Source organism: Solanum dulcamara, chromosome 11, assembly GCF_947179165.1.
Source record: "Solanum dulcamara chromosome 11, daSolDulc1.2, whole genome shotgun sequence".
In the NCBI taxonomy this organism is placed as follows: Eukaryota; Viridiplantae; Streptophyta; class Magnoliopsida; order Solanales; family Solanaceae; genus Solanum; species Solanum dulcamara.
Genome location: NC_077247.1, coordinates 49,198,023 through 49,270,111, shown reverse-complemented (window position 1 = coordinate 49,270,111; position 72,089 = coordinate 49,198,023). Strand labels below are relative to the sequence as shown.

Genomic DNA, 72,089 nt, shown 5'->3' with positions numbered 1-72,089 from the left:
TTTCAAATTTTGAAAAATTTATTTTTCTTACTCCACTCTTAACCCAACCACCCTATCATCCCCCCCCCCCTTCCACAGAAAAATCTTAAAAAGAAAATTTGATTTGAAAGTTAGGATCGAGGGTTGGATTCGAGTCGGGGTTAGCTCTCAGGTCGAAGATTGGAGTCGGATTCCTGATCGATCATCAGGGTGTGATATCGAATTGATCGTCGGGGAGGGATTTCGATTCGAGAGTCGGGGTCATGTCCCGAATCGATTAATGGGGTTGATTTCATGTCAAAAACTATTTTTCTAAAAAATATTTTCTACTCTTTAGCCAATAATAAAAAATATTTTCTAGAAAATATATTTCGTTCACCAATCAAACAATAGAAAATATTTTTCACTCACCAACCAAACACGAGAAAATAAATTAGAAATCTTGTTTTCCAAGAAAACATTTTCTAGAAAAACAAACACACCCTTGATGTAAACATTAGAATAATGGCTAATATCCATCTAAAGAAGCAAATTAATTTGAAAAGAAATTCGTTAGTAACATATATAAAAAAGAATGGTGAAGGTGAAGCACATAGCAAAAGGATGGGAGTAGTAAATTAACGTTACATGAGTATTATTTTGTCTGTTGGGACAGTCATAGGAAATTGCCCTTCCAAATCTAAACAGAAATAGACTATCAATTGAGTACCTTCCCATGCAACTTCCACGAAACTTGTCTCATGATATAACTATTTTTATCCTCATTCTGTTCCTTCCTTCGTCTGTTTATCCTTCCCACTCTTTCCTCCAAAATTTCCTCTAATCTTTTCTCTTCTTATATATATATATCCAATGTTGAGTCATCTATTCTTCATCAACACATCTTCTATACCAACAAAACATCGATCTCCATTTTCGAAAATCCATCGTGTACGTTAATTAATTAATGGCTGCATTGGGACGTGACGTGGTGTTTGAGGATTTCTTCCCGTCTATGGTGGAGAAACTCGGGTCGGAAGGATTCCTGAAGGAGCTAAAGAATGGGTTCCGGGCGCTGATGGATGAGGAGAGGGAAGTCATCACGTTCGAGAGCTTGAAGAGGAATTCGGCGTTGTTAGGGTTGGAAGGAATGAGCAATGATGAACTAATGTGCATGTTGAGGGAAGGGGATTTGGACGGAGATGGTTGCTTGAATGAGAAAGAATTTTGTGTGCTAATGGTAAGGTTGAGCCCTGATTTGATGGACAAATCGAGAAGGTGGTTGGCTCAAAGTGTTGAAGACAATATGTTTTAGGCTCATATTAGCCTCTGCTTTATTACGGGCAGTCATTTTGGAGTAGGATTATTAAGCTATGCTAGCTAGGCTCTATTAATATCATTTCTACCATGTTATTTTCCCCCCCTATGTATGTGTCTTCTAGTTTATTAGTGAAGTTCATTGCTATGGTACCTTGGTTTTTTGCCATCATCGATGTGGTTTCTTCAGAATTCAATGTAATTTTGATTGTTAGCTCTACCATCAACTATTTACATGTTCTTTCCTACTCTCTCTCCACATAAAATGTGAACTTTTATATTAAATGAATCATTATAGTCGTTTGTCATTATAGACCCATAAAATATTTTCTTGATATCGATATGTGTCATTTTTCTTCAAACTATATTGAAAAAAGAACGTGTACCAATAACATGGGATGGGCGGAGTAGATGTTAGCTAGGATTAGCTTTAGGCCGACAATTTGCTGAAATTTTGGCTCTCCATGTACAAAGGCTCAGTAATGACTGGGCCCAAGGCTGATGACATCTAAAATAAAAAAATTCAATAATTACAAAAAGATGGCACTTGTTAATAGGACTCTTCGTGATAAACTAAATTGAAAACTCAACAATTGATTATTATTTGTTAGTGTGGGAACATTTTAACATTTTATTAAATTGTAATTTTAGCAATTGTCCATTGATGACATTTAATGTCATCTTTATTATTCTTTCTTTAGTGCATAAAAATATCTTTCATTATCATCTTTATTTAGTGCAAGACTAAATCATTCCATTATGTATTTTTAATCTAATTATCACTAATAAGTGGTGCACTAAATCATATTATTATGTATTTTTAATCTAATTATCACTAATAAGTGGTGCACTAAATCATAATGGTACACTAAATGATGATAATGATGGCATTCTATTATTTTTTCATCTTTGTATGATTTTCTCTCCTATAAATAGAGAGGTCTTCTTTGTTTTGAAAGGTAAGATAAGAGAAGAAAAAATTGAGAGAGTTAAGTTTATATAAAAAAGAGAGTTCTTATTAGTTGAAGGGAGGTATTCTTTGTGAAGAGCTTTAAACTCAACTCTTGTCCAGAGTTTGTTGAGTTACATTTTTGTGATAAGGCTGTTGTATCCTGGAGGGGACAAGTCAAGAGGACTACTGCTGGACCAGTGAAACGATTTACTGCAGTGGGCTTGAATCTCCTTAAAGAGAGCGAGATATCCGCGCCTCAGTCAAGAAGTGAAGTTAATTTCTTCATTTTATTTTTTCAATTGTAATTTGTAATCTTATAATTTCACCAACAATTTTAAGGAGATTCAATATGGCTACAATTGAAAAATCTGCGGATATCAAGATGGGAGATCTAAACAAACCATTTCGGTTTAATGGTAATCATTTCAAGAGATGGAAGGGTAAAGTATTTTTCTACTTAAGTCTTCTCAATATTTCATATGTGTTAACTCAAAAAAATCCTAATAAAGTTGACATCCTCTCCATGGATAATGATGAACTTATTTCTCATCAAGAGAAAGTGGAAAAGTACAATAATGATTCCTACAAGTGTCGGTATTATATTCTGAATTATCTATCTGATAATTTTTATGATTATTATGATAGAACTTACTCTAGTGCAAAGAAAATATGGAAAGCATTGCAGAGTAAATATGATACCGAAGAAGCTGGAGCAAAAACATATGCTGCTAGTCGATTTTTTCGTTTCCAAATGGTGGATGATAAATCAGTGATAGACCAAGCTCAAGATTTTATAATGATCGTTGGAGAGCTCAGGTCCGAGAAAGTCAAAATTGGAGACAACCTTATTGTTTGTGGCATAATAGACAAACTTTCACCTTCATGGAAGGAGTTTCAAAAAACTATGCGCCACAAACAAAAGGAAACCTCTCTTAAGACTTTGATCATAAAAATCCGCATGGAAGAGGAGGTAAGGGGCCAAGATGCACTTTTACAAAATGAAGAGAGCAACATCACAACGAAGGTAAATTTAGTTACTTCAAAATATGTTACTCCTGAATCTAACAAAAATACATCTTTGAAGCCTAAGAAGAAAAAGTTCAAGAAAAATAATGGTAGACTTCCCAAGAAAAATAATGGTGAAAATAGCCAAGTACAAAATCAACAAGTTTATGATAAAGGACCGTGCTTTGTCTGTGGCAAGAGTGGGCATATTGCTCGATTTTGCAGATACCGGAAATGTGGTCCTATACCTCAGGCAAACGTTACCGAAGAGCCTTTTGTGGCAATGATTACAGACATAAACATGGTTGAGAATGTTAATGGATGGTAGGCTGATTCTGGTGCAAACCGTCATGTCTGTTATGACAAAGATTGGTTTAAAAAATATACTCCTTTTGGAGAGCCCAAAACCATCATGCTCGGTGATTCTCATACCACTCAAGTGCTTAGAACGGGAGATGTCGAATTGTGTTTTACCTCTGGAAGGATATTAACTTTGAAAGATGTACTTTATACTCCTTCCATGAGAAAAAACTTGATGTCTAGTTTTCTTCTTAATAAAGCAGGCTTTAAACAAATTATTGAATCTGATCAATATGTAATTGTGAAAAAAGATATTTTTGTGGGAAAGGGGTATGCTTGTGATGGGATGTTTAAACTGAATGTTGAAATGAATAAAATTTCTACTTCTGTTTACATGCTTTCTTCTACTAATTTTTGGCATGCTCGTTTGTGTCATATTAATGATCGTTATGTTGGAATCATGAGTAATTTAGGATTAATCCCAGTGATTAAAAAGAATTTTGAAAAGTGTGAAGCTTGTAGTAAAGCAAAAATCACTAAAAGGCCTCATTTTAAAGTTGAAAGAAAAACTGATTTATTAGAATTAGTTCACACTGATATTTGTGAACTTGGAGGAATTTTAACTCGTGGAGGAAATAGATATTTTATCATTTTCATTGATGATTTTTCTAAGTTTACATATGTTTACTTAATGAAAAATAAAAGTGATGCTTTTGAAAATTTTAATTTTTTTTCTCCATGAGGTTGAAAATCAGTTTGGGAAGAAAATAAAAAGAATTAGAAGTGATAGAGGCCGTGAATATGAGTCAAATGAGTTTAATTCTTTTGTTAGATCTTTGGGAATAATTCATGAAACTCTTCCTCCTTATTCACCTTCATCTAATGGTGTAGCGGAAAGGAAAAATAGAACTTTGGTTGAATTGGCTAATGCCATGCTTATTGAGTCAAATGCACCTTTGAATTTTTGGGGTGAAGCTATTTTGACTGTGTGTTATGTGTTAAATCGAGTGCCTCATAAAAAGACTAAACTAACACCTTTTGAGTTGTGGAAAGGTCATAAGCCAAATTTGGGATATCTAAGAGTTTGGGGTTGTCTAGCCTTTGTGAGGCTAATGGATCCCAAAGTTATAAAATTGGGTAAGAAAGTTACTACTTGTGCTTTTCTTGGTTATGCTTCAAATAGTACAGCCTATAGATTTTTTAATCTTGAAGATAATATTGTAATAGAATCAGGTGATGCTATTTTTCATGAAAATAAATTTTCTTTTGATTCTAAAAATAGTGGGGGTCAAAGAATTGAACAAAATATTTTATCACTACCTAGTTCTTCTTCTTCCATTTTAAAAAATAAAGAAATTGATGATTTTGAGTTAAGAAGAAGTAAAAGAGCTAGAGTAGAAAAAGATTTTGGACCTGATTTTTATGTTTTTAATGTTGGAGATGACCCTTTCACTTTACAAGAAGCTTTATCTTCGCATGATTCTATTTTTTGGAAAGAGGCTGTAAATGATGAAATGGAATCACTAATTTCTAATAAAACTTGGAAGTTAGTTGATTTACCACCAGGTTGTAAAACAATTAGTTGCAAATGGGTCTTACGAAAAAAGTTAAAACCAGATGGATCAATCGATAAATATAAGGCTAGACTAGTTGCTAAAGGGTTTAAGCAACTAGAAGGCCTAGAGTTTTTTGATACTTTTTCTCCGGTTACAAGAATTATATCCATTAGACTTTTAATTGCTATGGCTGCAATTTTTGATTTGCATATTCATCAAATGGATGTAAAAACTGTTTTTTAAAATGGAGAACTTAATAAAGAAATTTATATGGAACAACCTGAAGGTTTTGTTGAAGCAGGCCAAGAAAGCAAAGTATGTAAACTTACTAAATCCCTATATGGCTTAAAACAGGCACCAAAGTAATGGCATGAAAAGTTTGATTCCTGCATGATTGAAAATGATTTTAAAACAAATGAGTGTGATAAGTGCATATATCATAAGTCTTGGAATAATACACATGTTATTATTTGCCTATATGTTGATGATTTATTGATCTTTGGCTCGAATATGAATGTTATTAATGATACTAAGAACATTCTTAGAAGCCATTTTGATATGAAAGATCTTGGTGAGGCAAATTTTATTCTAGGAATAAAAATTACTAGAACATGTGATGGAATTTTCCTTGACCAGTCACATTATGTTGAGAAAATTTTAAAAAAATATAACTTTCTTGATTACAAGCATGTTTTAACTCCTTTTGATTCAAGTGTACACTTGTTTCCTGTTCAAAGTGAAATTGATGTGATAAATCAAAAGGAATATGCTAGCGTAATTGGAAGTTTGAGATATGTGACTGATTGCACTAGGCCTGATATTGCATATGCAGTAGGAGTACTTAGCAGGTTTACTAACAAGCCAGGTAATGAACATTGGCATGCTATAACAAGAGTTATGAGATATTTAATTGGAACAAAAACTTGTGGTTTGTTCTATAAAAAATATCTTGCTGTACTTGAAGGCTTTTCTGATGCAGATTGGAACACTCTAGCAGGTGATTCTTGTTCTACCACTGGTTACATTTTTACATTGGGTGGTGGTGCTGTTTGTTGGAAATCAAAAAAACAAACTATAATTGCTAACTCTACCATGGAGGCTGAACTAATTGCTTTAGCTTCAGCTAGTGAGGAAGCGAATTGGTTAAGAGATTTATTATTTCAAATACCTTATTTTGAAAAACCAATTCCTCCAATTTTAATTCATTGTGATAGCACTGCAGCAATTGGTAGAGTTCAAAATCGTTATTACAACGGTAAATCCAGACCTATAAGGAGGAAATACAGTAATGTAAGATCATATTTGACAAGTGGTACCATTAATGTTGATTATGTCAAATCTTGTGAAAATCTTGCAGATCCTCTTACTAAGGCCTTAACAAGAGAAAAGGTCTGGAGCACATTGAGGGGGATGGGATTGAAGCCTATAAATTCATGAGTCATATATGAGGAAACCCAACTTGGAGACTAGAGATCCTATAACCAGGTTCAATGAGAAAAACGAATCATATGATGACTTGTTGTGAAAAAAATGCACTATTTTTATTCCCTCCCTATGATGTGAGTGCATTGTTTCCTGTAGTGAATTGTGGAGGTTGAGTTTAAAAAACTCTTAATGAAAATCTGTAGCCCGTATGGGTGAAGTGTTAAATTTACAAGAGCACTCTCGACAGATTTCACCTATGTGAGTATGGAAGTAGGCCGCTTCCTATGAGAATTAGGCTTATTCTCAAAAGCACTCATAAAACCGGGATAGCACAAGGCCGTAATGTGTTGGCTTATAAAGCTCGTGACAATACCTTGATTACTATGTGTGAGCAGTAATATTTTATGTCCCTTAAGCAGTCATAGTTCAAGTCTGAGACCACTACGACTCTGGAGTAAAAGTTATTGTTTCACTAAGTGGAGGTTCAATGCAGAGCACACCTTCATTATGTATAGTAATCTTCCTTCAGCTGATAAACTCTCTTATACAATATTAAAATGAGTGGGGGATTGTTAGTGTGTGAACATTTTAACATTTTATTAAATTGCAATTTTAGCAATTGTCCATTGATGACATTTAATGTCATCTTTATTATTCTTTCTTTAGTGCATAAAAATATCTTTCATTATCATCTTTATTTAGTGCAAGACTAAATCATTCCATTATGTATTTTTAATCTAATTATCACTAATAAGTGGTGCACTAAATCATATTATTATGTATTTTTAATCTAATTATCACTAATAAGTGGTGCACTAAATCATAATGGTGCACTAAATCATAATGGTACACTAAATGATGATAATGATGGCATTCTATTATTTTTTCATCTTTGTATGATTTTCTCTCCTATAAATAGAGATGTCTTCTTTGTTTTGAAACAAGAATAAGAGAAGAAAAAATTGAGAGAGTTAAGTTTATATAAAAAAGAGAGTTCTTATTAGTTGAAGGAAGGTGTTCTTTGTGTAGAGCTTTAAACTCAACTCTTGTCCAGAGTTTGTTGAGTTACATTTTTGTGATAAGGTTGTTGTATCCTGGAGGGGACAAGTCAAGAGGACTACTGCTGGACCAGTGAAACGATTTACTGCAGTGGGCTTGAATCTCCTTAAAGAGAGCGAGATATCCGCGCCTCAGCCAAGAAGTGAAGTTAATTTCTTCATTTTATTTTTCAAATGTAATTTGTAATCTTATAATTTCACCAACATTATTGATGTACTGAACACAGATATTTATTGAGGAAATTGATAAATAGACTCCACGTATGATATCATTACCATATTTTGTAGTGGAAATTTCAATTATTCTAAAGATACTACTAGTTAATTTTGTTGATGTACATTGTTGAAGAGTTTCCTCTAATTGTGAAGAATTTAATATATATGATAATGTTGTTTCAGATCATAGCGTAAAAAGAATCCAAGGTATATGTTGAGAGTGATCACTAGTCATTGCAATGCATTACAACTTGGTTGTTCTGATTGAATCTGAATCCTTGAAAATTATAATACTTATAACACATGAGGAATTGAAGTTAATGTCATGTTTGAATCTTCTGCCAAACATAAGGAATCCTAGTGTAAGAATCTCTGTGTTAAAGAAACAAAGAATTATTCCAAGACGCTATTTTTTTTTTTCACTCCAAAGACAAAAAAAAAATAATTCTACATTACATTGATAATGGGACATGCTAGAAAGAAAAATTTACATTGAAAATTGGTACTTAAGTACAATATTTAGGTGATTTTTCCTAATAAAAATTGCACTATCCAGTATAAGCCTGTTGTTCCAACAATGCAAATTGGGCTAGTATCCAGTAGAATAAGGCTTTCGCTATGGGCCAACCAATATGTTTTGACTGTGTTTTGCATAAATAGGATGTGCCACTATTTAAATTTGGGTGACTTAAAAAATCCCACTAACTTAGGAGTTAATTACTTAGATACTCGCTAATTTACAATATTACAAAATTTACCATATTTTGGACTTCGGATACAGATATTTACCATATTTAACAATGGTGAATGGTATTGTTCATTTTTTCTAAACCTGTCAACTGGGCCGGTTGGCCCCCTAAGAGTGGCCCATTAAGGCCCCGACACGGGGGAGATCGGATCGGATACCGGCCCAACACAAAAAAATTTGGGCCGGTTCAGTCATTTTTTGGTGTTGGACCGGTAAGACCGGCCCAGTAACGAATTTTTTTTTTATTATTTTTTCAGATATTACCGTTTGGGCCTCTTTTTCAAAAAGAGTCATTGGCCCAACGGCCAAATCTGAAAATTGGCCTATTTTTTTTAAAAAAAAATATTAATTAATTTTTTTTCTATAAATACCTACAACATTTAATTATTTCTTTCCACCAACAATCATCTAATTCTCTCAATCCTCACTCAATTTCTCAATTTTCTCTTAAAGTGATATCAATGTTTTATTATTTTTTGCAATTAACAACATCAAGTAGAAGTTTTCAACTTTCAAGTGATCAACATTTCTGCAATTTTATGATTCTTTGTTTGATTTCGGCAATTTAGTATAATCGTTCCTTCTCTTGCTTTTATTTAGTAAATTAATTCTAGCATATAAAAATATTTAATTTTTGTGTTTATAATTTTTATTAGTTTAATTTGCATAATTGAAAGATTAAAAAATATAGGTAAAAATATTAAAAATTTGTGTCCCAGCGGAGATAGTGATAGTAAAAAAAAAGTGCTTTCAGTAGAAATAGTACAAGTAGAAATTATTCTAGTGTGAATGAAGCACCACCTAGTGAATTTGGAGAAATAGGTGTAGGTGCAATGATATGAATGAAATTGAATATCAAGAAACTTACGATATAGAAGAACCAAATGAATTTGAAGTAGAAATAGAACAAGATGATAATGATGATGTGGATGTTACACCAACTAGTCCTGATGTAGATTTAGGTAATTCTCAATCTAGAACTGTTAATCTTCCTCCACGACCTATAAAAGAAAGAAAAAAAACTAGTTTAATATGACATTATTTTGAACGCATAGGCAGAACAACTAAAGTTCAATGTGAAGAGTGTCAAAAAAAATTCGAGCATAAGAGCGGGGGTAATAGAGGTGGAACGGGTCAATTGACTAGACATCTAGACAATGAGCATCTTGGTTGGAAAGAACGAATAGGGAGTGCTACTGTGTCAGTTCAAGGTAGAATAAATACACAGACCAAAAAATTAATGGGGACGTATAATAAAATGAGAGGCCGTGAAGAGATAGTAAAAATAATAGTTGTGGGTTGTCTACCTTTTTCATTTGTTTCTCCTGATACTTTTATTCATTAAATACGATCAATTTATAATCACATGTTTAACGGTATTCCTAAAAGTACTTGTAGATCAGATATTATTAGACTTCATGGACAATATGCATATTATTTATGTTGGTTATTAACAAATCTTCCATGTAGAGTTTCACTTACTTTTGATCTTCGTCGTGCTATAAATAAAAATAATTATTTAATTGTTACTTGTAATTGAATAGGTAGTGATTTTATTATGTAAAAACGTATTTTAGGATTTCAATATGATGAAGACCGAAGACGTAATGCACAATTTATTTATGATTCTATATCAATGGTTGCAAAATATTAAGGTCTTAAACACAAAGTTTTATATATTTCTTTTGATAATGCATTTAACTACACAGCTGCTATTAATTCTTTAAATACTGAGCTTCCCCCCTCTTTAGAAGAAATTTTTCATATTAGATGTGCTTGTCATATATATAATTTAATTATAAAAAATAAACTTTATTTTTTTGAGCCAACAATTGAAAAAATTAGGCATGCAATTGGTTTTATTCAAAGAAATAATAGAAAAGTTAGACTTAAAGAATTTAAAAGAAATTGCGATGAAAATAATCTTAAATCTAGATAAATGCCCGAAGAAATTGAGACTTGGTGAAATTCGACTTATGATTTTTTAAAGACTTGTAATATTTATAAAACCCCTATAACTACAGCTTTTAATCAATGTGCATATAATTTTTTTGAAGTCATTTTGGAAAAATCTGATTGGAATAAAATTAATGATGTTGTTGTGTTTTTAGAAAAAATTTATTTGGCTACTCTTGAATTTTTCGGTGCTTATTATCCTGCTATTTCTAATATTTAAGCTTATTTAGTCGAAATTTCTGTATTGCTTATGGAATATAAAAAGAAGGTTGATTACAAAGATGTTGTTGCTGAAATGATAGAAAAATTTAAAAAATATTTTTTTTTCTATTCCTCCTATTTATTTAATTGGTGCTATGTTAAATCCGTATATGAAATTTAATACTATGTCTGAATGTGTTCGCCTTATATATACTTTTATAAAAATTGAAAAAGATAAAGATCCTAGTATGTTTAAGGCGAAGTGATACAAATGACTATATTCAAACATTATATAATCATTGTATCGATTTACTTGATAATGCTACCCCTAGTCATACTGTTCCGATATCTCGTCCTTCTGACGAGTAATCACCTTCTAAAAGGCAGGCACGTGGTATGCCTGCCCATAATTTTCTAATTTATCTATTTGAAATAGAATACAGTCTACATCACAACGGATCATAAATCGGGACGAGCTTAATTATTATTTGAGACAGACACCAGAGACATATGATGAAAATAGTATCACTATACTGGAATGGTGGAAGAACAATCAAAAACAATATCCAGTATTATCAACCATGGCTAGGGATGTGCTAAATGTTTCAATGTTAACTGTTGCATCAGAGAGCGTATTTAATCAAGGAAGGTAGCAGATCAGAGATAATCGACAGTCTTTGAGGAGCAGTGTCATTAATGTTATGTCGGATATACATTGTAAGTATATATAATGTAAGTATATCACTATAATAGATAGTATAATGTTAGTATACTTGATATACATAGTACGTATATATAGTATAATGTAAGTATATATATATATATATATATATATATATATATATATATATATATATATATATATATATATATAATATAATTAATTATATCACTATAATATACAGTATAATGTTAGTATATTAGATATAGATTGTAAGTATATATATAATATATAATTAAGTATATCACTATAATAGATAGTATATTGTGAGTATATAAATTGTTATAATTACTTCTAAATTAACTAAACAACGATACAATGTATTAATGATTGACTCAAATTTTCGAATACATAAAAACACAAAAAAAATAATCAAGCCCAACGGGCCCAATTCGGTCCGGCCCATTAAGCCCTGGACCCTATACTCTTAATGGATCATAGACCGGATTTTAATAATTTTTCCACTGTTGAGACCGAATCGATCCGATTGAGTAAGGGTTCGATCTGACCTGGCTCGGTACCCGGTGAACCAAAAAAAAAAAGTGTGCCGGGTCAGACTTAACAGCCTTAATTTTTCCTCAACCAAACCAATACAAATCGTAATTAAGGATAGATAATATAAACTTAATGAAACATTACCCATTCAATTTCAGCCACAAATAAGGACGAGGTGGGGAAATAGAGAAAAGTGAGAATATTTTGGCGAAACTCTATTTTTGCACAAATATTTTAACATGATGAAAAATTAAATACTTCTCCTTAAAATAATTATCCTCCGATAAATTCCTGACATAATGTTGCAAGGTTTATAACCGCCGACCAAAATGGACATAAGTAATTTTTCTCTTTTGCGTTTCCTTAATTCTTCCCCTTTTTTTCCACGTTAAAACATGATGAAAATATGATGTTCTCATCTTCCTTATATTTAAAGGCAAAAACGAAACAAAACAAAAAAAACATGGTATTATTTTGACTCAATGCCTATAACTAAGAGTGTGTTTGGTAGGGAGGAAAATATTTTATGTATTTCAATTTTCTTATATTTGGTTGATCAAAATATTTTCTCTAGGAAAATAAGCTTTATACAAATGAGGAAAATGACTTTTTTAGTGAAGTAGAAAAAAGAAATTTCTTAAGTGACATTTCAAATTCATAGTCTGTCTCTACCCACTCAACATTCCTAATCCTCACCCCTTGAACATCCCACTCCCATCATCCCCGAACACCCACTCCCTATCACATCCCGCCCAAATAGTGTTTCACTAAATTACATATAAATAATATTGAGATAAAAACAAAAATTGCTTACTCATCAAACACTAAAAAATATGTAATAAATCCATTTATTTTCCAACAAAGCATTTTCGATGAAATTCCAAAAGTGTCATTATAAGAAAGAAACTGTGCATTTTACTTGTGATATTTCGCTTTAGTTTATTCTAAAAAAAACCACAATCACGATGTTTTGCTTTCTCAAATGTTGTTTGAACTTCACACAAAAAGACCACAAATACGAACAAAGCAAAGCGTTGATTTCGGGAACGGTGACTTAGTTTTTACTTTATAGCAAATCAAAGATATTAAATTATTTTTGAAATGAAAAAATAACTTAACTTTATTTAATATCACCAAAGTCACCAAATTTTAATTTTTTAACCAACTTTATTTTACCTAAGTGTCTCAGAAAGTCATTAGAAGAAAACATTGTTACAGCTTAATTGATACTTTGGCAAAATTGAATAACTTTTTGGTTTAGAAACAAATTGTTTTTCGACTCTTAGACAAAATTAAAGTTAAATGCTTGTTCATGTTACGAAACATAATTTACTGTGATACTTGAACAAAACATTAAGTGATTTTATATACAAAACATAATTTAATAATTTTCGTGAGATAAAATAAAAATTAAGTGAACATTTATAAAATCATCAACACGAAATAAAAGATGGTGAATTTTCTCCAAGTTAAGTACAGAAAATCTTTAAACTACATAACAGTTGATTGCTGATTATGACTAGCTAGGTGAAGATCCAGAGTGGACTTAGTGGAGAAGTTTCTATATATATGTGGGTTAATTAATTGGGAAATAAAAATCATAAATCATATATAGCTTAAGCATATACTATTAGATATCAAAATCCTTGAAGAAATCTTTGGGTGCGGCAAATTGTCAAATAGTGGCAACCACACGAAATTTGTCATCAGAAATAGTTTTCAGAGAGGGCTATCTTATCTTACAACCTAAAGAGTGGACTTCTACAAATATTTATGTATTGACTAAACAACACATTAGGGGTGTACGTGGAAAATCGATAAAATCATATCAAATTGATAAATCAAGGCTAAGTCGATCGGAAAAAAAATTGGTTAGTAGTTTGGTATTGGGAAAAAAAACAAACCAAACCAATCCATATTACATCTATATAATTTTTAAAAATATTTATTGTGATGTAATAAATAAATATTTCTTATTTTTTTTTAATAATTTTTATCTATTAACATATTATTTCAAGTTTGAGTGTAAATTTTTTGAATGGTCCAGTAATGATCCAGTAATGGTATATAGCTCATATATATAACTCAAGTAAAGCTCAAATCAAAATCAAATCAATACTAATGCTAACAAAAAAATTCAATTCAACATTTAGAATGACAATAATGTTGGAAATTTATTTTTGAGTTTTAAATTGGTTTAGACAATTAAAATACATGTTTAGTCATGTAATTAATACATATAGACTTATTTTAGCATGACTTAGTACTCTTAAATTATAATCATTTTCATTATGACTTACTAATTTGCAATATTTGTTTTATTTTTTGTTAAATATTTTAGTGTCATCACTCATTTCATTTTTTATATTATTTTCTCAAAAAACATCTTAAATAATTGTATATATCTTGATAGGACTAAAGAAATATTTGAAGCACAAATTAATTTTATGTTTCTACAAAGACTTTCCCCAGACAGCCCAAAAAAAATCGAAAAACCACTGTTTGATTTATAAATTTAAAAACCCCATACAAATTATAGTTTGATTTGATTTGAAAAATTAGAACCAACTCAATTCATGCTCGCCCTATAACATATAAATGATGAAACTTGACTTGAAATTTCAAATTGAGAAGATGTACGTACATTAATGTTCTAAAATAATGTGATTTTCAACAATATTCTAATCATAGTGTCTCGTTTCAATTGACTTTCGCCTTATTGCCTCTTCTTCTTCTTCTTTCTCTTTCATCTCTTTCTTTATCATTCAATGTCTCATACATGATCATTATATTGTAAGCATTGATCACACGCTATTGATATCTCTCACCTAAGATTTCAAAGATTGCATACATTCATGTTCAAATTCAAATGTCTATTTTTTTATATATATTGACTAACCATGTATTGCTTTGTATTCAATAAAACTTAGTTAGAAAGCAGTTGGATCATGTCAGATTATATATTAGTCCTTTAATACTTTCAAAATTTGTTGAATATCATCAATCGATAGTCCACAAGACTCAATTAGAGACTGGGTTGCAACTCAATCTTGTGTTACTTAGGTGCAGGGTTCTAATACCTCATAATGACTATTCCTCCCTTTTTGAGGGAAAAAAAAAAAGAAGAGGCCTACAAGAGCGCTCTCTCTCTATATATACTCACTCCGTTTATAAGAAAATGACCTAATTTGACTTAAAAAATAAAGAAGATATTTTAATTTTGTGGTCCTAAATTAAAATTATGTCAAATGTATTAAAATGTTTTTTAATCTTATGACCTTAAATATGCCACGTGGAAAACTAAAATTAAAGCATGGTCAAATAGAACTACCAATTATAATTTCATCTTAGCTTGTATATATTACTTTAAGTGCAAGGTTCTAATCACAACAGTGGGTGGGGGTGGGTACTGTCCTCTTAGGAACAGGTCTACAAGTTTAAGATGTGATAAATAAGAACTATAATCGGATGTATTCAAATAAAGTAGTTTTTAATCCTATTTATTCTTCTTAATCAATGAAGAAATTGTTGGTACCCAGAGTTCGTCAACCATGTGCTTATTCCAGATTCTAGAAAATAGACTAATCGACAAAAAATAAGGTTTGGACAATTTGGACCATTGGGCCTATGACATATTTTATTGCAACAAATAATATTTTATTGCTACATATAATAACCTAAGAAAAGGATAAACACACATTTGGGGTGTGTTTGGTAAGAATGATGGAAAATATTATTTTTCACGAAAATTAATAGATTTATTATTTATTTATTTATTTATTTTGTATTATTAGCATATAAACAAAAAAAAATTATTCTATAAGCATTTGTGTATAATCTATATAAATATTATAGGAGCTGGGGGTGGGGATGACGATGAGGTGTTATGGCAGTTCGGGAAAATAAATTAATATGGAATGTCACTTGTGGAACTTATTTTTCCTGGCTACTTTCACTAAAAAGTCATTTTCCTCATTTCTAAAGAATTTATTTTCCTAAACAAAATATTTCAAAAAGTGTTTGAATCAACCAAACAGAAAAAATTAGACCAAACATAGCCAAGGGAGATGTTTGGTATGGAGTAAAATATTTTTTTAATTTTCACTTGTTTGAATATTTTTGAAAACAAGATTTTCAAAGGATATTAAAAAATGACTTTTCTGATGGGAGTAAAAAAAAATTCTTAATAACATTCTAGGTTGATTATATCCTTTCAAACTTCATGACCACCCCTTTTGAATCCCAACATCAATTTATAGTACTAGTTTTAATTATATATAATTTTCATGAGATAATAATATAAGGAAATTAAAACAGGACAAAAAGAATCACAAAGGTCCACCAAATTAATGTGTCCTCCACGTTCTCCTTTCTCCCAAGGGTTCACCATGTCATGTACGTACCTAACACAAAATTGACCAAGTATACTGTATAAGTTTCCACACAAAAAAATGGCACTTCCATTAAAAACAATTGAGTAGTATAAGCATGCTTACGCCACACTCATATAATAAAGATCGTCGTTCAAATAAATCTATATAATTCCTTAGAAAAATGTTCTGCTTTTATAATATTATAAAAAGTTCAATTGTAGAACTTCATTTTTTCTTCAAAAATATTCAATTTAGTCAATTAAAAATGATTATGTCATTTTCTTTAATTAGTTACAGTTTTATATTCAGTAAGTTCCAAACATTCATTTATCGATCAACCAAGCTTTTACCTTTCTATGATTCCATACCTTCCTAGAATTTATGGAAATTATTTTTAAGCAACTAGAAGAAATATTAGTACTCTATATTAATTTTATTTTATATGATAATATTTGATTAAAACTAGAGCGTAAGATTTTTATTTTGGCATATGTATGAATGATAGAAAAATATTTTATTATATTTGAGTTAACAAATGGGTGGTTATTGATTGGCAAAAATTACTTAGAATGAAATGATTTCGGCTAAACAGCGGGTCATAACTTAACTTAGTTCAATTTTTTTCAAGTTTTAAGTTTTTGTTTGTTTTGTATTATTTTTAGTGCCCAATATTTTTTTAGGAAAATTAAGTCCATGCTCCATAAAAATAAAATAATTACAGACAAATACCTCTTTATAATTCATATCCCCAAAGCATAAGATTCGTGATCAAGATATCATCACAGTATTGATATACTAACATGGTATCATTAAAGCTGCTTCAATCCTTAATAATACCACCATAGTATATCTATATACTATCATGGTATCATTGATGTCTACTTCAATCCTTCAGCTACATATCCATGAAACCATCATATATTGACATGATATCATTAAGGGTCGTTTCATATAATCATTAAGGATCGTTTCATACAAATGTTGAATGATACCATCATAATATATATATATATACTGTGATGGTATCATAAAGGTTTTCCTAAGTCATTCGATATTGCATGAATGATACTACCACAGTATATTCATAAATTATCATGATATTGAAAATTCTTAATGAGACACTTTTAAAATCCTCAATGATACCATAACAATATATTGATACCTTATCGGTATCATATAGGATTGAACTCTTTTTTAAGAAATAAAAATAAAATAATTAAGAGAAAATTATTAAAATCACATTCTTATTTATTAAACTAATTAGTAAATATATTCTTTGTGATACTCCGTCGGTATGTTGATACCATATTGGTATCATATAGTACTGAGCTTAATCTTCTATAATACCCCATCGGTATATTGATACCCTATTGGTATCGGAGATTTAAAAATAATTAACGGGGTACAGGGATAATTAGTTTGGCCAATGGGTACTGAAAGAAATTATTTTGGGGTGGAGTACAGAGTGATAAATAGTTTGTTTAAATGATTCTTTTGTGTAGTTTTCCCTATATTTTTTTTATAAATATTGGGTCATTCACACTCTTATTTTGGGGTGATTTTAAATTTTTCCCCCTCAAATTTTTTATCTTCAACACCTTAAGTAGCAAAAACGTGGTAAAAAATCTCCTGATATTGAAAAAGTAAATAAAATAGCCACGCAAAAGTTATGCCTCCAAAAAAGATTTGCAAGACACAAGTTATGTCAAAGTATAACTTATTCCTAAGAACTTATGCTGATAGAGGTTAAGTTCTCTTTAACTTTTACTATAAGTCTATAACAATAAAGATGTAAAAATTTTAAGCACAAATTATGCATTACAAGACACAACCTATTCATATGAACTTATGTTAGATGCTAAATTCTCTAAACTTTTGCTTTGTCTGCCGAAAAATGAAAAGTCTCTAAATTTTTGCAAAAATTTACAAGGAACAATTTATGGAAGGCGTAACTTATTCTTACAAAACTTATATTGATAGAGGCTAATTATAAGTTTTAGATCTAAACTTTTGCCGGGAAGGCAAAAAATAATTTCTAGCTTCAACTCTCCTCTTTTTTGAAGGATAAAGTCGTGTTTATCCTAGTGTTGTAATCGGAGGCTAAGGTCAAGTCCTCTTGTAGACTTTCTTCCTGATTAACACTCCAGATGATCTGAAAAAAATTATATATATATAACAAAAGATACTACAAAACTTATAAACTTTTGTCTTAAAAATTAAATACTACACAACTCAAAGTCCGTGCATGTAAAACCATATCATAAATCCCAAATGAAGTGTTAGAATTTGTTAGGGTGGCTAAGTTGGTGCAACATATAGTATCCAAAAAGGGAGGACGTAAAGATTGATTCCTCCGGTCAATGCCTTTTCAGTCGTGCTCGTCATGCCGAACTTGGTTAGTGTACTCCAATATAATTTACGAACTATTAAAAAAAACATTCTCCAATATCTACCTGAAAAAATGGCAGCCGTGGATTTCCATGAACCCTCACCCCCCCCCCCCCCAAAAAAAAAAATACTGAATGACTTGTTCAACTATATTTTGAATGATATTTTTTTTCTTTTCTAAGTTGAAACTTGGAGTTATCTTCTTTGTTGTCCATTAAAAGGAAATTAATATCTTTGCACCAAATGAGAAAAGAAGGAAAAAAAACGAATAATATTAGAGATATTTTGACTACGTGATTTTTTTTACAACATTTGACATAATCATCGGAAACACATAGCTAAAAAAAGCATCACACGTAACACGGGCTAGAACAATAGGAAAGAAGGAAAAAAAAAACTTTGTACGTAGTACTACTTATATTTTACTAATAAAAGTCAATTCCACACCAAACCGTATTACACAATAATTTAAAGCAGAATTAAATAAGGCAAATTAATGACTAATAGTAAGTCTTCACTTGCCTATAAATAAAAGCATAAATAAAAGCAAAATCATCCCTAGCTATCGAAAACCTTTGTTTCCTCCAATAGATATCTATTGAATTAACTCAATTAAGTCATGGGTTTTCGTTTGAGTCATTTGAGCTTTGCATTGAGCGTTGTGGCACTTGCACTTGCAGGTGTTGCTATTTATAGAAATACTTATGAAGCCTTGATGATGAATAAGGGATCACTCCTCAAAAATGTTTCTCCAGATTTTGGTTTGTTGGAATCAAGCGCAGCCAGTATTTTAACTTTAAATGATAGGGAGAGAAATTTAGACAAGTACTTGAATCAGCAATTAACTCAGGAATCATGCGTTTTCTCAGCTGTACGAGGAGTTGTGGACAGTGCAATTGATGCAGAAACGCGCATGGGAGCTTCTCTCATTCGTCTTCACTTCCATGACTGCTTTGTTGATGTAAATATATATTTTCTTAATTCACCCTTTTCTATTTTGTGATGCTATTTGATGCACAAATTTAACAAACAAAAAAAGAAGATATTTTCAAATTTGTGACCTAAAACAAGTTATTGAGATTTGTATGACTTAAATCATCTAAATGGGATAAAAACAAGAATATTACAAGTTGAATGATCTATAATAGTATATATACTCCTTTTTATCTATTTTTATGACATTTTCTTTCTAAATTTAGGTAATATAGTTGCGTAAATATCTTATGTTTGTTTTAGAGCACAAGTTTTAAAGTCTTTCATTTTCTTTTAAATTTTTTGTCCAGTCAAACACTTTAATATAAATTAAAATAGAAAAAGTAGAACGATATTATTTTAGACAGATAAAAAAAAAGTACATATTATATTAAGTATAGTATATATTGAATCACTAACAAATTTTATGAGACTTATAATTAGACTTATGAGAACTGTTTTCTAGTACAGTGACAATGAAAGTTTTTGGGATTTTATCGGTGGAGGTTGGGTTCATTAGTGTAGTAGTTGTGAAGTTGCATCATGCATGGAACCATATCCTTGTACTTTTACTTTGCAATAAATTCACATTTTTTTAAAAATCAGGCCCAGCCTATTAATTACTTTGAAAAGTCTATTCTGCCTTTCAACTCTGTTTTGTCACAATCACTTTGCTTTTTATTTATTATGTTTATCTCTTCAAATAAAGCCTCTCATGTTTTCATAGTAAAAGCATATTCTACTTAATTATATATTTGACTAACTATAGCTATCTTTTTTTTTAATAAAAAAAACAGGGTTGTGATGGAGGTATTCTTCTAGATGATATTCCTGGATCATTCACCGGGGAGCAAACCTCACCACCCAACAACAACTCAGTCAGAGGCTTTGAAGTGATAGCACAAGCTAAACAAAGTGTTAAAGATACATGTCCCAACATATCTGTATCTTGTGCTGATATCTTAGCTATTGCTGCTCGTGATTCTATTGCAAAAGTAAGTTCATTATTTATTTTACAATTTTCAACTATCAAAATTAAATATTTCATCAAAACTAATCTCATCATAATTTGTATTCAAACCAAACAGCTCCTAAATTTCATTAACTTATTATATATCTCTTACAATGCCGCGATTCAAATTTAATCGGGGATCCAATTTAGATTCGATCCGAACACCGAGTGGAAAATAAAATAAAAAAACTTATAACATCTAATTATATATCCATATCTATCGTGAATAACAATAAGAAACGGGACATTTGATCGAACTCAAATGACAACTTCTAGAAGGTGAGAATTCTACAATGAGACCAAATTCTGGTCCTCATCCACGGCCAATGCGAAAATTTTGACACCTCGTACGCTCAAGCTTGGATAATATAATATGGGTCAATAGTTAGTAAACTAATAAGAAATAAGTTGAGTTTGGCTTTGATAATATGATAAAATAATTGATTTGAGCTAACTCAACTCCTAAAACTCTAGAAAATAGAATATAATAAATAACTTGTTAGAATTAGCCATATATGACTTATTCATCATTTTTATCAGATTACCTCTTAATTAATGTTTATCACCAAAATTTAATCAAGCTCTCGCAACTTAAACTCTATTTTCGTATATGCCAGTTAGGAGGACAAAATTATACCGTTGCATTAGGGAGAAGCGATGCTACAACGGCCAACTTCACTGGTGCTTTAACTCAACTTCCAGCTCCATCCGACAACCTGACTGTCCAAATACAGAAATTCAGCGACAAAAATTTCACTGTCCGTGAATTGGTGGCGCTAGCTGGCGCACACACGGTGGGTTTCGCCAGGTGTGCCACCGTGTGCGTCAGCACCAACGTTAATCCTGCCGCACAACTCCAATGCAACTGTTCCGCCACGCTAACTGATTCCAATTTGCAACAATTGGATACAACTCCTGGTGTGTTCGACAAAGTTTACTATGATAACTTAAACAACAATCAGGGGATAATGTTCTCGGATCAAGTTTTGACTGGGAATACCACAACTGCTGCTGTTGTAACGACTTATAGCAACGATGTTAACGTTTTCTTGGGAGATTTTGCTGCTGCCATGATCAAGATGGGGAACTTGCCTCCCTCAGCTGGCGCTCAATTGGAAATTCGCGATGTTTGCAGCAGGGTTAATCCCACTTCTGTGGCTTCTATGTGAAAACAAGGAAAACTTTAAATTCGGAAATTTTATGTAACTTATCGCACTCTTAGTTGCTTCATGTTTTCTTCAAAATAAAAGAATCACTGGCTCCAGAATGTACTTCTGTTAGCTGTTTTGTAACTCTTGTTTTCATCGATCCTTTCAGTATTATCAGTTGATGCAATGCATATGTTACTTATAATATTTGCTTTCATCACTAGTGTTGGTGAATTTTTTTTAATCGAACTAGTTAAGGAGCTGAGAGTAGCTAGTTCAATATATATCCGGTAATATATTCGTTGTTAGAAATTAAAAATCTGACAACAGAAACAAGAAAGGCTTCAGGCACATGTAGTATACAGTGATTATTTTCAAGATACCACAAGCCAAGTTTATGCATGTAGATTTAATCTCTACTCCAACAAACAAAGGATTTAGAGGCAATAATATATATATTATCGTTATATTTTATTTAGTAACAATGCTATTAACTTAATTGATGCTAAATGCTTTTGTAGCAATAAATACTTATGCTAAAAGTAAAATTTATTGCCAGGTCTCTTTTACTGTAGTAATGCTACTTTGTAATGTAGGGAAATTTGTTCTTTATAGAGACTAGACTAGAGTAGAGACTAGATCTTTTGAAAGAGAGTTTTTTCTTATTGAGCGGACATGCATATTCAATTTTATCGCAACTCAAATTCTACATTCTAAATTTAAATAACGAACAATCATTGAATGCATATCACACACCATTACATTAATAAAGGATAGGCTTGGAATTAAAGAAGCGAGAATATATATAGTCCACAAGACACAATGGACTGGGTTGCAACTCAATCTTGTATTACTTAGGTGAATACATGGTTCTAATATCTCATAATGACTATCGAATCGAAATCAATAATTCGAATTAAAAAATATTATCGATTTATTGGATATGGGCTATTGAGTCGGCAGTTATGGTAACAATTTTGATTTCTTTTTATATCTGTTATCGAATCTTAACGGTTTGAAGTTTTTTCTAAAAGATAATTAATAAATTATATTAATATCAATTGATATTTAAAGTTCTCGACTTAAGATTTAGTTTCATACTTTTATTTCTGATTGTCTCAAACTCTCGATTATTCTACAAAGTTTCAATATTTGATTTTGTGCAAGTCAACTCATGTGCATGATTCATTTAATTTTTTGTATCGAATCAAATCAAACCGACTGATACAGCCCTATTGGCGATCCCACCCTTTCTGATCACTACAGTGGGGGTTCCTCTTAGAAAAACGAACAGCTGTAGGTTTAAGATGTGACAAATAATAACAACTATAATTGGATGTAAATTGTAATTAATTCGAAAAACTAAATTTTAATTCTATTTATTATTCTTACTCAATAAAGAAATTGTCGGCACCGAGATTTCGTTTGATACGCAACCATGTGCTTATTCCAAATTCTAGAAGATAGACTACTATTTGTTCGACGAAAAATGAGGTTTGGACTTTGGACCATTGAGCCTTTGACATTTTGCTACAACATATTCATATAACCCAAAAATAAAGGACAAACACAATTTAGGTTTGTTTGATACGAATAAAATATTTTTCATGTAAAATATTTTTTTTTGAAAAATTATTTAAAAATTGCTAGAAAAATAAGTAAATTTCTTTTTTTTTTGTGTGTGTGGTGATAAAAAATATTATCATAAAAATATTTTTGTAAAATATCTATACAAATGCTATGGAAGGAGAAGGTGAGAATATAGAGTGGAGATAAAGATGAGGTGTATTGGAGGTTGGGAAAAATAAAATCAATATAAGAAATTTATTTTCCTAAAAAAATATATTAACAAACATGGAAAATTTGTTGGGGGAGGAAGCAATACAACTCAAGTTTGATATGATAATAAATAATGAAAATAAATTGGACACGGAAATTTTACGTGGAAACCCCTAGGGAAAAACCACAGGGTAGAAGGATCTTACTATGATACAAGGCGAAAACAACAGTTAACACTTCTCTCTTGTAAAAGGAACAACTCACTAAAGAGGACACTCAAGACTACAATATTTATTTTGGTGTATAACTCTTTTTGTGTTCTTACTCTTTTGAATTGTATTTTGTGGGATAATCTAAATGAGGGCAAGAGGCCCTCTATCTATAGGAAACTAGAAACGCGTAAAATTCGTGTAAAATCCTCCCTTTTTGACTATGCGTTTTGTTTCCTTTTTGACTAAGCGTTCAAAACGCGTTTTGTTCCCTTTTTGACTATGCGTTCAAAACGCGTTTTGTAGTATTTGACTATTTTGCAAAATTAACCTAACACGCGGATGGTTGGTATGGAGTAAAAAAATTTAATTTTTTTCACTTGTTTGAATATTTTAGAAAATAAGATTTTTTAAGTTAGAAAATGACTCTTGTGATAAGATTATATGTTGATTGTATCCTTTCAATTCTTTCGCTACACCCATCCGGCCACCCGATATCCAACATCAATCTGGTAGTGCTTATCTTGATTATATATAATTTTCTTGAGATGATAATAGAAGAAAAAAAAATTAAAAAAATCACAAAGCTCCACCCACGTTCTCCTTTCTCCCAAGGGTTTACAATTCGTGTTTCCTCACATAAAATGAATTTGTCAAATACGTACCTAAAACAAAATTGACACTTCCATTAAAAAACAATTGACTAATATAAGCATGCTTAAGCCACACTCATATGATAAAGATAGTCTCTCAAATAAATTTATATATAATTTATTATAAATTGCTGTATTTAAAATAATATTAAATTTTCAGGTGTGGAACTTCAGTTTTGCTTTTAAAATTTCTTATATTTAACTTTGCCAATTAAAAATGATTATGTCATTTTCTTTAATTAGTTACGGTTATATATATATTCGTAAGTTCCAAACATTCATTTGTTGATTAACCAAGCTTTTTTTTATTATATAATTTCATACCCTTCTTCAATTTATGGAAATTATTTTTAAGCAAATAGAAGCAATATTAGTAGTCTATTAATTTCATTTTTAGGACAAAGATTGGTCAAACTAATTAACCTAGAACTTATGATTTTATTTTGGCACATGTTTAGTATTCGATTTATAGATTTTACTAGTTTAAATCGATGCCAAATGAGTTCACTAAAGAATACACTGCTCTTTATTAAATTTTTTATTATTTTTAAGATTTAAACTCAAAACTCATATTAATTGGTGGAATTACGACCATCCCACCATTCTCTTTAGGGAATATTTAAAATTGAACCATAACTGATAAGCTAATCACAAAATTGACTTATTGACTTATTAATATTGGGTTATCGGATTAACGATTGGTGAACGGATTAAAATTTTATAATTAATAATTTATTGGTGCGGGAAAGTATTACTCAATTTTCTTATTGAGTAAACCATTAACCCGTTAAGAATTATCGTAGTTATATTTTTACAGTAAGTATATTTGTTACACAAATACTTATGTGCATGCATTCTCAAAATTATAGAATTATCAGTTTAAGTAAAGCTAAAAAAATGATTTGTTTGATTGGAGATAAATATATTGGTGAGTGAAAGTAAGAGAAAGGACCATGAAATAATTAAAACAATATACCGTCCGATAACTGGTCGCTAATTACTAATTTGCTATTGAACCAACCAATAACTTATTAATTGACTAGCGAATTGATATATTTAAAAATCAATATTCGATAAGTCAAACTACTAAACATAATTATCCACACGATCCATCCAATAAGGGGCCCTAATTCCCTTGGTAGAAATCCAATATTATTTTTAGTCCATGATCTTTTAACGTCCTCCGGCGCTTATATGGTCAAATTTGTAACCATATTAGTGAAATGTTGGGTGCTTCCATAATATTAAAAAACAACAAGTGTGGAACTTTAGTTTTTTCTTTTAAAATCCAAATATTCATTTGTTGATTAACTAAGCTTTTACTTTTATAGTCGTAGGCTTCTTGAATTTATAAAAATTATTTTTAAGCAACTAAAAAAAATATTAGTACTCTGTATTTATTTTATTTTGTAAGACATTATTTGACTAAAATTAGAGCATAATATTTTTGCATATGTATCAATGATAGAAGAATATTTTAATACACTTGAGTTAATAAATAGGTGATTATTGATCCATCAAAATTTGAATTGAAATGATTTGGGCTAAAAATTGGTCATAACTTGTTCAATTCTTCCCAAGTTATAATTTCTTTCTTTCTTTGAATTACTTTTAGTACCTAATAAAACTTTTTATAAATATTGGGTCATTCACACGAATGTCCTTATTTTGGAGTGGTCTTTAATCCCCCTCCTCAAATTTTTGCCTAACATTTAAGTAACAAAAATGTGGCTAAAAATATCCCTGATTTGGAAAAATAAAAATAAAATCCCTAGACAAATGTTATGTGTTACAAGGAAAAAAGATTCTCAAGGCACAAGTTATGCCATTGCATAACTTATTCATAAGTATAAGGCTAAGTTCTCTAAACTTCCTTAACAATAACAAGGCAAAATCTGTGATGCATAAGTTATGTTTTACAAAACATAACTTATTCATATGATCTTATGTTGATTGAGACTAAATTCTCTATTTATTCTACAAAAATTTACAATGCAGCAAGGTAAAATTCGCAAGGTACATGAAGTTATGCCTTATAAGGCGTTACTTACTCTTAAAGAACTTATACTAATTGTGGCCAAGTTCTCTAAATGTTTTGTAAATTAAATGATACACAACTTATAATTTTTTACCTTGTAAAATTAGATCATAGTTTATGATTTATTGGCCATAATGTTTTATTAAATAAGAAGCAAGGACGTACAAAAATATATTTTGTGAGGTAGCTGTTGCATAGAATAGAGTTTATCCATTGTACACATGAAGAAAAGCGTTGCGGCTTTCTATGGAAACTAAAAAAAGAAAGAAAAGAAATGTACTTATTATTATTTGTTCAACTATATGCTGGAACGAGGCTTTCTTATTTTCTAAGTTTGAAATTTGTATTCAAAGACTTTTCTTCTCACTGTACGACGTATTCATTTATACCAATGTCAAACCAAATCAATGACTAACATATATCAACTGAAAAATTAGCCGTAGATATTTGTCAATAATATTACACTATAGATTTAGAATTAATATCTTAGCTTTAGTTTATTTGTCCATACTTAATTCCTTAATTTTGGTGCGCTCTTTTCAATTCAACTTTTCTCTCTCACATATATACAAACTCGGTTCAAGTAGTTATGCAAGGATCTGGCCCCAATCCTTTATCCAAGTTAATAAATTGTTTTTATTCGGTCAAACAACATACTAAATAATTAAATTAAAACAAATTGGAGATATCTTCTTTGTTGTCGATTAAAAGGAAACTAATATCTTTGCCCCAAATGAGAAAAGAAACATAAATGGATATTGTGATCACAACAATAACAACATATTCAGTGAAATCCTACTAAATGAGATCTAAAAAAGATGGAGTATATGCAAACCTTATGTCTAACCTTTGACATAATTATTGGAGAAACATAGCTAAAGGGAAACATCACACGGAACACGGCTAGAACTATAGGAAAGAAGAAAAAACCTTGTACGAATACTATTGTTAATAAAAGTCAATTGCACACCAAACATCAATTTTCAGTTTGTAGTTAAACAATAATTTAAAGCAGAATTCTTAATGACTAATAGTAAGTCTTCACTTGCCTATAAATAGAGGCATAAATAAAAAGCAAAATCATCCCTATCGAAAGCCTTTGTTTCCTCCATAGACATTTCAATTAAGTCATGGCTTTTCGTTTGAGTCATTTGAGTTTTGCATTGAGCCTTGTGGCACTTGCCCTTGCAGGTGTTGCTATTTATAGAAATACTTATGAAGCCATGATGGATAAGGGGTCACTCCTCCAAAATGTTGCTCCAATTTTTGGTTCGTTGGAATCAGGCGTAGCCAGTATTTTAACCTTAAATAATAGGGGGAGAAATTCAGACAAGTACTTGAGACAACAACAAACTCCGGAGGCATGCGTTTTCTCAGCTGTACGAGGAGTTGTGGACAGTGCCATTGATGCAGAAACACGCATGGGAGCTTCTCTCATTCGTCTCCACTTCCATGACTGTTTCGTTGATGTAAATACATATTTTCTTTACTCTTTTCTATGGTATTTGATTATGCACAAATTTAAGAAAACAAAGAATTATTTTGAAAAAAATTGTGAGTTAAAACAAGTTATATATTGAGACTTCATGACGATAAATCATCTAAATAGGATTAAAATGAGAATTTTGAGTTGTCTAGAACAATATATTCCTTTTTTCGTCTAATTTCTGTGACATTTTCTCCTTTTAAGTCAAGTAAAAAAAATGTTATCCTTATATATTTAGTAACAACTTAATTTTAATTTTTTCATTCTATTCTCAATAAATTAAATTGAACTTCTTATTTTATCCTTAGTAAAATAATTTATAGTCACATAAATATTTTATGCTTGCTTATAACCATAAATTTTAAAATTCTTTCATTTTCTCTTAAATTCTTCCAGCCAAACACTTTAATACAAATTGAAATGGAAAGAGCAAGGAAGATATTATTTTTGAGGATAGATTATATAGAAAGAGTACAATGTAGGTGTAGTAAATAAATTGAATCTGAGTGTATACTTCTTTTGTTTTCCTTATATTTATCCATAAGGGCAGCCCGGTGCACTGCCTTCAAACTCTCTCTCTTTTTATGGCTGTCACTTAGCTTTTCTTATGTTTAGCTATATCTTTTCTGGTTGACTAATTATAGCTATCTTCTTTTTTTTATGAAAATAAAAATAGGGTTGTGATGGAGGTATTCTTCTAGACGATATTCCTGGATCATTCACAGGGGAACAAACCTCACCACCCAATAATAATTCAGCTAGAGGTTATGAAGTGATAGCACAAGCTAAACAAAGTGTTAAAGATACATGCCCCAATATATCTGTATCTTGTGCCGACATATTAGCTATTGCTGCTCGTGATTCTATTGCTAAAGTAAGATTCATTATTCACTTTACAACTTTATTACTGTCAAAATTAAATATGAATAAGAAGAAATGGATATTTGATCTAATTCAAAAGCCAACATAGAAGTTGAGAATTGTCCAAAGAGACCAAATTCCACATCCACAACCAATGTGGAAATTCTGACATACTCCGCATGCTAAGGCCTCCCAATTGCAGCGGAGATAATATGATAATATAATATGGGGTTCAATATTTGGTAAATCAAGGATTGAATTTAGTTTGACTCTTATAATATGACAAAGAAATTGACTTGGGCAGTTGAGCTAACTCAAACTCAAAAACCTCTGAAAAATAAAATATAATAAGTAACATGTTACAATTAACCAATAAAATTACACTGATCAATGTATATAACTTATCTATCATTTTTATGAGGTGGCCTCTCAATGTATACTTAAGTTTCAATTCATATAATGTGAACTTAAAAACTATTTTTGTATATGACAGCTAGGAGGACAAACTTATAATGTTGCACTAGGGAGAAGCGATGCTAGAACTGCCAATTTCACTGGTGCTTTAACTCAACTTCCAGCTCCATTCGACAACCTAACTGTCCAAATACAGAAATTCAGCGATAAAAATTTCACCGTCCGTGAAATGGTGGCGCTAGCTGGCGCGCACACGGTGGGTTTCGCCAGGTGTGTTACCGTGTGCACCAGCGCCAACGTTAATCCTGCCGCACAACTCCAATGCAACTGTTCCGCCATGCTAACTGATTCCAATTTGCAACAATTGGATACAACTCCTGGTGTGTTCGACAAAGTTTACTACGATAACTTAAACAACAATCAGGGGATAATGTTCTCGGATCAAGTTTTGACTGGGAATACCACAACTGCTGCTGTTGTAACGACTTATAGCAACGATGTTAACGTTTTCTTGGGAGATTTTGCTGCTGCCATGATCAAGATGGGGAACTTGCCTCCCTCAGCTGGCGCTCAATTGGAAATTCGCGATGTTTGCAGCAGGGTTAATCCCACTTCTGTGGCTTCTATGTGAAAAAAAAAGAAGGAAAACTTGAAATTCCGAAATTTTTAAAAACTTATTTCACGATTACTTGCATCATGCTTTCTTCAAAATAAAAGAATCACTGGCTCCAGAATGTGGTTCTGGTATTTGTTTTGTAATTTATATATAATATTTGTTTTCATCCTTTTCAGTATTATGATCAGTTGATGCCATGCATATTTTCCAAAATATATGAATATTGTTTTCCTTTTGTGCTAGTGTTGGTGAATATTTTTTTTTAATCGTACTAGTTAAGGAGCTATCAGATAGTTCAATTAGTAAATATATTTGTTATTAGAATATATTACCTCGATGTCTGTCGTCTATCAGTACTAATTTGTCGAGAAGTGGATACGTGTCATCTCACTTGTCTAATTGGTCAAATAAGTAAATTAACTTCTACTATGACAACTTGAGTTTTCCCACTTATACTTTAGGTGAAGATTTACCAAAGTAAATTGGGTACAATATTTATGATTGGTACATACATAGTTTCCAGACCAACATATATATACTTGGTACATACATAGTTTCGAGACTAAATGTCTATTTGACTTAACTTATTTTAAGTATGTTATAAGCTGAAAATTGTCACTAAACTAAAAAAAATAAGTTCGGTTACCCCAACTTATTTTTAAAATTTTTTTTTTTGGCTTATAAGCTGTTTTAGATAAATTAATTCAAACAGACCCAATTAATATTTGAGCTTATTTTAAGCATAAAATAACTTTAAGTTGGTCAGCCAAACACTCAAAAAAACTGAAAGCAGCGTATAAACCAATCCTAACGGGTTCTAATATTTTCCTCGAGAAAGTCACAACTTTTCTTTCCCGGCTCACTTCAATGGCATACAGACAAGGTTCTCAAATAGAGAAGTCTTAAGGAGTGTTTTCTCTTAAAAAGGGTTTGTGCGGTGTGAATTTGAATGAATCAAACCAATAAATTTCACATATTATATGCTTATTTCAGACAACTAACTACATTGGGTCTCTTCCTGAAGGCTACAGAATGTGGTTCTGGTATTTGTTTTGTAATTTATAATATTTCTTTTCATCCTTTCAGTATTATGATCAGTTGATGCAATGTATATGTTCCTAAATATATGAATATTATCTTCCCAGTGTGCTGTGCTATTATCTTCCCAAGGGTCTAGTCAATGAAAGGGTCCACGGTTTTTTAAGGATAGGCTTGAAATTAAAGAAGCGTGCATTATAGTCTTTACATATCTTTAAGGAAAGTAGGTGAACCTAGCATTAACTAGAGGACCCAAACAAAACTAGGGGGCCAAAATTATTTGAAGGCATCATTGGTTCCAACCACATACGTCTATCAGTACTACATCTCACTTGTCTTGCTCAAATATGTAAATTTACTTCCACTATGACAACTTCATTTTTAGTCACCATTGTTGTACTAGACAGACATTCATGTTCAGCTGCTTTCCTTATAATTCACGTTTTTTTGGTGCCAAAGTCAATGCTTTAGAATAAGAAAAAATAAAGTTGACCCGACTAGACCTTTGATAAAGTGATTCAAAGAACTTACGGTCGATATATAAACAGTCCCTTGATTAATTTAATCAAGTGAACCTTACAAATGTAAATATAGTTTGTTATAATGTGGGAATTGTCGGTTTTGTCTCAAATATAAATTTCATGTCATTTTAATTTTAAACTTGAGCTTGAACAAAACTGCATTTATATGTTTTGTAGTAGAAATCTGCATGTACTAACATGACCTGAGGTGGTATCCAAAAAATGATTTATCTTTTTCTCAAACCTTTCATATTTTCGTTTTCAGGCTATTCGAATCTTATTTTTATTTTCAAATATATTGCCTGATTGAACTACTCTCAGTCCTTAACTAGTTCGATTATAAAAAATTCACCAACACTAGCACACAAGGAAAACAATATTCATATATTTTGGAACATATACATGGCATCCACTGATCGATCATAATACTGAAAAGGATGAAAACAAATATTATATATAAATTACGAAACAAATACCAGAACCACATTCTAGAGGCAGTGATTCTTTTATTTTGAAGAAAGCATGAAGCAACTAATAATGAGATAAGTTGCTTAAAATTTCCCAATTTCAAGTTTTCCTTTTTTTCACATAGAAGCCACAGAAGTGGGATTAACTCTGCTGCAAACATCACGAATTTCCAATTGAGCGCCAGCTAAAGGAGGCAAGTTCCCCATCTTGATCATGGCAGCAGCAAAATCTCCCAAGAAAATGTTAGTATCATTGCTATAAGTCGTTACAATAGCAGCAGTTGTGGTATTCTGGGTCAAAACTTGATCCGAGAACAATATCCCCTGGTTGTTGTTTAAGTCATTGTAGTAAACGTTGTCGAACACAGCAGGAGTTGTATCCAATTGTTGCAAATTGGCATCAGTTAGCGTGGCGGAGAAGTTTCATTGAAGTTGTGCGACAGGATTAACGTTGGCGCTGGTGCACACGATGGTACACCTGGCGAAACCCACCGTGTGCGCACCAGCTAGAGCCACCATTTCACGGACGGTGAAATTTTTGTCGCTAAATATCTGTATTTGGACAGTTAGGTTGTCGAATGGAGCTGGAAGTTGAGTTGAAGAGCCATTAAAGTTGGCCGTTCTAGCATCCCTTCTCCCAAGTGCAACGTTATAAGTTTATCCTCCTAGCTGTCATATACCAAAGCAGAGTTTAAGTTACGAATATAAATTGCATGAATTGAAGTTAAGTAAACATTTGTGATAAAAATTTAGAGGTGATATGATAAAAGTGAGATTTTTAGAAATTTTCAGGGTTGAGTTAACTCAATTAATTTTTTTTATCATATTATCAGAATCAAACTCAACTCATTTCTTAATTTACCAAATGCTGAATCCCATATTATATTATCCAAGCTCCAATTGGCAGGCTTGAGTGTGCAAGGTGTCAAACTTTCCACATTGGTGTGGATGATCGAGGACCAGAATTTAGTCTTATTGTACAATTCTCACCTTCTAAGATGTCTTTTGAGTTAGATCAAATGTATTGTTTCTTATTATTCACGCGGAGAGTTAGATGTTGTTAATAAGTTAACAAAACTTTTAGTGTAAAAATACGTTAAACAGTAACTTGAATCAAAAAATTATGTGCTTGGTCATATTTAATTTTGGCTGTTATCAAGTTGTAAAGTGAATAATGGATTTACTTTTAACAACAGAATCACGAACAGCAATAGCTAAGATGTCAGCACAAGCTACAGATATGTTGGGACATGTATTTTAACACTTTGTTTAGCTTGTGCTATCACTTCATAACCTCTGGCTGAATTATTATTGGGTGGTGAGGTTTGTTCCCCTGTGAATGATCCAGGAATATAAGAATACCTCCATCACAACCCTGTTTTTAAAAAGAAGATATATATAATTAGTCAACTATATACATGAAGTAGAAAAAGGTGAAGGAAATATATATATTACATCAACGAAGCAGTCATGGAAGTGGAGACGAATGAGAGAAGCTCCCATTCCTGGTTCTGCATCAATGGAATTGTTTACAATTCCTTGTACAGCTGAAAAAACGCATGCCTCCTGAGTTAATTGCTGACTCAAATACTTGTCTGAATTTCTCTCTGTTATTTAAGGTCAAAATACCTGATTTCAACAAACCAAAATCTGGAAAAACATTTCCCTTATTTATGATCATGGCTTTGTAAGTATTTGTATAAATAGCAACACCTGCAAATGCAAGTGCCACAACGCTCAATGCAAGGCTCAAATGACTCGAACGAAAAACCATGACTTAATTAATTGTAAGAAATTAAATGTTTATGGAGGAAACAATAAAGGCTTTCGGGATGGTTTTGCTTTTATTTTTGCTTCTAATATTTATAGGCAAGTGAAGACTTACTATTAGTCATCACTATTATTAATTCTACTTTAAATAATTGTGTAATTACAAACTGAGAATTGCTTTTATTAAGAATTTAGTACTACGTGTACATGTCACGACCCAAATTCGGGTGTGATGGCACTCATCTCAACCCACCGAGACAAGTCAGCCTAAAACTCAACGAAAAATAAATGCGGAAGTAATTGAGATAAAATAAGGTTTAAATTAGTCAAAAACAAATAAATAATCTCCAAAATCCCCCAAGACTGGTTGTCACGTATACAAGCCACTAATAAATTACCGAAGTACGAAAGAAAATACAGTCACAATGTCTTTGTCACTAGAGTAGGACTAAAACATAATAAAAGAGTAAGAGGTGTCTGCTAGATGGATGCAACAGCTACCTCAACACTCGAAATAATAGCCTCAGATGTGGTGGAAACACTAGGAGATCAAGCAGGTCCGGGCTCACAACCTACACAAGTGTGGAAGCAAGGGGTGAGTACCAAACAACACGGTACTCAGCAAGTGGATAGCTAAAACTAAGCAAAGCTTAATAGATACAAGTACTCATGTCCTCCCAACCGAACCTCCTTAACTACAACCTGCATAAAATCAGCCTGACTCTACACTTGTGCGATAACAACAGTAATACAGTCCACAAATTCTCATCAATGAATCATATCAAGTCAAGTTCAATATACACAGAGCAATATAGGGGTAAACACAAATTCACAAATGTCAGAAAGGTGCAATGCAATGCAATGAAATGATGCATGTCTGTCCTATCGGTACACATCCGCTGAATCACAGTCCGGAACCCATGGGGGACATTTCTGTCCATGTAACCTGCCACGGAGCGTGTGGCCCGTCCCCTCAATACATATATCCTGCCACGGAGCGTGTGGCCTGACCCCTTTATTTCATAATACCTGCCACAGAGCGTGTGGCCCGACCCCTTTGTTTCATAATACCTGCCACGGAGCGTGTGGCCCGACCCCTTTTGTTTCATATCATTTTCAATCTCAACACAATATGTCAGAACCAATGCAATCAATTCATGTTCATATAATTCACGATAATAATATGACAACAACCATAATTTTTTCTATCTCACATCAACATAGTCATTTCACATGTCCAAAATAAATTCATAATCACAACATATCAATTCCACCAATACATGTCATTAGATCACAATTTTCTACCCCTCATCTCCATTTTAAGGTCAATCATATAGTCAATAACCCAGTCTAATTCTCATTACTCTCTAGTACACATAACACGGAAATACAAGCATCTACAAGCTTAAACTGAGGTTTAGAAATTCACTTGCCTTAATTAATCAAGCAATCATTGCGAGACTTGAGCCTTCCTTTTTCGTTGAGCCTCCAAATCAATGTAATCTAGTCAAATAGATAATCACAATAAGGTTCCAAAACTAACAACACCTATATTACTATATGTCTAGCCTAGTACCAAAAACTCACACAAATCTATAATCAAGTTCCCCAATCTTGATGACAATTAATAAGTCAAATCTTATATTTTCCAAATATCAAGCCTACAATTAAGCCTCATCTTCTTCAACAACACAACTCTAATAGTGTTCATGTAATATAACACGCCTGATGTTTAATCACCTATCTTAATATATCAAAACTTGAATCATAATAAGAAAATTCTAGCAAAATATTAACGCCAAATTATGGAAATAATGTCTGGGTTCTTGGAAAATCACAATTCGCAGAACTCAACTCGTATGCTCTATATTCCAATAAACTAATGTGACACAGTCGTTATTGAATCCTAGTGCCAATGATTGACCACTAACCATTCTACATATAATTCTAACACGAGTAATAACTGGGCATTAATATAACTAATTAGTCAACACTACATCACTGCCTACCTAACTTTCCAATGAAGCCTATTAAATTAATATATTATCTAAGCCAAATTCCAATTCCATCAATCACTGCCAACTATTTCCTTAGCAATTTCTAGCCATCACCATTGCAATATTCCGTAACACACATGACACCGAAATTTCCATTTATCCAACATAGTAATAACGATAAGGTGACCACCTTTCTTTGTAAAGAAAAGATTTAGGCGAGGGATTATACCTGAATGAGACATTCTCTTCTCCTTTCGTGCGTAGAAGTTATCAAAAGAAATATCAAACCCTAATCTACTTTATTTTAATAAATATGGGATAAGTGGTATATGGTTTTTAAATAAATTATTAATTTGATCCACCAATTAAATTAATTTTCTAAAATCACCCCTCAACTAATTAATTGTAGTTACCGAAAAGTCCAAATAACCCATTAAAATTTTACGGGAAGGGTCTCGTATGAAAGGAGGAGGACTCGTTCTCAAAATGACCTAACGGATCATTACATTATCCACCACTAAAAATCATGTTCGTCCTCGAACATAAAGAAGGAAAAGGAAGAATATCCGACGTTACCTAAAGCTTGAGTTATTATATTCTAGAGTCGGTGTTCATCCCTCCAAGTGAGATCCTCCTTAAGACCATTCCATCAAGATCAACTACTAAGAACTGAATTTTTGAATCAAACCTTGATAGATTTACTAATCAGGAGTGATTACCAAGCCACAAACTAACTCATGAATTCCATTTGAATCGAAACCTATTGAATCATAGCACAACCATCAAAGCGAGTCTTTTCTCACATACTTACGATGAAGTTCTAAATAAATATCGGCTACAACCAGAAGTGAACTTGAACAACCACCATATACTCATAATGTGCAACCCATCACAGGTTTTGTCAAGATTCCATTCTCACTATCAAAGCTTCCCACGATCTTAAGCTATACAAATCTGATCTTTAGATATTAGGTACTCATTACTGGAGAATATGATTTATCTAACCCAAAGAATGAAATGATTGAATACCCTCTTAGCGAGCGATACACCCAAGCATACAAAATTTCTAATAACACTATCGAATATGGTAGATCAGTAGTTGTGATTGTAAACAATCCTTAAGAGCGGTAACACTAGACTCATTGGCCGCCCACATTCTACCATACATAGCCAGAACGAGACCCCGACGAGAGTTGAACCTTAAGACTGTCGGACAACTATAAGTATTCATGGTAGCTCTTCTACAAATTCTTATAAAAAGAATTATGCATGAAAAATCACTATTATAATTCAACAATCCCTTACAACACCAAATCTATCATAACTGAAATAGCCAAGTTTGCAAAAGCATCCTACCCTATCAAAAGAATTCACAGAATCGGTACACCGATCAACCACTAGAGATCCATCCACCGAAGTAGAAACACTTGTGGGCATAAGGAGCGAATCATACTTCAAATCATGTCCGAAACAAAATAGGTAGTTATATAAGAATGTACGAAATCAAGATCGAATAACACAAGATACTTCTTCTATAGTGCTTATATCAAACATTTTCATTCATCTGACTCCATCATTTTGATTTTTTTTGCTACCCACAATCAACCAGTCTGTTCCCCATACCAAAACTTAGAGAAATTTGTGGTCACCTGAATAATTCTACATACTATGAGCACATAGCCTCTATTTATCCTCTAGTGCCTATGTAACGCATCACAATAGTTCGTATAACCTATCAACAGAGTAGTATCAATCCAATTCGATCTCCTTAATAACCACGAAGAACTATATCTCATCTCGTAGTGCATCCATAAGTCACCTACCATAATTTGAGAGTCTAACCTTACATAAACCACATAATCTTCGATACCTCACTATTTGTCATTCAAACTAAAACCAAACCTTCAGAAAAGTCGTTGTAACCTCCCTCATAAGTCTGTGTCGAACCAATCGACATTGTATAGTCATATCTGAACACAAGGGCGGAAATTCGTACAATCTTCAACTTTGAACTAAAGATCTACACATGGTGTCTTATTTTTTTATCATTTCTTAGATGTTTTCTATGAAGCAAATTTTAAATACCTTGAACTATTTAATATACCAGACTCTTATTCCTTTTGCTAACTCATTTACCAATCTTATTCTTTTGAATCAAAACTTTAAGTGAAACCCTTTCTTAGGCCTTTTAATGATCAAAAGCAATAAACTCTACAATTCAAACCCTGCACAAGTTCTTTCAACTGATCAGTATCCCGTGTGATCGATCAATTTTTATCTTGTCGATCTATACTTTAACGAAACCTACCGCCATAATGTAGACTTAAAATGAACAACTTGAATTTCGAATTTCATCCATGTAACCCAATCCCATTATCTATCAATATTAGCTCATACATTGAAGATCTTTATAAATTCACGCATCTTGGCTATCATTGATCACCTCTCCATTAATCTTATTATATTCTTCGTTAAAATTTAATTATACCAGTTACCAAACTCGAAACCACAAAAGAACTTATTATCACACTCGAGTCAAACGCCTATAGAGTTATTACTCAAATCTTATCCAATAATTGTTAACCCATATGAATAACACATAACACTGCCACCATAAACAGAGAAAAATAAACAGAACCACGTGTCACTAAATTTAATTCTCCACTCTCTTTAAAGATACATTCGGCCCTTACAACCAGGGTAAATATAATTGTTCTCACCTTATTTCGAAGGCTAAACTACATTCCACTAATTATTTTTATTTATGAATCTGGATTCTTTCAATTCTATCCGAGCAGTGTCTCAACACATTCTATGGCTTTCCATATAACCACGCCACTCACCATATAGTAGAAAACTGCAATTTGATACCTGCAGGTCATTATTATCATATCGAATCTATTTAACCAAAAATTCTTAAAGTATGGTTGTGTCCTGATCATAATCCATCATAATTTTTTTATTACCGTTATGCTCAATAACCATCGCCATCATCTCGAAGTAAACCTTTTCAATCGATAAGACACCTTAAACCCAATTATACCAACGAAATTCAATGGAATAACCCAATTTTATGCGCACCCTCACTAAAATTCTTAATTGTCTTCACAAAAGTATACTCACTGCTACTTTCTTTAACCATAAGCTTATCATTCTGATATCGATCCACTCCCTTGGAGTTAATGGTTAAATTACAAGTCCTCATTTAGAATTCTCGGGATACATTTCATAACCTAATGCATTAATCATACCAAAATCCACCACTAAGATCTTTCTTATAACCAATGCTTACCCCAAGCATCCGTAGTAACAAACTAGTTAATTTTTTTAAATGTGAATGCAATATCAAATCTCATCATATGAGAAGATGATACAACTGATAACTCCTTAAATAGTTAGTAATCACACTTAATAATCGATGTATTTATTTTTGTATATCAATAGTAACACACCGTGAAAGTTGGATAGATCCACCACTAGAATAAATCATACCCACCATAAAGATCATACCCAGATAGTCTACATCTTCCTAAACATTACGTAACTATCATATATTACCAACGCATTTCAGTTTCCAGTCAAAATAGATACCACTCTTCAATAGGTAAGGTCAATAGCAGAAGCAACACAATCCATAACCCTAACTAAATAATCACAAGTACCACGGTAGTAGACTTATAATAACCCTTCCTGAAAAACATCCACCCTATCAAACCGCTGTAGAGATTCTGATCTTGATTAACGCAAATCATCCTCATCACACACTATGTAACTCATTCTTTCACGACGAACTTCACAGTCTGTAGTCTCGAGGGCACAGTGCTCACAAAATAGTCATTCCCCTAACTATACCATTCTCAAATGTAGAACCACTTCAAACATCGAGTAAGCTAAATAAGCATCATTCTCGATTCTTAACCACTATCTAGAAATATAAGACTCATATAATCCTTCATACCATTGTTCCTCTTCTTATACCATATCCTCAAATTACATTATTGAACCATAACCTTACTTACTCTTTTAAAATCATCGTGCATTACAAATCTCACCATACACCCTTTCCATAAGTTTATTACTTCCACCTCCAAATTAGACCTAGACCACCCGATGACCTTTCAACTACACGCACATAAAATCAGGCTAGAGTCACCACTATATGTGAGAGAACAGAGTAAGGCAATAGAAAATAGATCGGATCAAGGATGCACGATAGAGAATCAAAAGGTGAAGATATTTCCTAAAAGTCTTCATAGCCTCTCGAAGATAAGTACAGACGTCTCCGTACCGATCCTCAAGACTCTACTTAGACGCGGCTTGTATACACGTGAGACCTATGAACCTTGGGCTCTGATACCATCTTTGTCACGACCCAAATTCGGGTGTGATGGCACTCATCTCAACCCACCGAGACAAGTCAGCCTAAAACTCAACGAAAAATAAATGCGGAAGTAATTGAGATAAAATAAGGTTTAAATTAGTCAAAAACAAATAAATAATCTCCAAAATCCCCCAAGACTGGTTGTCACGTATACAAGCCACTAATAAATTACCGAAGTACGAAAGAAAATACAGTCACAATGTCTTTGTCACTAGAGTAGGACTAAAACATAATAAAAGAGTAAGAGGTGTCTGCTAGATGGATGCAACAGCTACCTCAACACTCGAAATAATAGCCTCAGATGTGGTGGAAACACTAGGAGATCAAGCAGGTCCGGGCTCACAACCTACACAAGTGTGGAAGCAAGGGGTGAGTACCAAACAACACGGTATTCAGCAAGTGGATAGCTAAAACTAAGCAAAGCTTAATAGATACAAGTACTCATGTCCTCCCAACCGAACCTCCTTAACTACAACCTGCATAAAATCAGCCTGACTCTACACTTGTGCGATAACAACAGTAATACAGTCCACAAATTCTCATCAATGAATCATATCAAGTCAAGTTCAATATACACAGAGCAATATAGGGGTAAACACAAATTCACAAATGTCAGAAAGGTGCAATGCAATGCAATGAAATGATGCATGTCTGTCCTATCGGTACACATCCGCTGAATCACAGTCCGGAACCCATGGGGGACATTTCTGTCCATGTAACCTGCCACGGAGCGTGTGGCCCGTCCCCTCAATACATATATCCTGCCACGGAGCGTGTGGCCTGACCCCTTTATTTCATAATACCTGCCACGGAGCGTGTGGCCCGACCCCTTTGTTTCATAATACCTGCCACGGAGCGTGTGGCCCGATCCCTTTTGTTTCATATCATTTTCAATCTCAACACAATATGTCAGAACCAATGCAATCAATTCATGTTCATATAATTCACGATAATAATATGACAACAACCATAATGTTTTCTATCTCACATCAACATAGTCATTTCACATGTCCAAAATAAATTCATAATCACAACATATCAATTCCACCAATACATGTCATTAGATCACAATTTTCTACCCCTCATCTCCATTTTAAGGTCAATCATATAGTCAATAACCCAGTCTAATTCTCATTACTCTCTAGTACACATAACACGGAAATACAAGCATCTACAAGCTTAAACTGAGGTTTAGAAATTCACTTGCCTTAATTAATCAAGCAATCATTGCGAGACTTGAGCCTTCCTTTTTTGTTGAGCCTCCAAATCAATGTAATCTAGTCAAATAGATAATCACAATAAGGTTCCAAAACTAACAACACCTATATTACTATATGTCTAGCCTAGTACCAAAAACTCACACAAATCTATAATCAAGTTCCCCAATCTTGATGACAATTAATAAGTCAAATCTTATATTTTCCAAATATCAAGCCTACAATTAAGCCTCATCTTCTTCAACAACACAACTCTAATAGTGTTCATGTAATATAACACGCCTGATGTTTAATCACCTATCTTAATATATCAAAACTTGAATCATAATAAGAAAATTCTAGCAAAATATTAACGCCAAATTATGGAAATAATGTCTGGGTTCTTGGAAAATCACAATTCGCAGAACTCAACTCGTATGCTCTATATTCCAATAAACTAATGTGACACAGTCGTTATTGAATCCTAGTGCCAATGATTGACCACTAACCATTCTACATATAATTCTAACACGAGTAATAACTGGGCATTAATATAACTAATTAGTCAACACTACATCACTGCCTACCTAACTTTCCAATGAAGCCTATTAAATTAATATATTATCTAAGCCAAATTCCAATTCCATCAATCACTGCCAACTATTTCCTTAGCAATTTCTAGCCATCACCATTGCAATATTCCGTAACACACATGACACCGAAATTTCCATTTATCCAACATAGTAATAACGATAAGGTGACCACCTTTCTTTGTAAAGAAAAGATTTAGGCGAGGGATTATACCTGAATGAGACATTCTCTTCTCCTTTCGTGCGTAGAAGTTATCAAAAGAAATATCAAACCCTAATCTACTTTATTTTAATAAATATGGGATAAGTGGTATATGGTTTTTAAATAAATTATTAATTTGATCCACCAATTAAATTAATTTTCTAAAATCACCCCTCAACTAATTAATTGTAGTTACCGAAAAGTCCAAATAACCCATTAAAATTTTACGGGAAGGGTCTCGTATGAAAGGAGGAGGACTCGTTCTCAAAATGACCTAACGGATCATTACAGTACAAGGGTCTTTTTCTTCGTCTTTCCTATAGTTCTAGCCGTGTTAAGTTTTTGCGCTGTTCGATCTCTCATTTATGCCCTTCAAATTGTGCTCTTTAATTTTGTCTATATTTCTCATTTTACAAAAACTTGTAGGATAAAATATCATTAATTATGACATAATTTAGCAAGATAAAAATATATAAGTTGTGTAATATATAATTCGTTGGAGTAAAATTTAGAAAACTTTTGACTTGTACATCCAACAAAAATTTAGAGAACTTAGCCTTTATCAGCATAAGTTCTAGAAGAGTAAGTTACGCCTTATAAGGTATAACTTATACTGCCTTGCGAATTTTGCCTTATAAATTATTGTAGAAGTTTATAGAGTTTAGCATCTACCAACATAAGTTTTGTCTTGGGACTTAAAATCCTACTGCATTTCTACCAAAGCAATGGTGGGATGGTCCGAATTCTACCCTTAATTATTAGTCTCGAGTTTAAGTTTTAAAAATAATAATACAAAATAATAGAGATCACTTTATTCTAAAGTGAACCTATTTGGTATCTTATCGATTTAAATTAGTCAAAACAATAAATTTCAAATACCGAACTTGTGCGAAAATAAAATCTTAAGTTCTAGGTTAATTTGACCAAACATTGTCCTATAAAATGAGATTAATAGAGTACTTATATTGCTTCTATTTGCTTAAAAATAATTTCCATAAATTCAATTGTTCTTTTACTGAAAGTGTCAATTTATTTTGTGGAATCTTATACTAGTCAATTTTGTTTTAAGTACGTACATGACAAACACGTTTTCGTGATGATACACGAATGGTAAACCCTTGGGACAAAGGTGAACATGGAGGACATGACAGTAATTTGGCGGACCTCTGTGATTCTTTGTCCTGTTTTCCTTATGTTATTATCTCAAGAAAATTATATATAATCAAGACAATATATCATTATGATTGGGCAGCAGCCTGTATCTGTCACAAAAATTGCCATCTCTGACGATGCATGACCTTGCCTTGGATTATTATTAGGAAAATGTAAAGGAAACCATATAATTTGAGCAAGGAGCTTTCAGTAAATACTTACTCGCATTGATTGTTTTCACAAAATTAATTTAATTTATCGTGATTAAGAGATTTAATAAAGTGAATACAACATTAATTAGTCATGGTTAGGTGATATGTATCCGTTAATTTGACGTAACCATCTGGGGTTTACGAGTCGACATCCCATATATATTGGAAACAGACTTCATATATGAATGGATTCTCTGTCTTCAAAAAACAAACTGCAGACAGGCCCAACAAGAGAGATTGCAATCCCTTAAGCCAAGCAATGTAATTGGGCTTCCAAAGCCCAATAACCTCATATTATTTCCCAAGGCAATAATTAACCTTTCAATGGTTGGGCCAACAAAAAGAAATTTATAAAAGGAACTTACATAAATATACAATATTAAGAAAATATTTACCATTTATATCAATAATTTTTTTTTTCATTGAACACTTATAATACATTTATAATACAATTTTAATATATATTGCAGAGAACTATTTATAAAACATATATAATACAAGTTTTATAGATGGATAATACATTTATCACATATTTTAATAAACTTATAATACATTATGTCAGTTTCTTACTATACAAACATAATATATATTTTAAAACACTTATAATACATTTATATTGTATGCATAATTCACTTTTTATACAAGTGTAGATTTATCATAATATTGTTATGTATTGCTATAAATGGTAATAAATAAAAAATATCGCTAAAATCAGTAATTAATTTTTAAAAAGCACTTGATTTTTCTTTATAAAATTTGAGTATTGTTTCAAATATTTAAAAAAAAAAAAAACTACGTATATTATATAGCCGTTTATTAAAATAGTAGTTGGTAAATATTTTTTTTATATTATTCATAATATATATATATATATATATATATATATATTTGATACAAAATATATATTCTTTATATATTTAAAGAATACAATTATTTTGATCGACCTTCAAATACGTAACTTAAGCATATTTACATCATGTCAGGGACATCGAACAAACGGTAGATCATGATTCGTATAACTCCAAATCCAACAAATTTACACTTTACTAAAAAGAGATTCAAGCATTTGCTAAATGTTTTTATATTTTAATGGATTATCGTGTTAATAACTTATACAATTTTTCGTGTTAGCTTCAATATACACAGATTTATTATTAAAAATAACTATATCTATATTATACTAGAGAATTATGGAGTACTTCATTAAACTGATTAAGAAGGCTTTGAAGAACTATTTACTTAATGATCAGTTCAATCTTTATCAGATTTCCTCTTTAAGTACATTTTTATTTTGAAAAGTTGACTTTATTTTTTCAAAATTTATATTTAATAATATACGTACACATAACACTTTGTTATTAATTAACACTATATACATATTTAAAGCATCTACATTTATCCTTCATTAAAAAATTGTTCAATAGACAAAATTTTTATTTGCTCCTCAAATAATTATTATTTTAATTTTTATCCTAATATTTAGGACTTTAAAATTAATAATGTTACATCTATCAAATTTTTATATATTAATATTTAACACTTTAAAATAGACTAATTTTTTTAATTGAACTACAAATAATATGATATAATAATCATTTAATTATTTTCCCCATATATAAGCTTTTGACATCAACTAAATTTGAGTTGCTAAATTTTTCCTTAGTAAAAGTATGCAATAAATCATATTTGTAAATTAAAAATGTAATTGCACAGTAAACTCACGTTAGGAAATTTTGTAGCACTTTGAACTCTTTCAGATTTAGGAGTTCTTTTCATACTATTAATTAAGTTTTGTCCAATTAGTTATTTATAAGCATTTAAAGTAAAAATTTCGATCACTTTTTAACTCCAAATTGTGACTTTAGGTTTATTTTTCAGCAACTAATCTACATTATTGTTGGATTACAAAAATAAACAGAATATGTTAGGATTCAACGATCAAAATCACTTCAAGATTCAATAATTCAAACAACATACTAATAAGATTCAAAATTCTTTTTTTTATTTTTTTAAATTTGGTGTCAAATCAAAATCAGGAAAATAAAATAAAATGAGTACTATTTATGAGATTTTTAAAATTGTGTACTCATTAAAATAAAATATGTGCATGAAATCAATGACGTAGTCAGAAACTGGGCACGAATCTGCAATCATATGCCACCGTCGGGACTTGAAACTGGGCATCGTGTAGTTTTGTTATCGCTTAAGCCATTGCGTTACGAATTTTTTTTGTTTTTAAGAGTGTCCAAAATACTCTCTCTATATACATATATATAAAGTAAGTAAGACTTTATCTATATATAGTGTAATTTTATAAAGAAGAGTGTCCAATTGAACACCCTAGAGATACCATAGCTCCGCCCCTGTGTGAAATACATCATACACCAAGAACTTCATCTGTAAAAATTATTGTATAAAAATGCAAACAAAATAAATTGTTATCTTGAACATTAATATATCTATAAGTGTATCTTTTTAACGAGATACATAAGTGTAAAGCACGTACACTTAAAAGTTAAATTACAATAATACCCCTAACTAAAAACACTCAATTTTATATATCTTCTATATTTTATATTTATATTAATTATATTATTTTATATTAAAAACATGCACCTTTTTGCATTGAAGGGACGTGACTTTTCGAAAGGATTGTTACTTTTCTAATAAGGTACAATAAATACTTGTTCATACTACATTTTGTTGACTATAAATAGAGGAATTTCCTCTCATTTAACTAAAAATAAGACCACATTTCATCATTTCGAACTTGCACTTTTTTTAGGGAAAATGAGACGGACTAGCAAACATATTGTTATATCGAGAAATAGACGGGGTTTGAAATTGATTTAGAAATAAGCCAATTAAAAAGGAGTAACCAATTAATTTTTTTAAAGGAAATAAGAAAACTTTAATTTAAAAAACTTTAACAGAAATAAGTCTTAAAAATTTAGAAAAAAAGAGTGCGAGGTTCATATTATTATTTAAAAAAAAAATTAGCATTTAAAATAGCCGCTAACATGCGGTTGTCCAACGACATAAATCTTTTGACTATTTAAAAAATATTTTAAAAAAAGACACTTGAGTTTGTTTTGACAACATTTAGTTATTTGAAAATACTTTGCAAATATATATGTGTGTGTATTATTTAGGTTAAATCATTTTTTTAAAGGATAAATTAGTCATAAGAGAGAACAGTTTCTCTTTTAGGGGAATTTAAGAAGTTAAACCTAACTACAATTAACATCTAAGCAACATAAATAACGCAAATACATAAGTAAATTATTACAATCCAGATTAAATATAAATTAATGAAGTAATGAAAATTTGGTCCAACACTTAGTTTCTGTATGTCTGGACTAAACTGTTGGACCACCTGTATTTTGAATTTTGGGCCCATTTCTCTATATCACAGTTGTATATATACTGTATATCAGTGTATACAACATAAATTTCTATATATCGGATCATATATTAGACGTATACGATCTTCGACATTTGTATACCAGCTTCCCATACAACTGTTCATCAGCTTCTATCTCAGACCACACATCTGTTCCCGTTTGAGATAAATTTGAGATAAAATGCGTTCTTGGGTCTCCGAGGCCCACTCAAAATGTAAAAAGGGAAGGATGGAGTACAGTGAACACATCACGATTCACATGCATTTAAACAAAATAAAGTAAATAGTATTCCTTTAAATGATAACAAACAAAACAATAAAATGGCTAAGGAAATACTTCAAGTAAGACAAGTCGCTTAAATACAAAATGAGATAATGCTACCACTTTTCAAATGCAAACAGTGATCTAGAAATTGGATTACTTAATGCATTCAAGATACACAATATGTTAAAAAAAATCACAATCCTAATCTTTCCCTTTTAAAAAGCAGACAAAAGCAAAATTAAGATGCATATGCATCATAGTGAGCTAAACATGATTGAACCTAAGTTTTAAAATCAGGGTAGCATGATATTAGAATTTAAATACTAAATAAACATCCAACCCTTAAAGAGAACATGCATTTTTAAAACAAAACATGGTAGTTTGAACCCGAGTCAGCCATCCAAAACCTCCAAATTTAGCATAGTAATTAAGAACAAAAGCATATATTTCCCATAATAAGAAAGTGATCAGTAATCAACATCAATTTTTCAATGTATAACATGCTACCGGTGGACCCCTTTTTTTATCAGATTTGTTAAAATGGGACAAATAGCCCAAACAACACACACGTGAGTCTAAAGGACCTGACGCTAAAGATAAGTCAAGGTGCAACCAAAACGGACTCAACGAAAGGTTCGGATCAGCAAGACTAAGACAACTATCCAAACGTACGACTAATCACCTTGCTAGGACGAAATAGACCCAACAGGAGACAAAAATGAATACTCGAGCTGAAACAAATCAGCGTTTTGATCCATTTTAACTCCTTTTCAAATAATATGCTTCAAACAGATTCTAAAACCCAAGCGACTAGTGAATCGACTCAAACATTTAATTTAAGCCTAATGAATAAAGAAGAAGAAACAAGATCAAACCTGAATAAATACAATAGATCGAGAAGAGTAAAAATGAAGATAACATTTGAGCCATTATAAGCTTAAAACACACCATAATTTAAAACACTTAAAAGAGAAACAAAATCATGTTATACCGGACAAAGACAAAAATAAACGGAGCTTGAAGCAACAACAAAGAAGAGGAAAGATTTAAACACGAGCCAAAACACTTAATGTTTACCCGTGATAATATCCATATCGACATAAAGAACTCATATTTTGACTAGATAGCGTGATGAGCTGTTGGAACGGAAATCTTTTAAAGAGAATGACTAAAACTAACTTAAATCTATATTCACATCATACGACACGTTTACAAACAAAGAAAATACCATACATCACTAAAACAAATCAAGAATAAAAAGAATTTACCTTTTCGAGAGCAGCGAACCGTATCCGAGAACGAGTTAGCCATATCCGAGCTTCGGTCACCACAATTTCCTTTTTTCTCCCCTGATGTAGCCTTTAATTTTCTCCCAATTTCAGTATTAAAGATTATTTTTTTTGGCCCTCTCTTTGGCTTCTCTTTCTCATCTCAATAAATATCCCCCCAAACCTAAAATCGAACCAAGGACAAGAAAAACATGCCCAGGAGCCATACCTCGAGTGTACTGACAGAGCGTACGATGTCATGGGCATACGCACGCGTTTGAAATTCTTTGGGCGTGGGTGCATGCTGTTAGTGCCATTGGAAAAATGGGAGGGGCTTTTGGCAATCCGTTATGTGTAGTGTATATCCTTATTAATAAACAATTTTATTTTTAAACCTCATTGTATTTGCATAAAATAAAGTATGTGGGGTCTAGTAACCGTTAAAAAAAACAACTCAGAGAACCAAAATTAGATGAGACGAGGAGTTTGTGGGGTCATTTTCTTTATTATAAATAGTAGTAGTAGTTATTTTATATTATTATTTTTTATTATTATGAGTGGCAATAGGGTCCACATATCTGTACAAAGCAAAATAAGAAAAAGCTTTTGTCCACAGATTTGACAATAATAACAGCTTTATGAAAGCAATCCTCCACCTACTCTCCTTTATCTAAATTTATTTTATTTTCCTCTTTGGAATTGAGATTTGTAAAGTCTTGTCTATTGTAAAATTTTATGTTTTCCACAGATCTCAGGATAGGTAGAAAATTATTTGTATCGAGTGGTTGAATAATTATAATTTAGTAATAATTATATATATTTTATATAAAATAATAATAATAATAATTATTATTATTATTATTTCCAAATGTTTTGAAATTGGAGGAGTTCGATGACTAATTTATATTGTGGAGGATCAAAATTGGGTGTCAACACATATACTAGTTAATTAATATACATAGCTATAGTTTAAGTTAATTCCTACTTGCCACTAACATTTTTCAGTAATTAATATACATAACTATAGTTATCTAGAATTTGTATAATAAAGCGCCCAATTATATAAATTCAGAATTTATTTGTATAAATTCTTTCTGAATTTCCTAATTGAATAAATTCGAAATTTGTATATGCTTACTCTAGCATGTTCATAATTATAATATTGATACATCTTATTTGTATAAGTTTTAAAAAATTCTTAAAACGTATAAATATAAAATTTGTATATACTTACCATATTTGTATATTGTCAGCGAATTATACAAATAAATTTGTATATTAGCAGCGAATTATACAAACAGTTGCAATAGCTACAGTTACAGAATGTAAATACCTAAATTGTAGCTATTTCGATTTATTAAATTTTAAAACAAAGCTATTTATGAAAATTTCACTTTATATATATATACATTTATTTTTATGTAGGACATACTTTAAAAATAATTATATTGATCGATACAAAGCACACGTGCAACACACATTAGTAGAAACCAATAGATTATAAATGTCCAAATTTATGTCAAACCTATATATAATCGTCGTGCTCCAAATCTCATCATTTTTTGAGACGTATATTAATCAAGAAACAAAAAATTTAATCAAACCAAGTTGGAGTTTCATCGCATCGTATCAGGAGAGATCTAAGGGGTGTGTACTAAAAAAAATACAATATTTTTTTGTTCATAAATTACGAATTAAAAAAAAAACCTTTGATCCCATCGGTCTATTTTACTTGTCATGTTTTTTTAGGATAATTTGACTAAATTATCTTTATTTAATCTGCAATCTCAATTTTATATAAATCTCTTTTTCACCACAATAATTAATAATTTCTCCTCACATTTATTGGATAAGGGCAAAGGCGAAAACTAATGTTCCTTCCGTCTCATATTAGTTGTCAAGGTTATTAAAAATATTTGTCTCAATTTACTTGCTCATTTTATAAAATTAAGATAAAAATTTATTTATTTTTTCTATTTTATCCTTAGTATTTTAATGTTTTTAGAATAAGATTAGTCTTGTTTTTAAATAAAGTATAATTTATTGGGGAGAGATATAAATAAAGTAGTAAAAAAGTATTTATAATTTCTCAAAAGCGTGCAAAGATAAAATGTAACAACTAATATAAAATTAAAAAAATTATTAATTATATCTTAATTTTCATAACAATTATTTTGCACTAGCTACTTCTAATAAACGCGAAAACGAAAATAGATTGGATGGAGCACAGGAGCAGGATACACAACTCATATAAGAAATTGCAGACTTCATTATTTAATAAAAACATATCTGAATCAATAATTGGAGCGTATCAACTATTGTCCGCACTATATATTTAATTTCATTAATTAGTTAGACATCGTGAATCCAATTAATGTTAGCTCAACTTGACTTGTTAAAATTTGGTTTTAGTTATATAATTTTTTTTAATAAAAAGATTTATTTAAACATTATAAGAACTTAAAAATAACACACAAAAACCACTTTCTTCTACTTAAATTATAAAAAAAGAAATGGATTTACATTCTCTTTTTCTTTTATGCGAATTTTGGCTTTTACTAATATCAACTTCACATGCTTCAATTAGTTATACAAACCGGGTCGGTCGAACTTGACTTTTTCTGAAATTATGTCATGTATTTCAATTTTCTTCTCTGCTCTCCCAGTACATATTAAGTGAATAGTTAATTTTTGACAGATTAAAAAAATATTTAAGGACATAATTCACTATTACACTTTTGATTATGCTCAAACTATTTTATCAAAAAATATAAAATAGTTAAAAAATTTATTAACGAAAAGATACATGTAAAAAAAAGGCTCAACAATTTGATTGAAGTTTAAATAATCCCGTAAAGAAAGTCTCAATAATTCAATTACCATGGAGTAAGACGTATGTTATTATGTTCAGGACAATATTCCCCCCCGTCTTTGTCACTTTGCCACAAAAGTTCCTCTTATCTGTTCAGCTACAACTGTCATTTCAAAGAAGGGGAATGGAGAACATTCAACTTCTCTTTTTACTTGTATTATCATTCTTTCTGTCAAAAAAATGTTATGCCCAAGAAACCTTTTTCCATTGTATTTCTAGTCAATTTTCCAAAAGTAACATCACAGGAGCACTTGTCTATGCTCCAAAATCACCAACATATTCATCGATTATTGAACATGCCCAGAAAAATCCAAGATGGTTGAATTCTTCATCTGCACATCCCCTTTTCATTATTTCCCCTAGTAAAGAAACTGAACTTAGACCTGTCATTCTTTGCAGCAAGAAGTTTGACCTGCAAATTAGAGTGTTAGGTGGTGGTCATGATTATGAAGGTCTCTCTTTTCGTGCCGAATCGCGGTTTATCATGATTGATATGAGCAATCTTGATGAAATCGACGTTGATTTAGAGGAAGAAGTGGCCTGGATTCAAGCGGGGGCAACATTGGGACAATTATACTATGAAATTGCCAAGAAAAGCAGAGTACATGCATTTCCAGGAGGCATATGTTATACTACTGGCAGTGGTGGGCTAATTAGTGGTGGAGGACTAGGTTCTTTGATGAGGAAATTTGGACTTGCAGCAGATAATGTCGTCGACACTCGTGTAATGGATGCTAAGGGAAGAATTCTTGACAAAAAATCAATGGGAGAAGACTTTTTTTGGGCCATTAGAGGAGGTGGAGGTTCTAGTTTTGGTATCATTCTTGCTTGGAAACTCAAGTTGGCTCATGTCCCTGAGAAGGTTTCTGTTTTCAGGGTTCATCGAATGCTCGGGGGAAATACAATAAATCTGCTCCAACAATGGCAACATACAGCATATTTATTGCCTAAAGAGTTCTTCCTTAGAATGATTATGCAAAATGATAGAGTAGGAAAAGATAAGAAAGTCAAAGTCACATTTGAAGGACTATTTCTTGGGACAGTTGATGAGTTAATTCCAATTGTCAGTGATAAATTTCCTGAGTTTAATTTGGAGCACAAAGATTTCTTCCAAGAACCAGTGATAAATTGCACTGAGAGACCTTGCTTGAAGAAAGAATGTCACCAAGTTCCCTGGATTGGATCTGTATTGTTTTTGTACAATAAAGAAGTTGGTGAATCACTTGAGGTCCTTTTGGATAACAGTGTTCCTGTATATAAAAATTACTTCAAGGGAACATCTGATTTTGTGAAGACTCCAATTCCCGAAAGGGGGTGGAAAATGATTGAAAGATTGTTTCTTGAAGAGGACAGGCCCATGATAATAATAGAACCATTGGGTGGAATGATAGATGAATTTTCAGAATCTGAACTTCCTTTCCCTCACAGAAAGGGAAATTTGTACAACATTCAGCACTTGGTGAATTGGAACGATAACAGTGAAAGTGTATCGAGCAAAAAGATAGGATGGATGAGAAAATTTTACAAGGAAATGGAACCATTTGTTGCCAATTCTCCCAGGACTGCCTATACCAATTACAGGGATATTGATTTTGGGACCAACCAAGAAGACTATAGCTATTCCAAAGCCAAGATCTGGGGTGAAAAGTATTTCAAAGGTAACTTTGAGAGGTTAGCTAAGGTGAAGAGTGTGGTTGATCCAGAAAATTTTTTCAGATTCCAACAAAGCATTCCACCTTTAATGGAAGAAGCATGGCCAAGTGCTTGTGTACCACCCGAATTACAGGTATTCTGATATGAACTTTTGCAAATATATCCACGATGGCAAAAGTGAGTACAAATGTACCCTGGATGGAAAATTTGAATTTGATGACTTCAACCTTAAGTTCTTACCATTGAATCCATTCAAAATTTAATATTTGTTTAAATATTAGTAATTCTTCACAAGTATATATATGTTCTAGTGTCAAAAATATTGTGTTAAGTCAGAATCTATAAAAATCTGGCTCCATCCCCCTCTGAGCGTACTTTACATGAATGGTGATGAAAAAGCAAAACATATGTCACATCCTCATTACTACAACTTATAATACATTGTGTGAACTTTATGTTGCCTCGAATGATCCAAAAGCAGGGTGTTTGTACTATAAGTTTCAACAACATACGTTAATCAAGTATATCGAGATCAGATTATCGACTAATTGTGCCCTAATCAGTGGTTATAGTAACTAGTTTCAGTGTATTACTACTGCAAGTTATCAGCGGTTTGATTGATCTCCCCCAATGCTAGCTGACAAACTCTTAATTATATCACATGCAGAAATATTTTTTTAGACAATAGTGGAAATATTGAAACTTGTGCTCTGTTTGATGTCAGTGTATTGTAACTAAAATGAAATATCAGTTACTTAAAATTTGTAACAACTTGAACTTTAATGTTTATTAAGATACAAATCGCATGTTTGGTTCCTTCATTAGTTACGCGTTGGAAGCTAATTAATGACCTTCTTAAACAATATCGTGATTTTTGTTATAGTTAATCTCATCTTAAATACTTGTACTGAATTAACGAATAACGTAAAGTTATTCCTTATGAACTGTTGCCAACACTGAAATTTCTATTATATATACAATAAATAATAATCTTAATCACCTTAGTATTCAGCACATGAGATCCTAGAACCCAAATATCAATTGAGATCACTTGTTAAAGCATATGTTTGGTGCAAACACATGATAACATTGATTTGAAGTACATTGAATCTATAAACTAATATAGTACATTCAATTACATTAAGTCCTCTTGATCAAAGTCTAACTGTTGAATTAATTCAGAAACTAATATGGTGAGTACATTCAAATTCATCTCTATAAATTGGATTATAGACGTGAGAAAATTCACTTTCTTTCCCCTCAAAGCTTGATAGCTCATTCTGAATCCCTTATAGAAATTTCCTTCAAAAAAAAAATGGGAAGCCTTCAAATTCTCTCTGTTTTATTCTTTTCACTCTTTTTGGCAAAATGTTACTCCAAAGAAGATTTTCTTCATTGTCTTTCCAAATACTCCAAAAAAAACGTTACCAAAAACATTTACTCCCCAAATTCTCCAACTTATTTATCTATCCTGGAATATGCTCAGAAAAACCCCAGATGGTTGAATTCTTCTCACCCCCTCTTCATTGCCTCCCCAAGGAAAGAATCAGAAATCAAGCCTGTCATTCTTTGTAGTAAAAAAATAGGCCTACAAATGAAGATCAAAAGTGGTGGCCACGACTATGAAGGCATATCTTATCGCTCTAAATCCCCCTTTGTGTTGCTGGATGTAAGCAATCTTAACAAAATCAAGATTGATTTAAAGGAAGAAACAGTTTGGGTTCAAACAGGAGCGACCATCGGCCAGCTTTACTATGCAATTGCCAAGAAAAGTAAAATACATGGATTTCCAGGCGGTATATGCTTCAGTGTTGGCACTGGTGGAATGATCAGTGGTGGTGGGCTCGGTGCATTGATGAGGAAATTTGGCCTGGCAGCTGATAACGTTGTAGACGCCCGCGTAATGGATATTAAAGGAAAAATTCTTGACAGAAAGAAAAACGAAGATTTGTTTTGGGCGATAAGAGGAGGTGGAGGAGCAAGTTTTGGTGTTATTCTAGCATGGAAACTCAAATTGGTTCGTGTTCCCGAAAAACTTACTGTTTTCACTATTCGTAGGAAGTTAGAGGGTAACCGAAATCTCCTCCAAAAATGGGAAAACGTATCACATAGACTCCCCGAAGATTTGTTCATTAGAGCTGTTGTTCAAAATCGCAGATTATCAGAAGGAAATGTTACTAAAAAGCATGTGGAATTCTATTTTCAAGCACAATATGTTGGCCCTGTTGATGAATTAATACCTCTCCTCAAACAATACTTCCCTGAGTTTAATTTGGAGCGAAAAGATTGCTTCCAAGAGACTGCTGCTCCAGCAGAGAAAGAATGTCACGAAGTCCCTTGGATCGGATCAGTCTTACATTTATTTTTCAGAAAACCAAATGATTCACCTAAAGTTTTGCTAGAAAAGAGAATTCCAACGCGGAAAAATTACAACAAAGGGACATCTGATTTTGTGAAGACTCCAATTCCGGAAAGTGGTTGGGAAATGATTGAAAGACTACTTTTGGAAGAAGAAAGAGTCCAGATGATAATGGAGCCATTAGGTGGGAAATTAGATGAAATATCAGAATCTGAAATCCCATTCCCTCATAGAAGGGGGAATTTATATACTATTCAGTACTTGGTCAACTGGGGCGATAACAGTAAGAGCATATCAAGCCAAAAGATAGCATGGTTGAGGAAATTGTACAAGGAAATGAAGCCATATGTTGCAAAATCCCCAAGAACTGCTTATCTGAATTACAGGGATTTTGGATTAGGAACAAATCAAAAGGACTACAACTATTCCAAGGCCAAAATATGGGGTGAAAAGTATTTTAAGGGCAATTTTGAGAGGCTGGCTAAAGTGAAAAGAAAGGTGGATCCCAAAAATTTCTTCAGAAGTGAACAAAGTGTACCACCTTATCATTTATCACAATGATATAGCTGAAGAAGACTAGATTCCATGCAATGGTTTTATATACATGCTAGTCAAACTAAATAATACTCCCAAGACCAGAAAACCATGGTGACAATTTTGGTACATATGCCATAAATGTTGAACAAATCTTGAATGTTCATCTTTTAAATGTGTTGCTCAAAGGATAAATATGGAGCAACTCACATATATTTACGCCAAAGCAATAAATACAGAATATGTGCCTTCTATGTATTCTTAGTTTAATTTTTAATTACTAAAATTAAATTAACTAATTCGACATAAATAACAGCTGCTGTAATTTTTTAGCACTCGGGGAAGTCTTGTTGAATAATATTTTGCTGAAAATATTGAAAAGAGCTTTGAGGGAAAAAAAGTACAAATTTAAATTTCGGCCCATACTCAGTTCTAAATATATCTCTTGTATTTTAAAATCAAGCATTTACATTCCTTGTACTATGAAAATCATACACTAATAATAGTTTTCTTACAATTTAAACGTGTAAGTTATTTGTATTTATTTAATTATTATATTTTATTATATTGAAATTGCTCATTTTTATTTTAGTTAGTTTGTTTATTCTTCCAGTTCAAAATTATCTAATAGTTTCCATTATATAAGGGTTTAAATGTCATCGTATTAAGTAAAGTTTATACATTTCCTATTTTAGAGTTTCAAAAGATAACCCAAAAACGTTGATTCGTTGTTTCAATTAAAGGTGTGAATAAATATTTTCAACAAATATGTTTATCTCTTTTTTGAAATTTCATTAAAAAATATTTATATTTATGGCCAAGTGCGCAGGTATCACTTAAGTAAAAAAATATGTGCATGATAGACAAATATTTTGTGTTTGTTTTGTTTTGGTATAACTATAGAGCGCAAATAAGTATTTATTCTTTTAAAGACACACATCTTTTTATAAAATTGAAACTTCTCTGAAAGATCATATAAACCCCTTCCTATTACAATTTGACACAAGCACTAACTGGCTTGTCTAAAAACATGTGACATTTGAGTAAAAGGAAACTTGAGCTAAATATTAGCAGAATAAGGTGGAATACTTTGTTCATTTCTGAAGAAATTGTTGGGATCTACCTTACTCTTCACTTTAGCCAACCTCTCAAAGTTGCCATTATAATACTTTTCACCCCATATTTTGGCCTTAGAATAGCTGTAGTCGTCATGATTTGTCCCAAAATCAAGGTCCCTGTAGTTCAGATAAGCAGTTCTTGGAGAGTTTGCAACATATGGCTCCATTTCCTTGTAAAGTTTCCTCATCCATGCTATCTTTTGGCTTGATATACTCTCACTATTATTGCCCCAATAGATCAAGTACTGAATATTGTATAAATTCCCTTTTCTATGAGGAAAAGGAATCTCAGATTCAGAGATTTCATCTAGTTTTCCACCAAATGGCTCAAAAATTATCTGTGGATTTTCTTCTTCCAAGAACATTTTTTCTATCATTTCCCAACCACTTTCCGGAATGGGAGTCTTCACAAAATCAGATGTTCCTTTGTTATAATTCTTGTGCGTTGGAATACTCTTTTCTAGCAAAGTTTCTGGTGGATCAGTTAGTTTTCTGAAAAAGAAATATAAGATCGACTGAATCCAGGAAACTTCATGGCAATCTTTCTCTGCACCAGCAGTATTACTCTTTTGAAAGCAATCTTTTCGCTCCAAATTGAACTCAGGGAAGTACTGTTTAAGCAGAGGAATTAACTCATCAACAGGTCCAACATACTGTGCCTGAAATAAGAATTCCACATACTTTTTGGCATCATTTGCTGAGGATACGCCATTTTGAATAATAACTCTGATTAACAAATCTTCAGGGAGTTGATGTGCTATCTTTTCCCATTTTTGGAGGAGATTTCTGTTACCCTCTAACTTCCTACGAATAGTGAAAACAGTAAGCTTTTCGGGGATACGAACCAATTTTAGTTTCCACGCTAGAATAACACCAAAACTTGCTCCTCCACCTCCTCTTATCGCCCAAAACAAATCTCCATTCATCTTTCTGTCAAGAATATTTCCATTGACATCCATCACACGTGCATCTACAACGTTATCAGCTGCCAGGCCAAATTTCCTCATCAATGCGCCGATCCCACCACCACTGATGATTCCACCAGTGCCAATACTGAAACAGACACCGCTTGGAAATGCATGAACTTTACTTTTCTTGGCAATTGCATAGTAAAATTCGCCGAGGGTCGCCCCTGTTTGAACCCAAACTGTTTCTTCATTTAAATCAATCTTGATTTTGTTAAGATTGCTTAAATCAAGCATAACAAACGGTGATTTAGAGCGATAAGATATGCCTTCATAGTCGTGGCCACCGCTTTTGATCTTCATTTGTAGGCCTATTTTTTTACTACATAGAATGACAGGCCTGATTTCTGATTCTTCCCTAGGGGAGGCAATGAAGAGCGGGTGTGAAGAATTCAACCATCTAGGATTTTTTTGGGCATATTCCAGGATAGAAGAATAAGTTGGGGAGCCTGGGGTGTAAATATTTTGTGTAATGTTGTTTTTGGAGTATTTGAAAAGACACTGGAGAAAGTCTTCACCTTTGGAGTAACATTTTGCCAAAAAAAGTGAAAAGACTAAAATAACGAGAATTTTAATGCTACCCATTTCTTTTCTTTGGAATAGAAGAAGCATAAGAGCGTTTTTTTTCCTTCCAGAAAATTGCTATCTAAAAGACTCAAGGGATTCAAAATTACAAAGAAAGAGCAATCATGCTTTGAGAGGAAAGAGGATGAATTTGCTCATAAGTACCCTTTCAAATACTCCTATTTATACAGATGAATTTAGGGATCATTTGGTTACTGGTCAAAATTATGCAAATATTAATTATGAAAGTATTAATAATACATTAATTAACTATGCATCTTATTAATCTTTTGTCTATGTATTTGAATGGACTACATTCGTTCTGGATTTATTCAACATTATGGCTTTGACCCAAAATACTTCAATTTATTTGAATTCATATTAGTTGCAAGTCAATGCTATTTTCCTTTGTTCCATATAAAGTGAATTGTTGGAGTATGACGCATTTTAAAAAAAAAATATTTAAAAATGTAATTTAAAGACTATTTTTTCACTATTATCCTTTTAATTATTTCTAAACCATTTTATTAGAAAATATAAAACAGTTAATAACATCATTAATGAGAAGGGTAATATAAAAATTGTTCTGAACTTTGAAAAGTTCATTTATTTTAAATTATGAAAAATATCTTAATGATTCACTTAATATGGACTAGAGAAAGTAATTCAATAACCATTTAAAAATTCAAATCAAAGGACTCAAATGAATTTAAAATAAATTCATCGTATTTGTTCTATATCCGGGTATTTCAGCTGGCAAGATTTGATCTAATCATAAATATTGTACCATGTGGTTTTTGGAATCATTACAATTAATCTTAGGGTGGAAGGTAATTAATTTCTCCCACGTGGACATTACAAAATTGTTTTTTTTTCATAGATCCCATTATTCAGCTGGGAGGATTTGTACAACTCCCGGGAATTCAAAATAAACACCGTTTTTATTTATTTATTTATTTTAATTTCGAAATCAGTGTTATTTTACATAACGGAATAAAGAGGATTAATTATTTTTTTCTTTTAAAATTATCTTTATTTTTAATAAAAAAATTTATATCATTAAAAAATCAATTTTTTCTTCAAGATATGTAACTAAAGATAAGATAGTAACATACATTTACATACTTCTTATTTTCTAATATTGAGTAACTTTTTAAAGGAATATGTTCAAGCAAAACACCACTTATTTAGGAATTGAAGGAGTATGATATTATCCATAAACATATATTTCATTGACGGTTCTCAAATTAATGTTTGGGTTCTTAGGAATCTCTCCGAGGGCTTAATAAAATGAGAAAATGGCTAAAAGCTAGTTAGTCTAAAAAAGAATGATACATATGATATATTTTTTTTGTTTGATAAATACTCAATGGCATTATAACATTTTATCATGTTGTGTTCTGCTTATTTGACAAAAGTTCACAAATGTATACTTTTTTTAAGGTCAGATTTGGAACATTGCAAGTGTTCTTATATATAATAAATTTTGTGTCCAATCAAACTACATCACATACATCCGGATAAAAAATTATCATATTATCAACTACACACTTTTTTTATATGAAGTCCTATTATTCCACTAAACTGATTAAAGCAAAAACTTTTACACCCTTAAAAAAGTCAAAGTCACATTTGTACTGAGCGTGGTGAAACTCACGCATTTGACACATTGAAAATTTATTAAAAACTTTATTTCATAAGACCTACTTCATGAGTTCTTCAAGCTTTTCTCAAAGTCGTTCAATGATGATCTTCTAAATTTCGTCAGTTTGTATTTGTAGCTACTGATTGATGCTTAGTCATGTCATCGAGAAGACCGTGACTAAGTTGTGTTGCAGCATATTGTGATGAACCAAATTTGTTAAAACCAACGACAACATAGTCGTCAGTTTATTGAAAATGATTATTCATGGATTCTTCAACAAATGATGGTGGTTATAATAACTTCAATCTAATAAATCTTGTAGATAGGGCTAATAAAACATGAATAACTGAAAGTAAATGAAATAATTTATTAAAAAAATTTATAGAGAACCTTAGAATCACAAAATTAAATCCTCCCAAAATTCAAAGCAACAAAAGATTTTGCAATTTACCAAGTGCAAGTATCGACCACTATAGTTATTGCGATTAAATTAAATTTATAAATTTGTAACCAATTTTGATGAATTAAAGAAAGGTTACCGAAACAAAAATGAAGGTATCCGAGCATGATTAAGGCCGACGAATGGAGGAAGCTGATAATGGAAATAAATTCGAGCAGAATGAACAAGACGGGGTTAAATTTGAGCAATTTTAAAATTTGAGCAAAGTTTGGAATTATTTTATTTTTTACTATCAAAATGTTGGACCAAAATGTATTTTTAAAACTTAAGGGAAAGTTTTGAAGGTCTAATAACTTCTAAAAATTTAATTAGTGTTAATCCTAATAGGGTCCTTAGCTTCTACCTAATGAAAAAACCTTGTGTCCTTTGTCTCATAGAAAAAGACTTGTTGGATTGTTTCCACAACATGTCCCTTGTAACTCAGGTGGTACGTAAGCATTAAAATACGTATCTTTTGAAACTCTAAAATAGAAATTATACAAAAATTACTTAATGCGATCACTAAAATTTTTACGTCTTTGAATCAAATTTATCTTTGTGAACTCTTACATATGTTATTCATATCTTTTAAGAAAACATTTAAACGCTTATATAAATGAAATCCTTAAAGTTAATTTTGAACTAAAAGAATAAATAAATCAAATAAATAGTAAATGGCCTAAATCATACTTCATTTATACTTCAAACTTAAACTTAAGTTACATCCTTGTGATATCAAAATAAACAAAAAAATATGTTGCAAGGTACATTCTTATCCCAAATGGGGGTCATAGGTTCAAAATACCCTATATGCTTTCTGGATCGAGTTTGTCTGACGAGACTTGTTCAATATAATTTACCTCTTTAGTGGGATTTGGGGACTACTACATTGAAGCGGGGGTTATCCTGTACACATATGAACCTGATCGAAGGATAGTAACTGAGTTCTCTTGTCAACAACAACCAAAAAATCTATTTCAATGACATAACTATTAGATCAACCCCCTCCTATAAAACATGATTTGATCCATCCTCCATCTTTTTGCCGATCACAAAATTGCCAGCTCAAGCAATGTAATTTGTAAGACCCATGGAACTTGATGTAGTGCATTGATCCAGATTCCTGGCTGAGCTGAAGAACATATGTAGTACTTTTTGGTTGAAGTTGTTAGTTTCTTGATGGAATCTAACAAGGAAGGTAAGTTGCAACTTTTGAGGATCATTCAGAGATATTGTTTGTCCATTACATTGTACAAGGATGTAATTTAAGTTTAAGATACACAAAAAGACACATGTTCTGTATTTATTGTTTTGCTGCAAATACATGAGAGTTAATATTTATTCTTTGAGCAACACATACTTAAAAGATGAGCATTCAAGATTTGTTCAGTATTTATAGCACATGTACCAAAATTGTAACCGTGATTCTCTTTTTCTAAAAATAGGACACTTTATTTTATAGCAAATTGTGTTATCCCTCATGTATTGTTGTGATTTATCTCTCTCAGAGATATGATGAACAGGAAGATAAGAAGATGAAGATAAGAAGATGAAGAGGCTCAAGATCACTTCTTCGTACATATCGAAGTGTCTAGATCCTCCTCTTCAGATATTTTTCTATGTTGGGGCAAGAGTTGGGCTTTATATTTGGGCTTTCAGACTTTTGGATTTCAGTTTGAGTTGGGCTGACAGGAAATATTATATGGATAGTAGATGAAGGCCCAATAGTTATATGACCTGTACATAATGTTTATTTTATTTGTGTATTTGTAATTTCAGCATTTATTTAATTTTTAGTTTGTTAGGAGGTTACAACAGAAATTGGGACACTTGTCCATTCTGTTACAAGATTAGATTCCATACAAATGTATATAAATTCTAGAGTAGATTGTAAAAGGGACAACAGAAAATACAAGAAAAATTTCACAAATTCTTCATTATTTTATCATGTATTAAGGTTAGTAAATCAAAAACAGTAAATATAAAAAGAGAAAAAAATAGTATCTGAGTCCACAGAATTCACTGTATGTCCTTAAGGAATTTAATCTCTCACTGTACCTGAGGTTATAGATTATTTCCTTCTAGGATAAAACAGATAGATCATTAAAGAAGTAGCGGTACCTCAAACTTCTTCAATTTCAGCATACTCAGAAAGCAGCAATGTAATCACACAAAGACACAATTTTGTTTGTAAGAAAATATATGCAGAAGAAAAGGAAAATTCAATGAATTAAAAATGAGAGGAAAATCCTCTATTTATAGACAACAAAGAGTAGTGTGAACAGGTGTTTATTATGGCTTATCGAAAAAGTCACAGCCTTTCAGAAAAGTTGTGACTCTTTTAAAGAAGTCACAACTTTTTGAAACGGTTACAACCCTTTTAATTAAAGGTCACAACTTTTTGGAACGATTACAACCCTTTTAATTAAAGGTCACAACCTTTCATTTTTCTCATTCACATCTTTAAAACTCAACACATTGTACATAAAATCTTGCACTTAAAATACTTTTCACATTCTATCAGTATGATAAATGATAAGGTGTTACACTTTGTTCACTTCTGAAGAAATTTTTTGGATCCACCTTGCTCTCACTTTAGCCAGCCTCTCAAAATTGCCCTTAAAATACTTTTCACCCCATATTTTGGCCTTGGAATAGCTGTAGTCCTCTTGATTTGTTTCCAAACCAAAGTCCCTGTAATTCAGGTAACACTTCTTGGAGATTTTGCAACATATGGCTCCATTTCCTTGTACAATTTCCTTATCCATCCTATCTTCTGGCTTGATATGCTCTCACTATTATCATCCCAACTCACAAAATACTGAATGTTATACAAGTTCCCCTTTCGATGAGGAAAAGGAATTTCAGATTCAGAAATTAAATCCATTTTCCCACCAAATGGCTCAAAAACCATCTGGGGTCTTTCTTCTTCCAGAAACAATCTTTCTATCATTTCCCAACCACTTTTCGGAATTGGAGTCTTCACAAAATCAGATGTTCCTTTGTTATAATTCTTGTGCGTTGGAATACTCTTTTCTAGCAGAACTTCAAGTGAATCATTTGGTTTTCTCCAAGAGAAATATAAGACTGATCTGATCCAGGGAACTTCGTAGCATTCTTTCTCTGCATCAGCACTAGTATTATCTCGGAAACAGTCTTTTTGCTCTAAATTAAACTCAGGAAAGTATTGTTTGAGGAGAGGAATTAATTTGTCGACAGACCCAATATATAGCCCCTGAAAATAGAATCCCACATGCCTTTTGGTATCATTTCCTTCTGAGAATACGCCTTTTTGAACAAACGCCCTGATGAACAAATCTTCAGGGAGTTGGTGTTATGTTTTCCCATTTTCGGAGGAGAGTTAGGTTTCCGTCTAACTTCCTATGAATCGCGAAAACAGTAACCTTTTCAGGAACACGAACCAATTTGAGTTTCCATGCAAGAATAACACCGAAACTTGCTCCTCCACCTCCTCTTATTGCCCAAAATAAATCTTCGTTCATCTTTCTATCAAGAATATTTCCTTTAACATCCATCACGTGTGTGTCTACGACGTTATCAGCTGCCAGGCCAAATTTCCTCATCAATGCACCAAGCCCACCACCACTGATGATTCCACCAGTGCCAACACTGTAGCAGACACCGCCTGGAAATGCATGAATTTTACTTTTGTTGGCAATTGCATAGTAAAGTTGGCCGAGGGTCACTCCTGTTTGAACCCAAATTGTTTCTTCCTTTAAATCAATCTTGATTTGGTTAAGATTGCTTAAATCAAGCATAAGAAATGGGAATTTAGAGCAAAAAGATATGCCTTCATAGTTGTGCCCACCACTTTTGATCTTGATTTGTAGGCCTATTTTTTTACTACAAAGAATGACAGACCTGATTTCTGATTCTTTCCTAGGGGAGGCAATGAAGAGGGGGTGTGAAGTATTCAACCATCTGGGGTTTTTTCTGGGCATATTCCAGGATAGATAAATAAGTTGGAGAATCTGGGGTGTAAATGTTTTGTGTAATGTTGGATTCAGAATATTTAGAAAGACACTGAAGAAAACCTTCTTCTTTGGAGTAATAACATTTTACCAAAAAGAGTGAAAATAGCAAAACATAGAAAATTTGAAGGCTACCCATTTCTTATCTAAAAGCATTAAGGGGATTCAGGATGATATATAAAGAATGAGTGATCATGCTTTGAGGGGACATATATGAATTTGCTCATGTCTATCCCATTTATCCATTTATAGAGATGAATTTACTCATGTCTATCACCATAATCTTATTTATATGAGTTATAATTTCTTTGATGATCACTCAACTAACTATTTTTATCTCATAAAGTCACTTAACTTTGTTTTATAACAGAAAAGTCATTCAACATATGATAATTATATCAGAAAATCCCTCAACTTTGATTTGTGAAGGATAAGTCACTCAATTATTGTCATTTTAACTATTGTAGGTGAAATGACAATAGTTGAGTAATTTTTCTGTTACAAAACAAATTGAGTGATCACTTTATGAAATAATTACTATTAGTTGAATGATTTTTGTGTTACAAAGTTAAGTGACTTTATGGGGAAAAAAGTGACTTTATGAAATAAAAGTTATTAGTTGATTTGAGAAATTAACTCCGGTATATAGAGATGAATTTAGTGTATTTGAATGTACTATATTTGACCCAAAGGACTTCATCTCCCCTGTCAAAGTCGACGTCTTAACCTGACTTCCTGAGCTCAGTTGATTCTTGAAGCAGTAGATGTATATTAATTGTTGATGTAATGTATTTCAATACTCATCTGGGTAGACTTGTACTATGAACTATACATAAACATATACTTCGATGATAGATTTCAATTAATGTTTGGGTTCTAGGAAGGGAAAATACACAAATTACCCCCCAAAAGTTGTCCCGCCAATTCGATTTCACACTTACAGTTTTATGGGTATTTTTTACCCTCTATTCTTATTCATAGTGAAATTAATTCCTATAAGAGGTGAGGTGCCAAAAAAAAGTAGTTCTCCCTTCCTACAGGCAAGTAATTTATGTATTTTACCTTCTAGGAATCTCTTCCGACAACCTATCGACAAACATATAAAATTGACACGATTTCTTACTTAGACATAATCTTAACTAAAATTATACCATTAAAATAATTAAAGGAAAGTCGGACTGTGTTATTTTCACATTGTTCGTTGACTTGGCAACTTGTGGGTGTTCACGAGATATAGTAAAAAAGTTGAGGTGTCTAAATGTGTATTTTCAAAGTTGAGTGATTACTTGTCAGTTAAAACCAAGTTTAGATGTCTATCTATGTTTTATGACTTTTATTTTCATTTGCAAAGATTTTTTCTTATAAAAATATATTTTCTATTAATTTTGATTTCAAATAATAAACTAGTGATTCTAATATTCTTCTTAGTTCTTTTTTTAAAATCTAATTATTTAATTTTTTTTTCTGTTTTTTATTATTTTTTAAAAAAACCAACTACTATTTATCTTTACACTTGTTTTTATCTTAAAAAAATAAAAATGACAAATTTGAGCTACCACGCTTTGAGATTGAGGGAAAAGATGAAAAATTTGGCCATGAGTGGACTTTCAAATTATCCTCATTTATGTAGACTTTAATCGATATATAATATAAGAGATAAGTGTAAAAAACATATCGAATTATTTTTATTTTTTAAGTTTTCTATCTAAACTATTGGGAGTATGAGTTTTATATCTAACTAACACACATTTCTCTTTTATTCCACTCTCATGAGGGTGTGTGTAATACACTCTCTTTTTCATTTAAAAATTTATCACATCACACTCTACATGGACAAAATATTTCACCTTAATAAAAATTAAATAAATTATTAGAATTAGTTAAAATTAAAGATTAAAGTATTACTATCTCCCACCAAAAAAATTATAAAATAAAATATAAAATATTTTTTAGTATTTCACTCCACCACTTTCTCTCACCATACTATGACCACCCCCCTTTTTTTGTTTATTTTTATTTATTAAATTTCTTTTAAAAACTTATGAAACAATTTCTTACTTCAGCTCTTATACTTCCTAAGTGGTTCGTAAGTCTCCCCCTCCCCTTCAAATAATAATTTAGATATTATAATTTTTTTAAAAATAAAATTCTACCCCGCTCCACCTATTTCTTCGCTTTTAATTTTTTTTCTCGTTTTGTATTATATATATATATATATATATATATGATTTTAGGAAATTATTTTTTACTTGCTGCAAGACTTCTCTTAAAATAAAATTTTTATTTTTGTTGTATTCGGTACACAAGTAGAAAAAAATATTTTCCTAAAAAATATATACATATCTAACACAAAATGAGAAAAATATTAATTAAGAGAGAAGGGTTAGATGGGGTGGATATAATTTTTTAAAAAAAATATAAAATAATAACATGTTTTTAGGAAAGAGTGAGGGTGGAGTGAAGTATGAAATTTTTAAAAATATTTTATAAAAAAAATTTAAAAAAATAAATAAAATAAAAAGACGGGGATTGGGGGGGGGGGGGGGGGTGGAGTGCGTGATCAAAATATTTTAAATTTTATTTTTACATAAAATAATTATTATTTTTAAAAAAGTAGTTTCTTTTATGAAAAATAATTTTTTTTGGGGGGGAAAGAAATACTTTAGTCTTTAAATTTTAACTAATATTAAATTTAATTTGTCAAAGTGAAATATTTTATACATGTGGCAAGTTTTTTTCAAAATGGAGAGAGTGTATTACACACCACTGTGGTGTGTTTCTCAAACTAATAAGTGATAGTTTAGGTATTAAATTCACACTTTCAATAGTTTAGATATAAAACTCAAAAAAAGGAGAATTTAAGTGTGTTTTTGACACTTATTATAAAAAAGGTGATGTGACATCTTTCTATGACCTCCATTCATATTTATCTTTTTTCTCCTTGGGGATTTTTTTTCTTATTTAACTTAATTATTTTATTGTAAAAGTGATTTACTTAATTTATTACGAATAAATATATTATTAATCGAAGAATATTTACAACAAAACTCTTCACATGCCAATTTACAAAGAGTAACTATCCATATCTCACACCTCTTTAATTTTAACTCTTAATAAATTTATTTTTTCTCTTTTTTTACCTTCTTCAATTATAAATTATAATATATTTTAATATTCTTAGTATTTTTTTATTTATTATTTAATCTATGTCTACATATAATAAAAATTTAAACATAGCCAAGTGATGTGATACCTTTTTATGATCAAGAAAAATAATTATATTTTTTGACATTTTTCTTTCGAAAAATATCTTAATATAAATTCACCATGAATTTAGTATCTCAAATCTCTTGAGCTTCCTATATTTTTTATTGGTATAATCTTTCAACCTTATTTAATTAATAATGGAGAGGAAAAGAGATTCAATTTAATTGAAAAATAAAATAGTTTTAATGACTCAAAGAAACAAAGTTATAAAAGGCCTAACCCATCGGTGGCCCCTTAAAGTTGGCACCAATTTTCACTTAAACACTTCAACTAAACTTTGTTCATTTTAGACACCTCAAGTAAGGTTCTGATGTGTCATTTTGACACTTTTTTTTACAATCACCCAAACATCTAAAGTGTGTGTAATACACTTGACGCTGATGTGTCAAAGTGACCAATTAAATGAAGTTAATGACCACTTTTTTTCTAATCAAAAGTCATTATTTTAGACCACATCAGCGGCAAGTGTATTACACACACTTTAGATATTTGGGTGATTGTAAAAAAAAGTGTCAAAATGACACATCGAAACCTTACTTGAGGTGTCTAAAATGAACAAATCTTAGTTGAAGTGTTTAAGTAAAAGTTGGTGCCAACTTTGAGGGGCCATCGATGGGTTCCGCCGGTATAAAATAAAGCTGTAAGGGATCATTACCATCTTAAATCAGAAACGGCTACTTTGGTGAATATTCCCACTTTTATTTTTCTTCACAAATTCAATAAAAGCTCTTTGTATTATTTTTTCAAACCGTTATTAGAAATAATTATACCATTATGAGTGTTAAATTATATGTGATTTATTGCTTATTTTTTGTTCTTTCTAATACTCTACTTGCCCAGCCAATTTTCAATCTAACTATATATATGTGATCTCTGGTTGAATTCCAACTAAATTGTGATGGTCTTAAAATTATTCTATACTATGTGTTAAAATTAGAGTAAATATAAAATGTTACACAAGTTGGCGGAGAAGTTTTGCAACCTTAAAATTGATTCAATATTAATTATAGTTCATCTACAATGTTTACTTTCAGGTCATTTTTATTGTTTTGTTTTTGTATATGTTGTATATGGATCATAGGTGTTGCAATGAAAAACACTTGATATAACCATGTTTAAATTTTTTTTGCAGAGTAAATAATTATGATGAAGGAGTTCTTATAGTTAGCTGGATTTTACTAAGGTATATAACAATTTTAATATTTTCTCTCTTTTTATTTAAGGTGTATACAAATAACTTCAAAAATTAAAATTTATATTCCATCTTTATGGTTTTTGCATATAGTAATTGCCAAAAAAATAAATCTAATGAGGCAAGTAGAAAAAACAACCATAGAAAAGAGGGAAAAAAATTATAGAGGAAGTAAAAGGTTGGAATAGAGAAAAAAAAAAGTAAAGATAAATTGAAGAGAGATTATTAGGGAATGGAAAAGAAAGAAAAAGAAGACCAACAAAAGGAAAAGCAATTATGAAAACATGTACATAATTGGAGTTTAACCAATGGATTTTCTTTGGTATTTTAAATTTCTTTATTTTTTGTTTCATGTTTATTAAAGTGTTTACTATTTAGTGAAAAGAAAAATATCAAATGCATATATACTTTCATGCATCTCTATGTCGGAGAAACATAAATCAGATGATGCGGTTTCAGTTTGCATTTTTTTGGGGGATTTTTTTAATTTTTAATACATAATCTACGTATGAGTAATCAAGATTTTTAAGACAAATCAATAAAATCCTAAATAACTTCATTCAGTTGTCAACTCAAATAGCATATTGTGCTAATCACAATGGCTTTTCGCATATTTTCTACACAGTTTTTGTGATAGATCGTTACTTTATCCTCATCATGTGTAATTAATAGATTTTATAGTGTATGAATTTTTGAATAAATTAATTTATACCTTTTCATCCTTTATTTTTTGTGTTGTATATAATTTGTTTTGCTTTCAATTGAATTTTTAGAATGACGTGTTCTTTTCTTTCCAAGTTGATTCGATTGAAATGATTTGATTATAAGAGTTTTGTAAAATGTGGAATATGATTAATTTCAAGAAAAATGTGTTGATCAATCTGAATATGATTTTTATTGGCAAAAAGATATCTAATTACATGATTTTTGTTCTTATATATAAGTTTCTAAATATTACTATTAATATTTTGCTTCTTTTTCATAAGATGATTTCTTATTGATTCATCAATTGTTGAACAATTAATTGAAGGCTCATTTTTCCTGAATTTAATCCATTAAATATGATAGTGTTGTTATAGATAAGGTAATGAGAGACATTAATCCGGTAATAACTATTTATAATAAACAAAAAAAAATATAGTATGCTATCTGTCACGATCCAAAATGGGCCATGAGTGGCACCCACCTTTAACCTCCTAGGTGGGAGAACCAACGATGTAAACCCCAACTTATAATGTATAACAACAACGCGGTAGCTCAAACTTATAAAGTAAGAATTAACAATCCACAAGAGTTTACTACATAACGTTCCCCAAAATCTGAAAGTCATCACATCAAGCACATCTAAAATCTAAAACTAAGTCTAGAAACATCAAGCACCAAAATGAACAAATAACAAAATGTGTCCGAAAACTAAAGACACTATGTCATAACCGAGAGAATCCATCACGAGCTAGAAGGATAGCTCACCCTGAAATCCGATGATCTTGAGACTGACTACAGCTGAGGTTGAGTCGAAGTCTGTGGAACACTCGCTGCACTCCACAAAATTAAACAAGAAAAGATACAAGTATGGGTCAATACAGGACAACATGTACTGAGTAGGTATCATCCGCCAACTCAAAATAGAAATTAATATACATAAAATAATAGTGAAAAATCAACAACAACACTTAACAGGTGGCAACCAATGAACAATTACATAACCAGTCAATAATATCAAGATCATACATAAGGACTCAAGCCTCCACATCACACTCTTTTGAAATATGAGTTTTTGGAGATTGGGTAGTATTAAGTAATTTTAATTTATTTCCCTTTAATATTACCGTGCCGAAACGTGACACCCGATTCAAATATACCGTGTCGAAACGTGACACCCGATCCAAATATACCGTGTCGGAATGTGACACTCGATCCAAATATACCGTGTCGGAATGTGACACCCGATCCAAATATAATTAATTTATCATTCCTTATGATTACATTCCACTTCATTAACAATATTTCATCAAGCCTTCTTTATTCAAGGCACCATTTTTGATAGGGCAAGTTCAAGATTATGGATTTCATGGCCTCAGGATTTTAGACCAATCACAACAACATATCAACCATCCAAACCACAACAATTAAATGCGTAGTAAACTTCACACATATTACTCAATGAATATCAATCACTATTCAGAGTCTATCTATGATATAGAATAAAAACCATCACCTACCTCAACCGAAAAATCGAATCCAAGCAAGCTAATTCACGAATGTCTTTCCTTTCTTCAAAGCCTCACGTTTCCAATCTATCAATTATACAATATTCGTAAGCAAATGGATATATATATATATATGTTTAACCTATACCTAACAAATCATCCAAATTTATAATCAAATTCCTAAGTTTTGATACCCACTAATATCTCAAGTCTCATATTCCTAAATCTTAAGTCTAGGGTTAAGTCTCAATTCCTCAAATAACTTAAATCTAATGGTATTTATATAATCTAGTAACCTAATGTTTAATTATCTCTCTCAATATATCAAAACTTGAATCACAATACCATAACCATAAGAAAATTTCCAATTTGAACTAAATTAAGCCGTCAATACCCTACAATAATGAAATCAATCTGCACGCTGCCTATATCATCCAAAACTGCATCACAAACTATCCCCAATAATTAACCCTTCATTGGCCATCATAATTTCTTATTCAATATTATCATCATTACTTAAGAATTGAATTACTATTTGTCTGCCTACTATTTTCAAAACAAAAAAAAAAACTTTTCAACACAACAACAATTCGCTGGCTTATATCACTTCCTTTAGAATATATATATAATTACACTAATATAGATGTAGCAACATCATACAATTCCCTATCTACATTCGAACTTAAAGCTTTAACATATTCTTACCTGGGATCGTCGCCTACTCTTTTGCAGTTCGTGCACAACTGCACCAATAACCCTCTCCACTTATTTTAATAAATGGTATAGGGTATTAAATAAATTATCAATTTAGCCTCTTAATTAAATTAATGATTTAAATTTACCCCTCAACTAAATAACTATGGTTATCGAATAGTCTTAAATTTTTGACTTAAATTTACGGAAAGGATATCTTATAAAATAAAAGGTCCTAGTACTCAAAACGACCTAATGGATCGTTAC

At 31.4% G+C, this 72,089-nt stretch overlaps 6 protein-coding genes and 2 pseudogenes across 6 annotated transcripts; 5 read left to right on the top strand and 3 right to left on the bottom strand.

Moving 5' to 3' along the window:
* The first annotated feature begins 585 nt into the window (after positions 1-585).
* On the top strand, positions 586-1,567 carry LOC129873590 (calcium-binding protein KIC-like). The gene has a single exon (XM_055948713.1). It carries the CDS (start codon positions 926-928, stop codon positions 1,271-1,273), a length of 348 nt encoding a protein of 115 aa, XP_055804688.1. The 5' UTR covers positions 586-925; the 3' UTR covers positions 1,274-1,567.
* A 17,651-nt stretch (positions 1,568-19,218) lies between these two features.
* Positions 19,219-21,933, top strand: LOC129874564 (suberization-associated anionic peroxidase 2). The gene is made up of 3 exons (XM_055949861.1): positions 19,219-19,630; positions 20,439-20,636; positions 21,271-21,933. The coding sequence occupies exons 1-3, from the start codon at positions 19,289-19,291 to the stop codon at positions 21,820-21,822; spliced, it is 1,092 nt and encodes a 363-aa protein (XP_055805836.1). The 5' UTR covers positions 19,219-19,288; the 3' UTR covers positions 21,823-21,933.
* Positions 21,934-27,554: 5,621 nt separating this feature from the next.
* On the top strand, positions 27,555-30,025 carry LOC129874775 (suberization-associated anionic peroxidase). The gene is made up of 3 exons (XM_055950128.1): positions 27,555-27,949; positions 28,643-28,840; positions 29,321-30,025. The coding sequence occupies exons 1-3, from the start codon at positions 27,611-27,613 to the stop codon at positions 29,870-29,872; spliced, it is 1,089 nt and encodes a 362-aa protein (XP_055806103.1). The 5' UTR covers positions 27,555-27,610; the 3' UTR covers positions 29,873-30,025.
* A 1,756-nt stretch (positions 30,026-31,781) lies between these two features.
* On the bottom strand, positions 31,782-33,700 carry LOC129874023 (suberization-associated anionic peroxidase-like; annotated as a pseudogene).
* Positions 33,701-51,259: 17,559 nt separating this feature from the next.
* LOC129873493 (berberine bridge enzyme-like 22) lies at positions 51,260-53,141 on the top strand. Its single transcript, XM_055948601.1, has one exon. It carries the CDS (start codon positions 51,316-51,318, stop codon positions 52,984-52,986), a length of 1,671 nt encoding a protein of 556 aa, XP_055804576.1. The 5' UTR covers positions 51,260-51,315; the 3' UTR covers positions 52,987-53,141.
* A 1,018-nt stretch (positions 53,142-54,159) lies between these two features.
* On the top strand, positions 54,160-55,832 carry LOC129874686 (berberine bridge enzyme-like 22). The gene has a single exon (XM_055950010.1). It carries the CDS (start codon positions 54,160-54,162, stop codon positions 55,762-55,764), a length of 1,605 nt encoding a protein of 534 aa, XP_055805985.1. The 3' UTR covers positions 55,765-55,832.
* An 894-nt stretch (positions 55,833-56,726) lies between these two features.
* Positions 56,727-58,405, bottom strand: LOC129874548 (berberine bridge enzyme-like 22). The gene has a single exon (XM_055949846.1). It carries the CDS (start codon positions 58,403-58,405, stop codon positions 56,798-56,800), a length of 1,608 nt encoding a protein of 535 aa, XP_055805821.1. The 3' UTR covers positions 56,727-56,797.
* Positions 58,406-62,988: 4,583 nt separating this feature from the next.
* On the bottom strand, positions 62,989-64,599 carry LOC129872101 (berberine bridge enzyme-like 22; annotated as a pseudogene).
* Between the last annotated feature and the right edge of the window lie 7,490 nt (positions 64,600-72,089).

Coding starts and splice junctions, on each gene's coding strand:
- LOC129873590 (XM_055948713.1), top strand. CDS start 926: ATGGCTGCATTGGGACGTGACGTGGTGTTTGAGGATTTCTTCCCGTCT.
- LOC129874564 (XM_055949861.1), top strand. CDS start 19,289: ATGGGTTTTCGTTTGAGTCATTTGAGCTTTGCATTGAGCGTTGTGGCA. Junction 19,631..20,438: donor TCCATGACTGCTTTGTTGAT/GTAAATATATAT, acceptor TAAAAAAAACAG/GGTTGTGATGGAGGTATTCT. Junction 20,637..21,270: donor CTCGTGATTCTATTGCAAAA/GTAAGTTCATTA, acceptor CGTATATGCCAG/TTAGGAGGACAAAATTATAC.
- LOC129874775 (XM_055950128.1), top strand. CDS start 27,611: ATGGCTTTTCGTTTGAGTCATTTGAGTTTTGCATTGAGCCTTGTGGCA. Junction 27,950..28,642: donor TCCATGACTGTTTCGTTGAT/GTAAATACATAT, acceptor AAATAAAAATAG/GGTTGTGATGGAGGTATTCT. Junction 28,841..29,320: donor CTCGTGATTCTATTGCTAAA/GTAAGATTCATT, acceptor TGTATATGACAG/CTAGGAGGACAAACTTATAA.
- LOC129873493 (XM_055948601.1), top strand. CDS start 51,316: ATGGAGAACATTCAACTTCTCTTTTTACTTGTATTATCATTCTTTCTG.
- LOC129874686 (XM_055950010.1), top strand. CDS start 54,160: ATGGGAAGCCTTCAAATTCTCTCTGTTTTATTCTTTTCACTCTTTTTG.
- LOC129874548 (XM_055949846.1), bottom strand. CDS start 58,405: ATGGGTAGCATTAAAATTCTCGTTATTTTAGTCTTTTCACTTTTTTTG.